At 40.5% G+C, this 69,726-nt stretch overlaps 2 protein-coding genes and 1 long non-coding RNA gene across 4 annotated transcripts; 2 read left to right on the plus strand and 1 right to left on the minus strand.

The window, feature by feature from the left end:
* The first annotated feature begins 14,674 nt into the window (after positions 1 to 14,674).
* s100b (S100 calcium binding protein, beta (neural)) lies at positions 14,675 to 19,208 on the plus strand. Its single transcript, XM_030068191.1, has 3 exons — positions 14,675 to 14,733; positions 15,441 to 15,579; positions 16,500 to 19,208. Exons 2-3 carry the CDS (start codon positions 15,442 to 15,444, stop codon positions 16,626 to 16,628), a joined length of 267 nt encoding a protein of 88 aa, XP_029924051.1. The 5' UTR covers positions 14,675 to 14,733; position 15,441; the 3' UTR covers positions 16,629 to 19,208.
* A 13,865-nt stretch (positions 19,209 to 33,073) lies between these two features.
* Positions 33,074 to 58,115, minus strand: LOC115371123 (uncharacterized). Of its 2 annotated transcripts, none has more exons than XR_003929329.1 (5): positions 57,979 to 58,115; positions 56,018 to 56,083; positions 40,222 to 40,340; positions 39,445 to 39,522; positions 33,074 to 33,192 (listed from the first exon to the last, which is right to left on the minus strand). It is a non-coding gene; the product is annotated as an uncharacterized LOC115371123 (long non-coding RNA). The 2 variants fall into 2 exon arrangements; XR_003929328.1 differs by having other exon boundaries at positions 56,018 to 56,086; positions 57,979 to 58,087.
* On the plus strand, positions 40,245 to 52,981 carry LOC115370670 (NLR family CARD domain-containing protein 3-like). Its single transcript, XM_030067790.1, has 8 exons — positions 40,245 to 40,441; positions 42,685 to 44,482; positions 44,589 to 44,762; positions 46,935 to 47,108; positions 49,055 to 49,228; positions 49,457 to 49,630; positions 49,802 to 49,848; positions 52,332 to 52,981. Exons 1-8 carry the CDS (start codon positions 40,258 to 40,260, stop codon positions 52,880 to 52,882), a joined length of 3,276 nt encoding a protein of 1,091 aa, XP_029923650.1. The 5' UTR covers positions 40,245 to 40,257; the 3' UTR covers positions 52,883 to 52,981.
* Positions 58,116 to 69,726: the final 11,611 nt, after the last annotated feature.

A 69,726-nucleotide genomic window follows, 5' to 3' on the forward strand; every position in this document is an offset into this window, starting at 1 on the left:
CATTTTTTTAAAAAAAAATATGTAAAAAAAAAAAAAAAAAAAAAAAAAAACATTTTTAATATTCTCCACACATACAAATATAACAAAACAAAATAATGTAAAATAAAACTATCTTAAAATATTTTTAAAAATGTTTAAATACTAAAGAAAAACATAAGCAACCACGAAAACAGAATGTCCATACAACCGGATATAAGAACCATCTCCAGCCTGCGACGGCGTCCTGTCAGCCCTTCACAGGAAGTTCAACCATTCATCCTCAACCTCTCATGACCCCAACGACCGTCATTCACTCCTGAGGTCAGGTGACCCCAACGACCGTCATTCACTCCTGAGGTCAGGTGACCTCAACGACCGCCATTCACTCCTGAGGTCAGGTGATTCCTGTCACCTGAACAGGGAGGAGCACCAGTGATCCAGTGGTTCGACGACCTGGACAGGTGAAACAGCTGGAGCTCCCCACCACCCTGTCAGAACTGAGGAAGCTTCTGGGATGAGAAGTGAAACGTCTTCAACAATCTAAACCCAATGCAGCTGAACTCAACTCAACTCTACGTGGAGAACCATGACCTGAATGTCTGACACCCCATCGGCATTCCACGGCCCACTAGAGGGCGCTCACTGGTTGGGAATACGTGAAAATTGGGTTCTTCACACAGCAGATTTCCTGACAAACCGACGCTGGGAAATGCAGCACCGAAGCCGATGGGCTTCTCTGAAACAGTGTCGTTTGTTCATGTTAATTATAATTCTGTGTCAAACTTAATGTGCTGTTGACTTATTTATGATAAAATGCAACAGAGAAGCACCTTTACCCTCGGTTAGTCACTTTTATCACCATTAACCTGACACCTTCACCCTGGATCTCCTCCCCTGTTTCATAATAATTATCATCTCTGACTGATGAAGTTGGCAAGAAAATGACTTCCACTCTCGGAGGCCGGTCACTTTGAGTTTAACTACCGGAAGTCATCAAACCCAGCTTTAATTTTACTCTTGAGAGCTGCTGGGAACAGTGTGTGTGTGTGTGTGTGTGTGTGTGTGTGTGTGTGCCCACCCGCTCGGCCGTTAAAACCTGGCTCAGACGTCCGAGTGCCTCCTGAAGTTGAATAAATCTCATTTAAGCGGGTGAGCTGGTGGAGCATGGAGGCCGAAGGGAGGCCGAGTGAAAATTAAAACTCTGTAAAAAGGTGAAACGACCCGAATGCTCCCCGGTGTGTGCAGACAGCTCATGGTGCAGTGTTAGTGTTGTTTGGACAGAGAGATACATCGAAATGTTTTCCATGGACAGAGCGAGGTTTCCAATTATGAGTCATGAACTCTCCCCATTTCAGAGAAACCTCAGTCAGAGGAGGCGGAGTCAGTGCCACCTGGAGCATCTTGTGCAGATTTGGATGCTCGAGTCAAACAGGTGCGACAGCAGAGGCTCCGTCTCTGCTCCAACAGGGACACGGTGCGTATTTTTGAATGAGAGGTTGGAGTCCATTTTTGTCACGTCTATGCCCCGCTGCAGTTCTGCTGACTCTGTGTGAAGCGTCTGTGCAGGTGTTTGATGAGGGTGTCGGCACAGGCAGGTACAGGTGCTGCTGAAATCCAGCTGTCGCACTCTGTGACATTTGGGCGACACTTCCATCAGTTTCTCTTCAGCCCAAAGTCGTTTCAATCAGGAAACTGTCGAGGGGGGTGGGACGTTGTGTGGCCCGTCTTCTTTTGGGTGCAAAGGGACCAGGAGTCTGACCCTGACCTCCCACATCCCGGGTCCAAACACGTCGCTGTCCCAGCCAGGATCACCATTACCATCGCTGACGGTGGCTCTACTGTGGGGTTAGCTGGGCTTGCTAGTCCAGATTAGCTGGGCATGCTAGTCCAGAGCTGCTCGTGGTTGTTTGCGTGTTCACGTCCTCACTTTCTGTTGGCTGCAGCCGATCAGTGAGAACGGCGCTGACAATAAAATAAAATAAGTTGTGTTCATTTCTAAAGTGATAGGGTGGTAAGATTTTCGTTTTTCCAAACAAGTACAAATAAAAAAGTTTGTGTCACTTTCACATGGGAATATACAAAACCTTTGAAACCCGAGTAAATTCATGTGATTTCTGTCAGAAATTATAGATAAATTACAAAAAAACTAAAAACAACAACAACAACAACAAAAAAAATTAAAAGTCAAATAAAATTATTATTATTTTTTGTAACCAAAGCAGTGGCTCAGTGTGTGTGTGTGTGTGTGTGTGTGTGTGTGTGTGTGTTTGTGTACATTTGTGTGTACACGCTGCAAAAAATGCCCTCTCTTTTTTATTTTCTTTTTTATTAAAGTGTTCACCGCTGTGGAAGATTATTTATAAAAATGTCACTTCATATCTGACAGAAAACTGACACCTGCATGTTAAGCCTTAAAAATCTGCGCAAATTCTCTTTATTTCTTTAAAAAATAAGTGAGGAGGGAAAAAAGGTCATTAGCTAAAAATAACAGAAAATTTGCATAAAAAAGAAAATAAAATAAAAGGAAAAATTAATTAATTGATTGACTGACTAATTGATTGATTAATTAAAAAAAATTAAAATAGTAGAAAATTACCTGGAAACAAGAAAAAGAAAAAAGGGGCAAAAAACGAAAGAAAAAAGAGAAAAATTAACAGAGAAAAATCAATAAAACAAATCTAAATTATAGTTATTACTTTTATATTTTAAATGAAATTATCACCAAGTCACCACAAAATTAACCAGTTATAAAATATGAAACAATAAACATAAAATGAAATAAAAAAAAATTACAAGGCAATTACCAGAAAATTACTGAAAAAAAAAAACAGTTCTAAACAAAAAAATTGTGACTGTTATTATTGTCCTCATTTCTCCTGCCGTTCAGTTCAGTTCATTTTCTATTTCATTTGCTTTCATCACAAACTGAAAGTAATTTTAGTCGCCACAAGAAACCAGACCGAGGTTTGTCACGCCGTCTGAAAAAAACAAACAAACAACATGAAAATAATCGGAGGCGGTGTTAATATAAAAAATATCCTAAAATAAAGAGAGAGCGTCATTTTCTGTTGTGTGTGTGTGTGTGTGTGTGTGTGTGTGTGTGTGTGCGTGTGTGTGTGCGTGTGCGTGTGTGTGTACAGAGCTCTGGTCCAGAAGCCTCTAATCCGATCAGGGGGGTTTTCCGGCCCCCCCACACTTTCTGGGTGAGAGTAGAGGTAGAAGAGGATTATGGGATTACGGGGAGGGGGGGCTATGAGACGGCCACTCACTGCCGCCTCATGCCACCATGTTCAGGGTTGCCAAGGCGACTGCATGAGGTTGTAGGTTCGAATTCCCCGCGTTTCAGATTCTGTCTGTCCCAGGCTGAGAAAGTCCTGAAGGTTGTGAGTTCAATCCCCAGCCAGTCCTCCTCTCCGCCCTGCCCACGTGCAAGGCCCACGTGCCCTGGAGCAAGGCAGTGTGAACCCTCCTGCTGAGCTTCTCGACGCTCCACGATTCAAACGGAAACCACCGCTTCAACCTGATATGTGGAGCTGATCAGTGGTGAAAACACATTTTCCAGAAGGGTGAGCTTTTATTTTGAAAGGTTTTACCTGCCTAAGGAAAAAAAAACATGTTTCTCTGAATTATTTATTTGTTTGTTTGTTTTTAAATATATTCATTATTTTTGCTGTTTATTTGTTTGTGGTGTGTGGTTTTTTGGTGGCACTTTTTAAAAATATATATTTTTGTTTAAAATTTTTAAACATTTTTTTTTAATAATTTTTATTTTAATGTATTAATGGGGTGGAGTGATAGGTGTAATTTTCTGTTTTTTAATTATTATTGTTTTTTTTTAACAGTTTTAGGGGTACATTTTTGGTATTGTTTTGGAAATTTGCTTCTCAAAATATATAATTCTAGTAACTATAAACAGTTTTCTTGTAATCACTAATTTGCTATTTTGTTGTTTGTTTTTTCCTTCTCTGATTTTCTTTTTTTTTATTTCTTTTTTTGTTTGTTTGTTTTGTTTCTGTTTTGGTATTTTTTTCATAAATTCTTTGATAATTTCCTGGTCTTTTTCTTGTTAATTTTACTTTTTCTGTGGATTTTTTTTCCCGAGCTCAGCTTCTTGTTGCTTTTACTTTTGTCCTGCACTCAAAAATGAACTTTGTCCAAATATCTGTTTCCTTCCTTCCTTCCTTCCAAACAAAAATGTCGACAGAGGCTCTTGTTGGTCTCATCTTGGCCCTGGAAGACGAGTCAGACACTGTTCCAGTCAGCAGATTTGGTCTCAGAGAAGCAAAACGTTAAAATCACTGGAAGTACAGTTACGAGGCTCTGAGGCGACATCAGCAACGAGCCCTGAAGTCCCAGATCACAAACACACACACACACACACACACAGGAAGTCAAGCAGTTTCCAGTTTCATGACTTGTGAAATGAAGTCGTGTTTGGGAGTGAGCTCTGCTGAAACACAGAGCCATTAACATCCAATCAAACCCCGGAGTGTGTGGGAACATCTGATCTGGGGCAGGACTGCGTCGTGTGTGTGTGTGTGTGTGTGTGTGTGTGACTGTGTGTGTGAGACATGATGAGTCAAACTGATGCTTGCCGAGCTGCAGCCGACCTTCACAAATCACTTAAGTCACTTCATTGCTCCCATAATTCATTGCGACACCCTCAGCAGCAACATTCACAGCCTCGACCACTGGGAATAAATCAGCCTGGACTCTTATTTTGGTGGGGCTGCAGGAAGGCGGTGGTGAGGTTTACGGCGGGGGTTCATCTGGGCTCACCTGGGTTCATATGGGTTCATCATCCGGTCACCAGATTATTGTGAGACTGAAACCCGGGACGCCCAGCAACACCGTCAGAGCAGACTCATTTTTAAAATAAAATTCTCTCACACTTTCTTTTATTTTTTTTCATTTGTAATTGTGTGTTTCTAATTTAAATAAATAATTAGTTAATTGTGTGGAAATTTCATTAAAAATATATAAATACAATAACGAGAAGCAATGCACCTTACATTCCACGGTTCATTTTGTCATTTTGTGCATTAATGTCCAGATATTGGTTGTTGAAAGGCATTCTGGGAAACGTAGGAAATCACTTCCTGCAATAAAGTGTGTTCACCAAAAAAAAAAAAAAAAAATTAACTGTCATAAAAGAAGAGCAGGATGACGGACTGATCCTCTGAGACAGTGTGAGAGCATCTGAGGGGGAATCAGGTCGTCATGGAAACACGTCGGCGGCTGATAATCTGATTTGATATGAAAAAGTCGATATGAGCGAACAGATTGGTCAGAGTAACTGCAGCTGTAATCTGATGTCCTTCAAATTAAAAGCTTTCCTTGCTGTTTATTTCAGAGAGTAAATGGGAGTCTCGCAGGAATCAATGCAGGCGATCGATCAGTGTTGAGACTGGGGTTATATACATACAGATGCTGGATTTGCTGCCACCTATTGGTGACCATAAGGAATGACAGCATTTGACTTTTTCACCATCTTTGTTTCATTTTCCATTTTATAAAACACACAAATTTTAACCTATATTTTTGTACACTTATATAAATATCCCACTTCCTGTTTACAAGAAGGGATAGTATTTTTTTTTTAAAAATATTATTGTTATTACTATTATTATTGCTACTCTTATTATTATTATTCTTGATGCTGTTGAATTTATTTTTATTTTATTAAAATTTTAACATTTATTTAACCAGCCCCTGGAGGCAAATTTTTCATTTGTGATACTGGGCTGTACAAATAAAAATGGACTTGAAGACCTGGAAGATTCACACAAAGTTCAGCTTTTTATTTATGTATGTCTGTATTAATTTCTTTATTATTATTATTATTATCATTATTATTATTTATTATTACTATTGTTACTGAAGGAAAGTGAGGAGTGACTTTTGAGACGCTGTGAGTTTATTGTGGCGCTCTGCTGCCCTCTGCTGGTCAGAACGACAGCCGAGCAGACCCGTCTGACAGCGACCAACATGACGAGATGGGGAAGAGAACAGTGGAAAGTTACAGTTACAAAGTTACAAAACGACCTGAAAGTAGCAAAAAGAAAAGAAAGAAAGAAAGAAAGAAAGAAAGAAAGAAAGAAAGAAAGAAAGAAAGAAAGAAAGAAAGAAACAAAAAGAAACAAAAGTACAAAACAAACAACAAAAAAGAAAATCACCTGAAAACTGGCCAGAAAAAAAAAAAAAAAAAAACATCCAGAGATGTTGTGTGATGTTGTGGATATCATTTCCCTGATTTTTTATTTATTTATTTTTTTTTAATGACAATTCAAAAGAAAAGAAGTTTAAACACCAAATATTGAGGTCAAAGGTCAAGGTGCTTGATGTCACAATAATAGCAACTACAGAGAGAGGAATTATCAAGAGACACAAAAACAAAACCGTTAAAAAGGTAAAGAACTCTGCAGCCCTGTGTGTGTGTGTGTGTGTGTGTGTGTGTGTGTGTGTGTGTGTGTGTGTGTGTGTGCGTGTGTGTGTGCCAGCTGATGACTCAGCTCTCTGGCAAACCTTTTGATCCCAGCAGGAGCCGCTGACCCGTTGCCACGGCGACGGTACAAAGCACCCGGAGCGCTGAGGACCCGTTTGAGGCCGGCCGGCGTCTCCATGGAGACACACGCCTGAGCAGACAAAAGAGGAAGAAGAAGAAGAAGAAGAAGGAGGGGGGGTGGTGTTGGTGGTGGGGGTAGGTGGGGGGGTCGACTTTCAGCTCCACAAAACCTGACCTGAAACACCAACTCTTCATCATCATCCTCATCATCCTCACACAGGAACAGTTTAACAGTGAATGGCAAAAAAAAAAAAATAACAATTTAGTTAGTTATTTCATCTACTTATGTATTTAGCTGGTGAGCAAACTAATAATAATAGTAGTAGTGATGATGGTGATGATGATGAGGGTGATGATAGTGGTAATGGTGATGATGATGGTGATGATGGTGATGATGATGATGATGATGGTGATGTGATAAAAAAACCGTTTAGTTAGTTTGTTATTTAGTCAGATAAACTAAATAACGATTAGTTAGTTCATTATCTACATATTTATTTAGCTGGGGAGCGAACTAATAATAATAGTAGTAGTGATGATGGTGATGATGATGATGGTGATTGTGATGATGATGGTGATGATGATGGTGATGATGATGGTGATTGTGATGATGATGGTGATGATGATGGTGATTGTGATGATGATGATGATGATGATGGTGATGATGATGGTAGTAATGCTGACAGTGCTATGTGGGGCTCACAGACACTTTTTCAAACTTGTTTACATGTTTAAACAGTGAGTCACTTCCTGTTCCTGTTTCAGACAAAAACATGAAAAAATTAGGTAAACAAGACCACTTTACAAAGAGCACACATGCACACACACACACACACACACTCACACACAGACACACGCATACACACACACACACACACACACACACACACACACACATTTGGAGGTCAGACTTGTAGTCCAGCAGCTATGTGCAATATTTTGATGGAATCGTGCACTTCACGATACAAGCATGAAATTTGGCACACTGTTAGAGCATGCCCTAAGGTTCATTTTTGGCTATAGGGCCATCGCAGATTTGTCCCGTGGTAACCGTGGCAACCATTTTTCAAAATGGCTGACACCTGCTGTGATTTTACCTATAACTCAGGTTCTTGACCACCTAGGATCTTGATCCTGGTGGCGAATCCTACATTTTCAAGGATGAGGAATACAATGGTACTATTTACAACATGCTAGGAACTACCTAACTACATATTTCCAGCATTCAGTTAATTAAATAATAGTAAAAACCATCAAAATATGTATTTCGGTATAGAGTATACTGTACATGTTTTCTAAGATGTTGACAGATATGACATGAAATGCATGTGTGTTATGGCAATAGCCAAAGTGGAACAATACAGCAGTACAGAGACAGGATACCATTTAGCCTAAAGGCATTTTTAATAAAGCCAAATAGGAAGGAAAGTGTGGCAACGCAAAGTTACGTATGATGACACAGTCCACCACAGTAGCAAAGGGCAGTGCACTGAAGTGCTGCCTCGGCACATTTGCATCTTCCACAACACCCCTTTTTGCAACCACAGTGGAGGAGGTTGCGACATGCCAGGCTTGCTTCTGGTAGTGTGGTCCAGTGAACTTCCCATCTACCTGACAGAATCAGAATCAACTTTGTTGTCACATGACACATTTTACAGATGTAAAAAAGTGGGTTAAATTAATCATTTATTCATTCATTCATTCTGTGTCCTTCCTCTTCCACCCCCAGTCACCTGGGGAAGGGAGTTCAGGGACTGCAACCATGGCCTGTCCCCAGCAGTGACCAGTTTGGAAGGCTGCCCTCTCGCCCTCTTTGTATGTTGTGCTGCTTGTGTTGGGGGGAGTCTACCAATCGTTCTACCTTTTTGGGTGAACAGCTGCTTCCGTGATTCCTTGCTGCTAGTGCGGTCATTCAGCAATACCACAAATCACTCAAGAGGCTCCATCCAGTCATCTACGACATCTGGTGTGGTAGCCAAGGCACAGAAGGCACGAGTCACATCACTGAAGTTCTTCCATGTATCCCATGTCGTCTTCTTAGCCCTGCCTCCAAATGATGACACAGTGTCAAAACCAGTAAAGGCAAACAGCATGATGAGTGCTGATTACCTGTTTCTCAGTGGCAAGGGATGTAACACAAGTTATATCATCAATTCGTAGATACTCCGACCAATTCCCAGGAATGGCACTTTATTGCTCAATGTGTCAACGAATTCCTTTCCCTCTCTTGCTGCATGTTTCAGCCTGCAGCGTTTCTAGTTAATCAGACAATACCCACAAAATTTCCCATCAAGAGAAAAAAAAACTCCCTCTAATTGGCTGGCCTCCATTCCAAGAAAAATCCAAGTCTCAACAAGAATGAATGAATTCTTTGCCCATCCATAACATTATTTATGAGAGCAAAGCTGAGCTGTTCTCCTTCCTGGCAACTTGTGTTACATCCCTTGCCACTGAGAAACAGGTAATCAGCACTCATCATGCTGAAGTCGTCTGTACTCAGCCCCAAGATACATCAGGTTTTGCACCATGCACACATGTGGAGGCTGATACACGCATCATACTACACCTGGAAGATGCTGTGAAGGAAGGGTATGACAACCTCTCTATATGCACAGTTGACACAGATGTGCTGGTACTGGCAGTGATGGCAGCCCAACGCCTCAACATTGCTCAGCTGTGGGTTGCCTTTGGAGCTGGGAAGAGTTTCTGGTATTTAGCAACTCATGAGATGGCGAGGACATTAGGCCCAGATCGATGTGTAGCCTTGCCAATGTTCCTTGCCTTTACTGGTTTTGACACTGTGTCATCATTTGGAGGCAGGGGCAAGAAGACGACATGGGATACATGGAAAAAATTCAGTGATGTGACTGATGCCTTCTGTGCCTTGGCTACCACAGGAATGATGACCTGGACAGTGGGAATGGATGCATTTTCATGTGAAGGAACCAGGTCCATCAAATAGCCCACCAAATTCGACTTGGTACCAGTTCTCAGCTTGCCCATTCGTGACAGTGCTGGTGGACATGCCTGGTTTTCATGCTCAAAGATCTCAACCAGATTTCCATCCCATGTCTGTGATGCAATGTAGAGCCTCGAGAACAAGGAACAGTCATTCTTCAGGAATGATATTTTCTTGTTGAGACTTGGATTTTTCTTGGTCTGGAGGCCAGCCAATTAGAGGCAGGTTTTTTTTTCTCTTGATGGGAAATTTTGTGGGGTATTGTCTGATTAACTAGAAACGCTGAAGGCTGAAACATGCAGCAAGAGAGGGAAGGGAATTCGTTGACACATTGAGCAATCCAGTGCTATTCCTGGGAATTGGTCGGAGTATCTACATATTGATGAGAACAAAGCTGAGCTGTTCTCCTTCCTGGCAACTTGTGTTACATCCCTTGCCACTGAGAAACAGGTAATCAGCACTCATCATGCTGAAGTCGTCTGTACTCAGCCCCAAGATACATCAGGTTTTGCACCATGCACACATGTGGAGGCTGATACACGCATCATACTACACCTGGAAGATGCTGTGAAGGAAGGGTATGACAACCTCTCTATATGCACAGTTGACACAGATGTGCTGGTACTGGCAGTGATGGCAGCCCAACGCCTCAACATTGCTCAGCTGTGGGTTGCCTTTGGAGCTGGGAAGAGTTTCTGGTATTTAGCAACTCATGAGATGGCGAGGACATTAGGCCCAGATCGATGTGTAGCCTTGCCAATGTTCCTTGCCTTTACTGGTTTTGACACTGTGTCATCATTTGGAGGCAGGGGCAAGAAGACGACATGGGATACATGGAAAAAATTCAGTGATGTGACTGATGCCTTCTGTGCCTTGGCTACCACAGGAATGATGACCTGGACAGTGGGAATGGATGCATTTTCATGTGAAGGAACCAGGTCCATCAAATAGCCCACCAAATTCGACTTGGTACCAGTTCTCAGCTTGCCCATTCGTGACAGTGCTGGTGGACATGCCTGGTTTTCATGCTCAAAGATCTCAACCAGATTTCCATCCCATGTCTGTGATGCAATGTAGAGCCTCGAGAACAAGGAACAGTCATTCTTCAGGAATGATATTTTCTTGTTGAGACTTGGATTTTTCTTGGTCTGGAGGCCAGCCAATTAGAGGCAGGTTTTTTTTTCTCTTGATGGGAAATTTTGTGGGGTATTGTCTGATTAACTAGAACTAGACGCTGCAGGCTGAAACATGCAGCAAGAGAGGGAAAGGAATTCGTTGACACATTGAGCAATAAAGTGCCATTCCTGGGAATTGGTCGGAGTATCTACGAATTGATGATATAACTTGTGTTACATCCCTTGCCACTGAGAAACAGGTAATCAGCACTCATCATGCTGTTTGCCTTTACTGGTTTTGACACTGTGTCATCATTTGGAGGCAGGGCTAAGAAGACGACATGGGATACATGGAAGAACTTCAGTGATGTGACTCGTGCCTTCTGTGCCTTGGCTACCACACCAGATGTCGTAGATGACTGGATGGAGCCTCTTGAGTGATTTGTGGTATTGCTGAATGACCGCACTAGCAGCAAGGAATCACGGAAGCAGCTGTTCACCCAAAAAGGTAGAACGATTGGTAGACTCCCCCCAACACAAGCAGCACAACATACAAAGAGGGCGAGAGGGCAGCCTTCCAAACTGGTCACTGCTGGGGACAGGCCATGGTTGCAGTCCCTGAACTCCCTTCCCCAGGTGACTGGGGGTGGAAGAGGAAGGACACAGAATGAATGAATGAATAAATGATTAATTTAACCCACTTTTTTACATCTGTAAAATGTGTCATGTGACAACAAAGTTGATTCTGATTCTGTCAGGTAGATGGGAAGTTCACTGGACCACACTACCAGAAGCAAGCCTGGCATGTCGCAACCTCCTCCACTGTGGTTGCAAAAAGGGGTGTTGTGGAAGATGCAAATGTGCCGAGGCAGCACTTCAGTGCACTGCCCTTTGCTACTGTGGTGGACTGTGTCATCATACGTAACTTTGTGTTGTCACACTTTCTTTCCTCTTTGTCTTTATTAAAAATGCCTTTAGGCTAAATGGTATCCTGTCTCTGTACTGCTGTATTGTTCCACTTTGGCTATTGCCATAACACACATGCATTTCATGTCATATCTGTCAACATCTTAGAAAACATGTACAGTATACTCTATACCGAAATACATATTTTGATGGTTTTTACTATTATTTAATTAACTGAATGCTGGAAATATGTAGTTAGGTAGTTCCTAGCATGTTGTAAATAGAGTACCATTGTATTCCTCATCCTTGAAAATGTAGGATTAGCCACCAGGATCAAGATCCTAGGTGGTCTAGAACCTGAGTTACAGGTAAAATCACAGCAGGTGTCAGCCATTTTGAAAAATGGTTGCCACGGTTACCACGGGACAAATCTGCGATGGCCCTATAGCCAAAAATGAACCTTAGGGCATGCTCTAACAGTGTGCCAAATTTCATGCTTGTATCGTGAAGTGCACGATTTTTCGCATAGCCGCCGGACTATTGAGAGTTTTCTCCCTTTTAAACTTCGTCAGTTCTGCATTTTCCAGACATGTTCAGTATAATAATATTCCATATAAGATGATATTCCACCATATATTTGTTAATATTCCATCATATATTTCAATTTTCTTATTTCAATTTTTAAATTTGGAATTGTAAAATTTTGAAATAAGTTTTGTTTTGAGAAGTATTTCAGATGTGTATATTTGTGAAGACAGATGAGTGCACTGGGGAGCTGTGTGGATGTGCTGAGTCAGGGCAGATGACTGCAGAGAGAGAGAGATGCTAGCGATGCTCTCTCGCCCAGCCCAGCGGCAGCAGCTCCTCCGTTTCAACAAGAAGAAGAAACTCTTTTCTTCTTTGGACCGAAACAAAGGTCCGTTTGATCCGGTTACAAACGGCTGCGTTGTCCGAAGGCACTTCCCGGCATTAACGCAAAGACACACACACACACACACACACACACACACACACACACACACACACACACACACACACAGACACACACACACACAGTGTCGGAGGTCAGAGGTCGCAGAGGTCGCAGAGACAGAGCAGCCACCCCAGAACTTTGTGTTTAGTATTTCAATGCAAAAAGATAGATAAATAAATAAATAAATAAACAAACAAATGGTAAGTAAAATAAAATAAAATAAATAAGGAAAGAAAAACTTCGGAATTAGCAAAAAGAATTTTAAAAATGACAAGAAAAAAATTTAAAAAATAAAGCAAAATAAATAAAATAAAATAAAATTCACTTTCAATTTATAAAGTTAGGAAAGAAAATCTTCAAAATTAGAAAAAAAAAGAATAAAAAAATAAACAAAATTATAGTATAATAATAAAATAAAGTAAAAATAAAAATCTGAAAAAAAATCTTTAAAATAATAAAAAAAAAAAGAACATTTAAAAGAAATTGAAAAATACAAGAAAACTGAATAAAAAGAATGAATGTTGGTGTACAGAGCTGTCATTTGGACATTTGAACTTGTGCCTGTTTGGCAGCCGCGGCTCTCTGCTCGGTGTCGGGGCGGCGGAGGGCGAACGTCTGGCCGCTGAAAAGAAAGAGTTCATTAAGATGCAGGGCCAGACGCTTCCTCTGAAACGGGCCCTTGTTGGGCAGCAGAGGCCCCAACACAACGAGACACTGCTGCAGCACTGCTGAGGCAGAGAGACAGACAGAGAGAGAGAGACACAGACAGACAGACAGAGAGAGACAGACAGACAGACAGACAGAGAGAGAGAGAGAGAGAGAGAGACAGAGAGAGAGAGAGAGACAGACAGACAAACAGACAGACAGAGAGACAGACAGACAGAGAGAGAGAGAGAGAGAGAGAGAGATAGAGAGAGAGACAGACAGAGACAGACAGAGAGAGACAGACACAGAGAGACAGAGACAGAGAGACAGACAAACAGAGAGAGAAACAGACAGAGACACAGAGAGAGTTTTTTATTTTTATTTTTTTACTTTTTTGGAGTGTTCAGACTATTTCTTTATATACATAGACATTTTTTTGAAAATTCAACATATTTTATATTGTTTTATTTATTTTTATTTTTTAAATGTATTAATTCTTACTTTTTGAATTTTGTATCATTTGATAGCTTTTTGTTTTTACTTTTTAAAACTTTTTATTTTTCTGTTTACTGAATATTTTATATTGTTTTATTGGATCTCATTTTATTTATTTTTATTTATGATTTAATTTCCAAAGACTCCATATTTTCTATATTTTTGTATCCATTTTGTAACGTTTTTTTTATTTACTGAATATTTTTATCATGTTCTACTCATTTTTTACTCTTTCTTTCACTTTGTCTGGTTGAAAACTTTATTTGTGCGTTCACATACTTTTTGGAGCATTTGGATTTTTTAAATAATCATAAAATAATAATAAAATGAAATGAAATAAAATAAATTTCAGAAAATTAGTAGTATTAGTACAGTATTCCACTCTGAAATTGTTACAGCGTTCCAGTGTTACAGTATTCCACTGCCCCAGTATTAATGTTCCAGTGTTCCACTATTCCGGTGTTAAGCTGTTCCAGTGTTCCAGCGTGTAAATATCCCAGTGTGCCAGTACTGCAGTGTTCCAGTGTTACTGATTCCCAGTATTAAAGTGATCAGGCATTCCAGTATTCAAGTGTTACAGCATTCCAGTGTTTGTGCTCAACTTTTAAAGTGTTCCAGTGTTAGAGTTTTCCAGTGTTAAAATGTTCCAGTGTTCTTGTGTTACAGTCTTCCAGTGTTTAAGTGTTCCAGTGTTAATGTTCCAGTGTTACAGCGTTCCACTGTTCATGTGTTACAGTCTTCCAGTGTTTAAGTGTTCCAGTATTCCAGTGTTACATCAGAGTGTCAAAGTTTTCCGGTGTTACACTAATCCAGTGTTCCAGTATTAAAGTGATCCAGTGTTCTACTGTTTAAGTGTTAAATTGATCATTGCAGCTCACAGTTGCTCGGTGCAGCTCGGTGCACGTCTGCAGTGCAGTGAGGGGCGGGGGAAAGAAGCTGATTGGTCCACAGGTTTGACTGACAAGCCTGAGGGAGCACGGCAGAGCAGCAAAATGCTGCTATAAAGCCTGCTGCCCCTCTACATCTGCACAGAGCTCCCACAACACACACACACACACACACAAACACACACGCCTGTCGTCTGCTGCACACCTAGGTGAGTCCCACTTTAAACCAAGTCTGCTTTGTCTTGTACTTTTAGTTTTTTTTCTCGTTGTTACAGAAAGAAGTGAATAGATGGAGATATCCAGCCTTCCTAGTCGCAGGAGACAAGACAACACAGAGTCAAGTGTATACTCTGTAGGTGGTAAATATTTGCTAATAGTTAATAAGGCTATGTAAGTACAAATAAGTATGAATAATGATAAAAATATCAAATATGTAGATCAAAATTAAAACAGCTGCACTGCCACTTTAACCTTTTTTGGTTGCCAAAAAAAAGTAAAATAAATAAACAAACAAATAAATAGATGAATACAGGTTAAATAAAATAACAGAATTAAGTTTAAATATATAAATACATAAATGTATATATGTCCATTTATATGTTTATATGTATAAATATAAAAATGTCAGTCCAAATCAGTTTTGCAGTTTAATAAAAAGCTGATTTGAATTTCCTGCTGCGCAACGTGGATTCTCATCTATTCATTTATCTGTATGTTGTTGTTTTTTTTAATTACGTTAGAATCAGTTTGTTGAAATGAGATTATATAGTTTAAAGTTTAACCCTGAAGCTACGTTCCAATACCAGAAATAAAAAGAGGAGCCAAACCTGAATACCACGTTTTGTAGGCTTTTGTGAATTTACAGTCCAGTACTACTGGTGGTGAGGTAAAGTTTTTTTCTCTTTTTTTTTTTGAGGATGACTGACCTGGAGACCTCGATGGCCACCATCATCGCCGTGTTTCATAAATACGCCGAGAGAGAAGGAGACAAACACAAGCTGAAGAAAAGCGAGCTGAAGGATTTGATTAACGACGAGCTGCCAAATCTGCTGGGGGTGAGCGAGCCTGCATGTTAATGAGAGAGAGAGAGAGGGAGAGAGAAAGAGAGAGAGGGTGAGAGACAGAGAGAGAGAAAGAGAGAGACAGAGAGAGAGAGAAAGAGAGACAGAGAGAGAGTTCATGAGGGTTTCGTAGGAGATAATCGAGCAGTTTGAGCTGAAAACACTGAACAAACCAAGTCAAACTGAACTGAACTGAGTTCAACTGAAAATAACTGATTTGACTGAAAGATGTTAAAATTAATTAGCGACTCACTGGCTGAATTAATTGAACTAAACCGATTTGAATTAATTTAAAAGCGTTTAACCCTCTGACACCTGAAAGAAATTTGTTTGATTTCATTCAAAAATATTGAGGAAAAAAAACGAAAAACTCACTATTTTCCCCATAAAGATGCCCTTTTAAAAAGCTTTGATATATATTTGAGGTGTGTGTGTGTGTGTGTGTGTGTGTGTGTGTGTGTGTGTGTGTGTGTGTGTGTGTGTGTGTGTGTAGAATCCATTTTTCCAAGTTTTTTTAATTGACTGAATATTTTTATATTCAGGTTGGGATTGTTTTCATGCATATACATTTGTACTTTTTCTTGTTTTTCTGTTTTTTTTTTTTTTTTGACATATGTGTTGTTTTCCTTTTGACTGAATATTTTTGTTTATTTTTATGATTGTTTTCACTTTTTCTTGCTTTTATCCAGTAAATTGATTTGTCCTGTCTAGTAATTGATTGATTAATCACCTGGAATTAATTAATAAATTAAGTTAGTTAATTAAGTTAGTTAGTTATTGAAGGATTATTAGTATTTTTGTACACATACATTTTTTAGTTCTTTTTCTGTTTACTGAATATTTTGATCTTCATTTTTGTCCAGTAAAATCTTTTAGTTTATTTATTTTCTGGATGTTGTTTTCTCTTGCCGCAGCATGTGAAGGACCAGGCCACGCTGGACGGCCTCATGGAGAGCCTGGATGCCGACGGTGACGCCGAGTGCGACTTCCAGGAGTTCATGACGTTCGTCACCATGGTTACCATCTGTTGCCATGAGTTCTGAGAGCACGAGGACGAGTAGGAGCGACGGGGAACCAGGGGAACCACAGGAGCCAAGCCAGCCCTGTAGTCACCCTGACAACAAGCAAACAGTTCTCCTGAAACACGGCGGCAGAACGTCCTGTTCTCCACACAGAAAAATAACGGTTCCACAAAGAGCCACCACTGAAAAATGTATCTACTGGATTGGTTCCTCATTTGAATAAATAAATAAATAAATAAATGAATACAACTTATGAAAAGGGTTCCTCACTGACCCAACCGGCTCCTCCAACAACTATTTGGAAAAAGGTTCTTTAAAGAACTTTTTTTTTTTTTTTTTAAGTTAAAGTCCCTTGAAAAACCATCTCACCACCACCTCAAGGAACTTTTTTTGATGGGTCTTTGAAGAACCATTTTTAGTTGCATTTGGCACCTTAATTTCTCTTTTAAGAAATGAATATTAATTATTTTTTGTGTGTTTATTTGTTCGGTTGTTTGTTTTCATGTACCTTGTCTCATTCTTTTGTCTCCTTTCTTTGAGGAACCAAGGCTGGTTCCTCAAAGAACCTTTTTTCATGGCACCTTTGAACCATTTAAAGAAATAGTTCTATAAAGAACTGTGGTCTGAAAGGTTCTTTGTGGAGCCAGAAAAGGTTCTACTGTGGCATCACTCTGAAGAACCATTTCTGGTTGAAGCTGGCACTTTTATTTTTCTTTGAAGAAATGAAAATGAATTGGGTTATTTTTCATGAACCATTTCTCCTCTCTGTTTTTTTGGGAACCCCTGCTGGTTCCTCAAAGAACCTTTTTTCATAACACCATTTCGGGTTCTGGACTTTATTTTTCTGTGTGTGCCAGCCTGAAAATGGAAATCAGCTGGCGAGACGGGGTAAGTGGCTACTGGATTTCAGGAGTGGCTAGTAGTTTTTTTTTTTTTTTTTGGGGGGGGGGTCACGTAATTAATCATTAACATGGGCTCTTATTTGAAAATACCGTTGATGGCTGATAAAATAGTGAAAATGGTTTTAGAAGTCGGCTTGCTTCCACATCTAGCACTGTTAGAAAAATCGAGTTGGCTGGTAACATCGTGAGAGCGGCTTGTAGATTTTTTTGGATGTTGCTAAATATTTTGTAATTTTAGGCGTTCATTTTTGCAACATAACCCGTCGTTCTTTAAAGTGTAGCTTGTGAGTTAAAATTGTGAAAGCAGCTGACGGGTGTGTCAACTGGCAAACAATCACTCGGAGTGTTTAAAAATCTAGTCGGGTACTAAAGTAAATCGTAAAAGTGGATGATTTGAGATTCTTCTTCTTAAAGCCTCAAACAATCATTTAAAATATTGTTTAAACTGTTAATCCAATTTTTAGTCATCGCTTTTTTGAAGTTGTTCTATTCTGCAATTGCAGTTGGCTGGTAAAACGCTGTGATTGGCTGGTGAGGTCGTTTGCTGTCCAGATAATGTGCCCATATTTGGAGTTTTGTTTTATTCCAGGCACCGAACGTGAGAGATTTCAAATTTGGGATTTTGCCATCTTCCGACATTTTCCTGCCCTGTGTCTGCGTTTGCTTTGACGTGCTGCTGTCAGGGGCGAAGCGGGACTGCACATCATTTTTTATGTTTTATTTTTCTTTAAATTGTGTCCATATTAACCCTTTGAAGCACACAGGCTTTTATTTGGAAAGGTTCTATTTCACCTGTCTTAATAAAATTCACTTTTTTTCCTTTTATATTTTTCATGTTTTATACAGTTCTGGGGTAACTTGGAGGTAATTTCCCTGTAATGTCATTTTAAATATACTCCTGGTATTTTATTTTTTAATTTAATTTAATTACAATTTATTCTTTACTTTTTGCTAATTTTCCAGTAATGTTTTCCTAAATTTCCGTAATTTTTTTTTTTCGACATTTTACTAGTTTCCTGCAAATTTGGGGTAATTTCTTGTTAATTTGTTTGTCACCTTTTCCCTCCTCTATATTTTTGAAAGGAATCAAAGTGAATCTGCTCAGGTTTCAAAGGGTTAACTGCACCTTTTCACAAGAACGTGAACAAGGAAAACATTACAATAATGACAGGGATGTGGCGGTACGGCCGACTCACACAGCAGGTGATTTTTTTTAGTTTTGGAGGACAGTTTGGAGGGGGGGTAAAGGACAGGTTGAGCTGCTTGGCCCCTGGCTGCTGCCGACACGTCGAGGCCTTTCCTGCAACTCAGTGAGCCTGACACCATCGGTAAAAAGGAGTTCATTTCCTCTATTTATGCAAACAAACCCTGACGACAGGTGAGACAGAACGGTGTGGATATATGACAATTAAAAAAAAAAAAAAACAGGAGCTCTGGTTGGTTTTGGATCTTTGTTGAAATGATGTGAATTAAATAAAGCAGTGAGTGTGTGTGTGTGTGTGTGTGTGTGTATGTGTGTGTGTGTGTGTGTGTGAGACGTTCAGCTTAAGGACGTTCTGCACGGTAAGACTGATGATGTGCTGATCAGATGTCTTGGAAATGAAGCTTTGTTCCAAAATGATTTGTGTTCCACGTTTGGGGGAAAAGAAATAACAGCTGCTGTTAAAAATTAAAGCAGAATTAGAGCATTCAGAAAGTGTCCGCTGTTGAGCTCCATGGTGCTGCTGCAGAACAGTTTCATAGAATGGAAACTTGACTTGTTTGTTGGTTTGTTTTTGTTGATTTATTCCAAAATGGAGATGCAGCTTTTCAAAAATAAATCCCTAAGATATTCCTGTAACACTCCTTCACTAACGCTTTGAAACATGAATTTAATTCCCTTTATATATTTCAAAAAATACTTAAAAGTCACTGCCATTTTTAAATATTAGCTATCATTATTCATTAATTTATTTTACATTTTTGAATGTGTTAATTAAAGAAAAAAACATTTTTAAAGAATTTAAAATCATTATATATTTTTGCTTTTTTTCTAAATATTTTCTTTGGACTTCTCTTAATTTTGTATGTCAAGTGTTCTTAAATTATTATTATTTTTAAAATTTTTAAAGCTATTTTTATGAATTATCACTAATTAGTCATTTTATTTTCGTGTCGTGCCCTGCGATGGACTGGCGACTTGTCCAGGGTGTTTAACTGGCTTTGAACCATTTAAAGAAATAGTTCTATAAAGAACTGTGGTCTGAAAGGTGGTCTGAAATTTTCGTGTCGTTTTTCGTTTTTTTTTTTTGTTTGTTTTTTGTTTACAGATAACACACTTCAAAAATAAATAAATACATTTTTAAATCATATGAAAAAACGCATTCGTCATCCCACAGACTCATGGGATTCACAGGGTTGAAACAAAACATTCCTGCAACGCAGCTTCTGACAAAACAACCTCTTAGCTCTGAGGTGCCTCTGCAGAGCGTCTTTTCCCCTGTAGGTGGCACCGCATTCATAACTACAGGGACAGGTGATGAAAGCTTGCAGCTCTTTTTGACAATTTCCTGTTTTTGTGCATTCAGGCTCATTTGAAGTTGTCATGACACACAGATGGCAATTTCTGCACACTGCAAACGCTGAAGATATGAGTACAAATTTGAATTCACATTTTACAGCAAAACAAACCAAAAGCCCGGCCGGTGTTCATGTTCTGCCGCGGCATTACAAGAACTGAGATCATAACTTATGAGATGAATATCGATTAATTTGTAGCTTTATGCTGCAGCTGTTTCCTGGTTGGAGTCACAGAAATATGTCTCTAACATAACGCACAATGACAAGACATGTTTTTCCCCACCTTTCCTACATGACCTGAACGCAGCATGAGGCCTTCATTTTTGTGGCCACAGCCGTTTTATGGCGGGGGTTTGAGGAAAAATAAAACTTTGGAGGATCTTCTGTTCTCTTTGGTTAGCAAAGAAATCAAACATGCAGCCTTCAGGTGTGAAGAGGAAATTATCTCAGCACAGGTAAGGGGCTACTTAAAGTCAGCTTTTTCAGTTCTTTGGTTGAAGGAAAAATCCAGCTTACAACTCTGTTCAAGCAGCTGTTGGTCATGTGCTTTCAGTCTGGCGTCAGTTTCTTCTGTCCAATCTTCTGTCCTTCAGAAGAGGACACACTGGAGGATCCTTTACCAAAGCAAATAGTCCGGCAGCTATGCGAAAAATTGTGCACTTTACGATACAAGCATGAAATCTGGCGCACTGTTAGAGCATGCCCTAAGGATCATTTTTGGCTATAGGGCCATCGCAGATTTGTCCCATGGTAACCGTGGCAATCATTTTTCAAAATGGCTACCACCTGCTGTGATTTTACCTGTAACTCAGGTTCTAGACCACCTAGGATCTTGATCCTGGTGGCTAATCCTACATTTTCACGGATGAGGAATACAGTGGTACTATTTACAACATGCTAGCAACTACCTAACTACATATTTCCGGCATTCAGTTAATTAAATAATAGTAAAAACCATCAAAATATGTATTTTGGTAGAGTATACTGTTTTCTAAGATGTTGACATATGCCATGAAATGTGTGGGTTTATGGCAATGGCCAAAGTGGAACTATACAGCAGTACAGAGACAGGATACCATTTAGCGTAAAGGCATTTTTAATAAAGACAAAGAGGAAAGAAAGTGTGACAACACAAAGTTGCGTATGATGACACAGTCCACCACAGTAGCAAAGGGCAGTGCACTGAAGTGCTGCCTTGGCACATTTGCATCTTCCTCAACACCCCTTTTTGCAACCACAGTGGAGGAGGTCGTGGCATGCCAGGCTTGCTTCTGGTCGTGTGGTCCAGTCAACTTCCCATCCACCTGTCAGAGTCAGAATCAACTTTGTTGTCACATGACACATTTTACAGGTGTAAAAAGGTGGGTTAAATTATTCATTCATTCATTCATTCACCTGCCCGTGTCCTTCCTCTTCCACCCCCAGTCACCTGGGGAGGGGAGTTCAGGGACTGCAACCATGGCCTGTCCCCAGCAATGACCAGCTTGGTAGGCTGCCCTCTTTGTATGTAGTGCTGCTTGTGTTGAGGGGGGTCCATCAATCATTCTACCTTTTTGGGTGAACAGCTGCTTCTGTGATTCCTGGCTACTAGTGTGGTCATACAGCAATACCACAAATCACTCAAGAGGCTCCATCCAGTCATCTATGGTGTCTGGCGTGGTAGCCATGGCACAGAAGGCACGAGTCACATCACTGAAGTTCTTCCATATATCCCATGTCGTCTTCTTGCCCCTGCCTCCAAATGATGACACAGTGTCAAAACCAGTAAAGGCAAGCAGCATGATGAGTGCTGATTACCTGTTTCTCAGGGGCAAAGGATGTAATACATGTTGCCAGGAAGGAGAACAGCTCAGCTTTGTTGTCATCAATACGTAGAAACTCCGGCCAATTCCCAGGAATGGCACTGGATTGCTCAATGCGTCAACAAATTCCCTTCCCTCTCTTGCTGCATGTTTCAGCCTGCAGCCTTTCAGGGAGATATTCATCGCACACAACATCGACTCTGCAGACATGCCCCAGCTGAGACTGGATGTATGGCAAGAATACTTGCTGTGCATAATCTGAAAATCTCTTTGCAGCACCAGGTTGCAGCATGTTCATGATAGCAGCCCCATCAGGAATGATGACCTGGACAGTGGGAATGGATGCATTTTCATGTGAAGGTCCATCAAACAGCCCACCAAGTCCGACTAGATACCAGTTCTCAGCTTGCCCATTTGAGACAGTGCTGGTGGACATGCCTGGTTTTCATGCTCAAAGAATTCATCCAGATTTCCATCACACGTCTGGGATGCAATGTAGAGCCTTGACAACAAGGAGCAGTCCTTCAGGGATGATATTTTCTTGTTGAGACTTGGATTTTTCTTGGACCGGAGGCCAGCCAATTAGAAGGAGGTTTTTTACTCTTGATGGGAAATTTTGTGGGGTGTTGTCTGGTTAAACAGAAACGCTGCAGGCTGAAACATGCAGCAAGAGAGGGAAGGGAATTCATTGACGCATTGAGCAATCCAGTGCCATTCCTGGGAATTGGCCAGAGTTTCTACGTATTGATGACAACAAAGCTGAGCTGTCCCCCCCCCAACACATTGCACATTGCATGGAAGAACTTCAGTGATGTGACTCGTGCCTTCTGTGCCATGGCTACCACGCCAGACACCATAGATGACTGGATGGAGCCTCTTGAGTGATTTGTGGTATTGCTGTATGACCACACTAGTAGCCAGGAATCACAGAAGCAGCTGTTCACCCAAAAAGGTAGAATGATTGATGGACCCCCCTCAACACAAGCAGCACTACATACAAAGAGGGCAGCCTACCAAGCTGGTCACTGCTGGGGACAGGCCATGGTTGCAGTCCCTGAACTCCCCTCCCCAGGTGACTGGGGGTGGAAGAGGAAGGACACGGGCAGGTGAATGAATGAATGAATGAATAATTTAACCCACCTTTTTACACCTGTAAAATGTGTCATGTGACAACAAAGTTGATTCTGACTCTGACAGGTGGATGGGAAGTTGACTGGACCACACGACCAGAAGCAAGCCTGGCATGCCACGACCTCCTCCACTGTGGTTGCAAAAAGGGGTGTTGAGGAAGATGCAAATGTGCCAAGGCAGCACTTCAGTGCACTGCCCTTTGCTACTGTGGTGGACTGTGTCATCATACGCAACTTTGTGTTGTCACACTTTCTTTCCTCTTTGTCTTTATTAAAAATGCCTTTACGCTAAATGGTATCCTGTCTCTGTACTGCTGTATAGTTCCACTTTGGCCATTGCCATAAACCCACACATTTCATGGCATATGTCAACATCTTAGAAAACAGTATACTCTACTAAAATCCATATTTTGATGGTTTTTACTACTATTTAATTAACTGAATGCCGGAAATATGTAGTTAGGTAGTTGCTAGCATGTTGTAAATAGTACCACTGTATTCCTCATCCGTGAAAATGTAGGATTAGCCACCAGGATCAAGATCCTAGGTGGTCTAGAACCTGAGTTACAGGTAAAATCACAGCAGGTGGCAGCCATTTTGAAAAATGGTTGCCACGGTTACCACGGGACAAATCTGCGATGGCCCTATAGCCAAAAATGATCCTTAGGGCATGCTCTAACAGTGTGCCAGATTTCATGCTTGTATCGTAAATTGCACGATTCCATCAAAATATTGCGCGTAGCCGCTGGACTAAAAGGAAATAATGCCATCCCACAATTCCTTGAGGCAGCAACATTCAAATGTATGCTCACATTTAAAGGTCTTTGCTTTGTTAGTTTTGTGGTGGTTCTTCAGGTTTATCATAATCATCATGATCTGGATATAAACCATAACACACAAGTCTGTCTTTGCAGAAAATGAATATGAGACGTTTTTGTCCAGATGATGTTTTTAATTCAACATGTTTGAAAGTTGAGCATGATGTAATGTACAGCTGCAGATCTGTACAGGTTGAACCGCTCTGTTTTTCACCGTATTGTCCATGTTTATATTTCCTGCATGAAACAACATAGCAACAACGCACGGTGCCGGGTCTCTAAGATGAGTTTTTTGTCATCCATTTTCTCTTCTCTCTTTTCTTCCTTCTGAACTCTCCTTTATGTTTTCCATCAAGGTCAAGAAACACTGGTTTGGAGAGGACACAGGACGTAATTTTTGTGACTGCTCGACTGCAGCCCATTACCCTAAACATTCCCTCTCCTTTCCTTTGTGACCCGGAAACTGATTTTCTGTCCTCATCTTGCACGACATCCCAAAACTGTAGGACACAATTGAAGCAGCTTCAGGCCGGAGGAAACTGAGGGGGATCCTGGCAGCCACACCCAGCTCTAATCAACAGACGCACATGTCATTTTAACGTCAGTTGATTAGCAGCTGTCTGATATTAAACCATGGATTTGGGAAATGTTGATTCTTTGCTTGCAATAATAACATAGAATATTGGATATATGTATTTTTCTTTTACCTCAAAAATATTTGTTTTAATTTGATCTAAATTTTTACTCATTCAAGCATCTTTTAACACTATCCCAATCATATTAAACACTGTATTTATCACATTCAAAGAACAAATTCAAAAACCACTCTTGTTTTAAATGGCTAATGACATCTTGTTTTCTCTTCCATGCTTTTTCTAAAAATCTTGCCAAAACAAAAAACATTAACTTTTATTACCAACCAAGATTATTATACTCCAATAAATGCATGATAAACTGCATTTATGGTATGCAAAATATTTTTGGTGTAGCACAATACTAAAACTTCAGTTTGAATATTGCAGCCACTGTAGGGCTTTGAGTCCTATGTTTCCCTGATTTATATGGCACATAATAGCAATGTGACAAAAGGTTTATGTTCCCAACATCCTATGTTCCCGGGGTCCTCTGTTCTCAGGGTCCTGTGTTCTCATGATCTGATGTTCCCAGGGTCATGTGCTCCCAAGGTCCAGTGTTCCCAGGGTCCTACAAGCGTTCACGTCCTCATCAAATTCATGGGATAATTCAGAAGTTAGCATTGCATTCATGTGCCTTATAACTTCATACAGTCAGACCCTTTACTCAGTACTTAGTTGAAGCACCTTTGGCAGCGTCTTTTTGGGTGTGATGCAACAAGCTGTACACACCTGGATTTGGGGATTTTCTGCCATTCTTCTTTTCTGCCATTCTTTTTTGCAAATCCTCTCAAGCTCTATCAGGTTGGACGGGGACCGTCGGTGGACAGACATGTTCAGGTCTCTACAGAGATGTTGGATAGGATTCAGGTCAGGGTTCTGCCTGGGCCACTCTAGGACATTCACAGAGTCATAAACCACTCCTGTGTTGTCTTGGCTGTGTGCTGAGGGTCACTGTCATGTTGGAAGGTGAACCTCTGGCCCAGTCTGAGGAACACGTTTTCATTAAGGATATGACTGTATTTTGCTCCATTCAGCTTCCCCTCAGCCCTGACCAGTCTCCCAGTCCTGCTGCTGAAAAACACCAGCCTGATGCTGCCACCACCAGGCTGCACTGCTGGGATGGTACTGGGCAGGTGATGAGCACTGCCTGGTTTCCTCCAGACATAACGTGTGGAATAGAGGCCAAACAGTTCAATCTTGGTTTCATCAGACCAGAGAATCTTATTTCTCACAGTCTGAGAGTCCTTCAGGTGCTTTTCTGCAAACTCCAAGCAGCTTCCATGTGTTTTGCTCTGAGGAGAGGCTTCCGTCCAGCCGCTCTGCCATAAAGCCCAGATTGGTGGAGGGTCGCAGTGATGGAACTTTGTCCCGTCTCCACACAGGAACTCTGCAGCTCAGTCACAGTGACCAGCGGGTTCTTAGTAATGTCTCTTACTAAGGCCCTTCTCCCATGATTGCTCAGTTTGGTCGGGCGACCAGTTCTTGGAAGAGTCCTGGTTGTGCCAAATTTCTTCCATTGGAGAATTATGGAGGCCACTGAGCTCTTGGGAACCTTCAGTGCAGCAGATATATAGATATATATATTTTTTGTAGCCCTCTCCAGATCTGTGCCTTGCAGCAGTCCTGTCTCTGAGCTCTGCAGGCAGTTCCTCTGACCTCATGGCTTGGTTTTTGCTCTGATATGCATGTCAGCTGTGAGGCCTTCTATAGAGAGCTGTGTGCCTTTCCAAATCATGTCCAATCAATTTAATTTACCACAAGTGGACTCTAATCAAGATGTAGAAACACCTCAGCAACCATCAAGAGAAATGGAAGGCACCTGAGCTAAATTTCAAGTGTTGTTGCAAAGGACCTGAATCCTAATGTCAGTGTGATATTTCAGTTTTTCCTTTTTAATAAATTTGTAAAAAATTCTACAATTCTGTTTTCACTTTGTCATTATGGGGCACTGAGTGTAGATTAATGAGAGAAAAAATGAATTTAAAGGATCCTAACAACTGTAGCATCAGGCTGCAACATAACAAAAGTGAAGGGGGTCTGAATACTTTCTGAATGCTGACATTGACTGCTGACATGCTGACATTTTCAAACATCACAAGTTAATGACTTCACTTCCCAACACTACATGAACAGCAAAACGTAACACAAATTGTCTTTGTTGCTGTTTGAACCGTCAGCTCATTGTACAGATTTTTCTGTGAATGATGATACATTTAATCTGACAAAACCTCAGTAAGCCAAAGATAAATATTTAAGACAAAAAGTCATATTTAATATATTTAGTCCCCAAATGCTTTGTTTTCCACTGTGGTTGTTTGGATAAAACAGTGCTAGCCTCCTTGTAATTAACTTCCTAAGGTAATTAGCTTGTTTAGCAAATGACAACAGCCTTTCTATGTCCGAGATGCAAAGCATATGAATACAATCCTATTTTTTTCCCAAACAATAAAGTGGGACTTTCTGAAATATCCCATCAATCTGATGAGGACATGAACGTGGCATTAGTAAGAGGCAAAGGTATTCTGGGAAAGGTAGGAAAACACTAAGTGCAGTAGTGGCAGGTTGAGGGACAGGAGATTCGCCAGAGAAAGTAAGCAAGAATATAACACATACAGATAAACACACACACATGCACAGAATCTTGTAAGCCTGTGTAGAAAGTGTGTGTGTTAACAGATGATGTCAGAGCCTCAGATATCTGCGGTGCATTTAGAATCAGAGGGGTGGAGTCTGCTTCGCTATTGGCTGGAGAGGGAAAAGATGCACCCTGGGGACTGACACCACACCCATCGGCGTGTGTGTGTGTGTGTGTGTGTGTGTGTGTGTGTGTGTGTGTGTATCTGACATACGGTCAGCAGTAACGGTGTTGTGTTTGAGAGGGAATGAGGAGCAGTCTGCTGCTTGTCAGCTGGTAAGAAACTTTTGTTTCTCTTTCCGGACAAACATTTAGCATTTGACAGTTTGGTTCTTTTTAGGTTCAGGTTGTTTCCACTTGAATTAATTATACAATTATATAATGTGCAAAAATTAGCTACACTGTCCAACATGACATTGATGAGTAATTTAGAAATTTGAATGTTTTTTTATGGTGCTGCTAAAACATGGGTAAAAATCGAGTTTAGAGTTAATATATATATTTACATGAACACATTTCCTCATCAGCAGTTGAAATGGATTCTCTGTGTATTCTCAGAGGAGGCCATGCAGGTGTTGTTTGGTGCATTTGATTTCGTTATTCAGGAAAAATTATGAAAGTTCATCTCCTCAGTACTTTAAATCCGTTTTTGGCTTCGCACCTTGAGTTCATGATTCAGTGTCTTTTTCAAATCTCCTAAAAAAAAAAAAAAAGTGTCATTTGGTGTCATTTACAAGAGAAAGCATTGCTTTTCTTTTTAAAGCTCAGATTCTTGTAAAAAATAACAGAAGAAAATGAAATAAGAAAAAATAGAAAAACACTTCTAAAATCAAAAACTTTTATTTTACTTGCTTTGCTCTGGAAAAAAAAATATATTTAAGGGATTTAAAAATATATACTTCTAAGGTTTTTATGGCTTAGGCAACAAAAGCACTTGGTTAAGGTTAGGGAGCGGGCTAGGGTTTGCCGACAAAATAACTTGGTTGAGGTTAGGGGACGGTTAGGTTTAGACAGAAAAACACTTGATTGAGTTAGGAAGCTTTACATTGCGTAACGTAACATTACGTTAGCGAGCTAAGGTTGTTTTACATGGCAAACAAGCTAATGCTAAAAAAACATCACCCTGGTCTGACCTCGGTCTCCTGAGTGAGAGTCGTGGTGACTGACCGATCCTGCGGCCCCAAACTGGACTACGTGTGTCTTTATTCTACATCACGATATGCAGCACAGGCACAAAACATGGGTCGACTTCTAATTGAAATATGTTACTTGACAACTTGCATGAAAAAATGGCCAGTTTGTGTTCATGGAGATTAAATTTTGACTGTATCACAAACGGCTGTGAAAGCGGGCTGGACAGACAGACGGGGCTGGAGCCCATCGTCAGGGACACAAAAGTTACTATCAATCAGCAACTAATTGATTTTTAGGAAAAGTTCAACGAGTGTGGCCTAGTTTGATTCAGACACTGTTTCTTATCTCCTCGCAGGTCATTGTCAACCTAGAGGTTTACACAGCCATGACTGAGGTCGATGTGACGGAAATGACGACTGAACATCCAGCCGTCCTGACTACTCCGGCCGCCCCAACTGGTACAGTGAGAAAAACAAATACCCGAACAGAAATAAAGACAGGCTTTGATAGAGGCCTTATGGTGATCAGGGTTATTACTGTAACCTGAAACAGAGAAAATGACACAAAAAACTGAGGGGAAATCCTTTTAAAATACTTTTGTCCAAAAATGGACTTGTGCCAAAACTAAATTTTCTGTCCCAAATTTTTATTCTTGAAAATCCTGCAAAAGAATCAGTTCAGTTTAAAGTCTCCTCAACCAGGGCAGTGTTGATCAATTTTAAGAAAATATGTAATCATACTGCATCATATCACCATATCAGATCAAAACAGACCCTCGTTAAGATCCACATGAACACAAATACACACACAAGCTCACACACACACACACACACACACATGCCACATGCACACACTAAACACTGTTAAACACTGCATAAGGATTTTTAAGGACACGAAAAGCAGTTGATACACACACACACACACACACACACACACACACAGGAGAGTCTTATCAGTCTGAGCATAGGAAGGACAGTGTGACGCCTTGCGCCTGTTGCCACGGTGATAAGACCAAACCGAGTGGGCCAAACAGGGTCAAATAAGGTCAACTATAGTGTGATTTCAGTTTTGTTTTTTGTTTTTTTTGCTCATATTTTGGTTTCCCATCCCTGTAATGTTAATTCTGACAGCTCATACATGGCCTGCATGATGATTAAAACATTTTCTTATTCAGTTTAACTTCTGGCTCATTCAGAAAACATGCAGCACAATTAAAGATATTTTTCTTCCCGACTGTGAAGTTTAATTTTGTGTCGCTTTCAGGAACCTGGTGACTGCTTGTAAACAAGAACATTCAAGATAACACAAAGACATTGTAGGGGGAGGGAAGATGTGCAACTCTGGTTCAAAATTACTGAGAGTTTATCTGCAGCCCGTAGCAGAGCTCATGTAGGAAGCTAACGTTAATAACAAGAATACTACTACTAATTTAAAAAATGACCCAAACACAGAGAAATACAGGAGGAACTAAACCAATGACATAGAACCCAAACACAGAGAAATACAGGGCGGACACTGAGGATGGATTGTGATGCCATCACTCCAAACAAGCGTTCTCAAAGTGTACCCCTACTTTGAGAACTGAACTCTCCGAAATGTACTTAGAGAATTCCATTTTGAGCGGACTACTTGGAGGACTTTTATAACATTGCTCAGAAAACTCTATTTTGAGAAGTCTACCTCGGGTTGCACTGAAACTTTTACAAACCACAGGCCTATATCAGCAAATTGCACCCAGAAGATTCTGAAAATATGTTTTATAAAAATATCTACAGAACGACAGTCTGACTTCAACACACCAAAACGTTGCTGAGAAACAACAGATTCCAAATCTGTTCCTCAAACAAATCACACTGGACTTTTAGGAGAAGATCAAAATATGTTTAGTCCAATTAAGTTTCGGGACCAAAGGCCTGTGTGAGTGAACCGTCTCACTTCCTTCCCATCTCTGGCTATGCGTCTGATTTCTGCTTTGTCTCTCCAAAATAAAAGTTTCTTTCAACAGCTTCAAACCAATCAGCGTGTTCTCTGTGGTTTGTTAGGCTCCGCCTCCTGTCAATCAAACCCAAGTCAAGCCAACAGACAAAGCAACGCTAGCCTGTCTCAGTGGCTCTAGCCTGTAAACTGAAACAGAAATGAAAGTTAGATTTTCTTTACTGGGAGGAACGTAATGTTTAGACTGAGTTTGCTCTGCAAAATTTAGCTGGAACAGAGCTTAGAAGCAAATTTCCTGGGTCTTTACTGGGACCAATGTAAACTCCTCAAATTGTCTAACATATGTCTAACATATGATAGATGGATAGATAGATAGATAGACAGATAGATAGATAGATAGATAGATACTTTATTCATCCCGAAGGAAATTCACAGTTTTCAGCAGTATCCACAGAGTACAAGATTAAGTAAATCAAAAATAAAGAATAGTAAATCAAAAATAAAGAATAAAAGATGACCCTCGAGATCTAAAGATCTAAGTACCCAATGTGCAAAAAAACAATGTGCAAAAAATCAATAAAACCAGTGTGCATCGATGTATACAATGTGCATAGATGATATCTTAATATATAATTATTAAGATAATTACTATTATGTGCCTTGCAGCTCAAGAGATACACTCCGCAGGAGAAGGTGGCCTCATCCTTACCAGCACTGTGGCTCACACCAGTAAGCACCTGACACTGAACCAGTGGCTTTCAACCACAGAAACTGAATTGGGTAGTGAGAGGCATTGCCAGTGAACCTACTGATTGAATAACTTAACACTTCCATCGTGACAGAACAAGCACCTGGCCAGGTGCATAGGTAGATCACTCTCTGTCTAAAACGTATGACATTAATTGAAATCATCTGAGTGCTGCTAAATTTATCAAAAACTGCCAGAGGCTAATTCAAAGTGTATCTCAATCTTATATTAATAATCGCTAATTAGATGTTGTCAGCTAAGTGATTGGTTACCTTGCTGTAAACAAATTTACTGAATATCATTTTCGCCAAGCCACTAAATAAATACAGCTCAAATTCCCTGAAAAGCAAGATTTTTTTATTTGAATCAAAATCTGAACCAAACCGCAAACATGTAAGGCTTTCCTTGAAGGCCAAATATTTTTTTTATTTTGAATCGGTTTCTCAAACTGGGTGACAAATATTACGTCCCCTGAAGAAAACTGATTGCCCGGCAAGGAAAAAAAAAGTTGTTTTATTTTTTCACCTTTATTGTGTCTGAAAATACAGACAAAATCATGATGTGCAACGTATGTAGTTGCTTTTTAAAAATCTATTTTTGGATTTTTTTTTTTGTTTAAATTCTTATGTTAAACTCTTCTGCCAACAAGGTGCCGACGTGGTGATGTCAGCAGTTGTCTTGGCAACGGAAACCACGCAAGAAAAACACTCTGATTCGCTATGAACCACAGCACTGCACATATTCAACCCAATTCAGTTTCTATGCTTTCAAGCTTTTGAGCACTGTAATTCTCCCTTTTTGGTCTTGCTGTAAGTTTAGAAAAATCAAGAAAATCAGACATGGAAATAAAGAATTACGTATGTAAAAATATGAAAATATGTTTTAAGTTTAAAAGGTGCAAAATCATAATTGATGATATATGAGACATAGTTACAATCACCTGACGAACCCCCCACCCCAGCCTCTAGACATACTGGGGAAGCTTTACTGCCACCAGGGGGCGTAAACATCACTCTTACCCTGAGCGGTGTTTTGATTATGCAGTACCTTATTATTAGAAGTTGTGAGGATACATTCTGTAATGGATATATTTAGAATTTTGTAGTTTCAGTTTTGTGTGTTTTCTTGAACAGGACAATGCGGACATCGTCAAAATGTGAGGAATTAAAGATAGCTTTAATTGGAATTAAATTGTAAATGTCTGAAATCAGAGAGTAAGATATCACAAAAGTTATTTGAATGTCACTGTCAAAATTCGAATTAAACCTACTTTGATCAGAGAATCTACTAGTCAAATGTCAAAACAGCCTGCCATAGGCTAATTTTCCACATTTTCATTCTTAATAAGTCAAAGTGTTGGATGTGATCCAAATGTTTTTTAAACTCCATTTTAGTTTATTCTTACTTGCATCCTTTTTTCTTTGCTGTATCCTGCTGCAGTGGCCCCTTCAAGGTTTCATCAAATCAAATAATTAGTTACTGTTGTCAGTCGTAAAAACATCTGTCTTGTATTTTAAAGATGCCTCATAGTTTTACGTTAATTCGCCTTGAAGGGATTCACCAACCACATTAACATGCTAAAATGTCGATGCTGGCTTACTGATTGTTCAGTATTTATTATTTCCTGTCAGGAACTTGTTTCTCCTAACGTTAACCTGCCGTTAATGCTTGTGACATCTGGTTCAACTGATACTAGAATAGTTTATCAGAGAAAATACATAAAGATTCAGAAAGAGAAAGTGTTTGGAAGCTGATGTAGAGGCCATGGCTGTGCTTTAACAAATGTTTTATTTCACTTTCAGCTCATAATGCATCGCTATCAGCAGCTGAGCCTGAGTCCTTCCTTGGAGGTGAGATTTGAACTTCAGTTTTTTTCCCCTGACATATTTGATCATGAACAGCTAATAGCAAAACAGAAAAGCCAAGTTAAACACATTCAGGAAATGCTTTTAAACATCGTGACTCTACTATCCTGTAGATCTGGATGTCCAGGAATTCTTGCTGAATCATTAGCCGGCTTTCTACTGTTGTGCCAAGCATGGGAATGCGGGCATGCTAGTGCGTGCCAAGGCCAGTTGTGTTTTATTTGTCTCTTCCAGTCTCTGTTGGCTCATCGATGGGGCTGTTGGGGCCACTTTCCAGGTTTTAATGGCCCAGAGAATCCCTTTGGGCAAGACAGGGCTACCTGAGGTCAGAGGCGGAGCTAAGGCTCCTGAGCGGGGCTTACCTGGCTGTGGGCGGGGGGACGGTGCAGCTGATAAGTACAGATGTCAGCACACCAGCTCGCCTTGTAGCAGAAAAATAACAGAGAAAAGAAAAATGGAGAAAGGGGGCCATTAGGGCTCTGCTCACTGTCTGGGCAGAGGATAATGTCCAATGTCAAATCGACAGTGTGTGCCCAAATGAGGACATTATGCGATATGTAGTGAGAGCTGCTAGCAGTGGGGATCCAACACACAACAGGACACGTCTGCCAAAAACTGAAAAAACTGAAAAAATTGAGGGCTCAGTATAAGCCAGTGAAAGCATGCAATGCATTTAAGGAAAAAAAAAACATGATATATAGTTCTTCAGTGGTTAGTTAGTGGTGGGTCTGCACCCCTTGCTTCCTACTTCCTGCTCGTGTGCATGGACAGGATGTATGATGTTTACTCTGAGGCTGCGTGTAATGGGTGGTTTATAGGACAACACGGTGGGGCTATCGGCACAACAGTGGAAACGTGAATGGTTTTTGTTCTCACGGCTCAAAGATAGCTCTCACTCGCAGTGGCACAAGAGTGGAAATCCAGCTACTGTGATGAACATGAAAAAGCGTCTGGTGTTGCTTGTTGTCACTTCATGTCTTACGTTTGTGCTTCCCAGGGTTCATAACACTCCTCGTGCTGGTACTGATTGGTATAGCAGTGCTGGTGCTAAGCGCTAAGACCATGCGTAAAGGATCATACCGCACCAACGAGAAGGGCAATGACGAGGAGTCCAACGCAGCGCTGCAGGCTGAGGATTAAGCTCCAGGGACCGGAGAAAAAACAGCGAGGAAAGAAATCATGAAAAACATCATTTGAAACACAACTTTGCACCGTCAAATCGGGGACCAAAGAGCTTCACGGACTCGTTTAAACAACAAGGAAAGATGCAAGGCCCAGACTCTACCGGAAGGACTCTCCTCCAGAACTCTTCAAGCATCGTAATGTAGAATGTGTGTTTTCTGTAAAGCTGCACTAGGCAACTTCACACTTTTGGCGGCCCCAACTGGTGGCAAGTGGTAACTGCTTGAACTGTGAAGACTTTAGTGAGGAATTGTGAGGACATTATCTGTGTAAGTAAACTAACCAGCCTGTGATAACAAAATGGATGAGGGAAGGAAAAAAAAATTAAGTTTTTTAGGAAGCATTTTTTAGCAGACTTTTGCAGCATAGCAACACAATTAAGAAAGACTTATTTTCAGCATCGGCACCCGATGATATCACACCATTGAATGGACGTTGTCAGTCATATTCACCCCCACAGTCACTCTTAACCACTCAAACATTAGCTTTAGCCACTTTTGCTATCTTTTATTAGCTCAGCTTTCCTTAGGTACTTGGTTAAGGTTAGGAAAAGGTTCATTGTGATGGTTAAGTTTGGTAAAAGGTGATGGCGGAGGGTGAGAAACTTAACGCAACATTCACAAACATCAGATAGTTAACGTTCACTAATATTCACTAGTATTGGCTGGGTAACATTAGATAGCTAATGTTAGCTAACTTTCGCTAATGTGAAAGTTACACACTGTTCTTGCCTCTTCCTTGATTCTTCAGTCAAATGGGTCCCTGGAGCCACACTTACCATGACGTAGTATTCACATTTTTAAAGACACACCCACTTAACGCAACTTTTTTTGTTTGTTTGTTTGTTTTGTGAGGAACTTCTGGTCATTGGCTAGCTAGCTCACTTTTCAACGCAGCAGCTAACAAAACGATTGCTTTTTTGGAATTGCTCCAACAATGTTGTCAAATAAAGTAGTAAAGCTAATTCACAGGGAAGCAATCAAACAGAAGTGCTCCAAAATAAGGTGGATAAAGAATGACAAAGCACATCTCAATCAAAGACATGACTTTCACTCGGGAGACCAAAAATCGTGGACCTGTGTTTGGCGAGAGCAGTGTTCGTTTTTTGCTAGTTAGCCAACGTAAGGTAACGTTTCCTAACCTTAATCACAATTTTTTTCCTAACCATAACCAACTACTTTTGTTGGCTACAGCTAACAAAGCTAATCTGAAACGTGGTTAGCAAACCCCTGCTAGCCCATATCTTTGGGACATATGTATGATGCTAACGTCTATTTAGTAGTCTGATAACAGTCAAACTGGGAGGCATTGTAAGTTTACTTCTGGGTGTTACTAGATGAGTTGAACATATACCACCATTCCATCAACAAACTATTTAACTAATTATTTTGCAGACTCATGAGCTGAGCCTATGGCTTGTGCATTTTTTTCCATGTCTCCATAGCCTTGAATAGCATTTTAACTTTCAAGGTAAATTAAAATGCCTTTTAAAATATCTTCATAGTGTACTGAAAATGTTATCTTGCATTTAAAGTGTAAAATTCTGCTTTTTTATCTTTCAAGTGGCATTCCAGATATAATTGAGGAATGATATAAAATACTGAGGTAAAATTAAGATAAAGCCAAGGAAGAACTACTAACCTGACTTACTGTTTCAGATATCAAGTAAAGAGACCCATTCAGAATGCAAAAAAATGGACTATTTGGGTGCATTTTATAGGATTCTAGTAATAATTCAGTATTTCCTAATCCATGCAAAGTCAAATTATGAATATTTTAAGGCGTTAAAATTAGAGGTTTCTTTGCCTGCTGACAAAGTGGCTTGCTTCATTTTCTAACTCACACTTTTTCTCAGTTTTACTCTTGTGACACTTCAACACTGAGCAAACTGCTCCATCTAGTGGCTAGGTTGCAGTAGTACACCTTTAGAGACAACCCTGCTTTGTGTATGTTTCTTGGTAGGAAAGCTTACATTTGGATCACTATTCCATGCAAAAAATATGTTGATAACTGCACAGCATAAAGCCCAATGCTCCCCAAAAAATGTCCCTTCCCAAAAAAAGAAATACTATATACAGTCATTAAAAAAGACACATCAAAACAAAGAGAAAGAAAGTGCTCATGTAGGTTGTTGCGTTCGAGACATACAGCCACATTGAACATTAAAAATCCTGCAAAGTTTTAGTTTAGCAATAGTTTAGCAATATCTCCATACAAAGTTGAGCAATATCTCCATACATACACAGAGACACTGGATTGCTGAATTATTGTCTTACAGGATTATTATTGAACTACAGGTATAAATTAAGCACAATAATTACTGGTTTAAGGTGCTAAAAGGAGCTCTTGATATGTTGACTTAACTGATTAACAGGTATGCTCTGTTTTGCAATTTTGGCAATTTGCATTTCAAAGGAAAAACGTAATAATATTTACATGCATCACTACGAGAGGCCACTGTTGTTTTATTTGCTATAAATAAAAGTCAACCAACTTCTGCAGCCGTTGGATTTTTTGGCAGCTGATTATGACAGAGACATTTTTTCCTGTTGTAACTAATCAGATTTTTTTTTTTGCCCATTTTGTAGGTTTTTATATCAATCCACTTTAATCCCTCTTCTCCTGTGCTTAATTGGTCTCTTCTTATTTCTTATTTTATCATTACTTATGCATGGTTTTATCTTCATTGTATTGTAATATTTTCATTGCCTTGTCAAGCACCTTGTATTGCAATTTGGCACGAAAGGTGCTTTTTAAATAAAATGTCATTTGATTTGATTTGAGCTCCACACAAAATATGGGAGACTCTTCTCAAACAGCAAATGCACCTTAAAACACTTCAACTGTTGTTGATATACTTTGCATTCATCTCATAAAGACCCTTTCTTAATAATCTCAGTGGCTTGGCTTCTTCTTACTCCTTTTAAGAAAAATAACATGAAATCACATGAAATAACCCACATGTGTTTTTGGAACACATGATATACAACCACACGATTTAACTTTTTCTATGTTATTATTTCACACATGAAAAAGCAACATGAAAGACTCATGTTTCAAAACCACATGTGATATCATGTTGTTTCACATGTGAAAATGTTAACTCCACGACTTTGTGTGACCATTTTTTTTTCCATATGTGGAAAAGTTCAATCATGTGTAAACAGCAAATCATGTGAAAATATCTAGTTCACATGTGACAATTTTCTTTTCACGTGAAAATGTTAGTTCACATGTGAATATTGCCAATCCCATGTGAAAATTGTGAATTATATTTCACATGTGACATTTTTGTAAGGGTCCTTTTTTCCTTTTCTGTTTGGTTTGGGATAGTTGCAGTTGCTGTGTTGAGCAACATTGTTGCATTTTTTGCCCTTCATCTATTTGTATTGAAAATTTTGTAATCTCTGATTTTAAAGTGCTTTAAAAATAAAGATTTCCTTACTGTTCAACTGTGATTGTGTGGGATTTAAATGTTTAAAATTTTTTATTAGAATCTTTTTTTTTGTCTCACCTTGTTGTCATATTGTCAGCTACTGTGTTTTCTTGCGTTTGTATTTTTGTTAAGCCTAAGCTTCGAAAGAACTGAACCCACAATGCAGAATTCGGTGAAATAACAAAGATGACATGAATCCAATGAGCCTGCCACGCCCAGCCTACAAGGAAGATGGACTGACAAAACACAGGGGGAGGGGAAAACAGAGGGAAAACATACTGACAGAGATAGGAGGGAGGCGGCACCTAACAATTTTGAAATTATTGTGTGTAATTTTCTCACTGGGTCAATGCCTAGTGCACACCTGTCTGGCCTGGAATGGGGTCTTTTTGCTCTGTGGTCTTTCTCAAGATTTTTTGAATTTTTTCACTTTTCGTCTGTTGGTTTTCCTGGGAGTTTTTTCTTGCCTGTTATGAGGTTAACTAAGGGCACATCGTCCTGTTTGGTGTAAACATGTTATCGCGTGTAAAGCCCTTTGAGACTGTAAGCAGTGATACTGGACTCTAAATAAATTTGAACGTGAACTTGAAGTTGAAACTGTTCTTTGATATTCATTAACAAAGACAGAGATAAGGATGGGATGGTGTTAGGCGTGTTTTCAAAGGTAAGACGTCTTTCCAGACTTTGACACTGAAGGCATGAGGAAGTCTCGCACACACAAGCTCACACACACACACAAATGCTCAGGACTTACAAAGGAGAATCAGCGTCGTCTTCTCTTGCAGTGTTTCTTCTACAGATGAAGGAATAAAGTCTCTTTGATTTAATGTGGATGTGATTCAGCAGGTAAAGCCCCGACCCGGGATCATTATAAATGGCTCGTAACTAGATGACTGCACACTCTCAAAAAATAAAGCACATAATTGAACCTTGAAGGATATGACGGCTTTTGCAGCTTTGTACCCTTGACATTGGGAACTTATTTGTCCTCTTATGGTTTGTATCTCATAGAGAACAGTCTTGTTCCTCTATAACTACAATATTTCCTGGAGAATTGTATGACCTACTTTTCATATCCACAAATCTACAAAATTTTCTTCATTTCACGGCTTCTCAACCATAGCCTACAAGTTAAATATTATCTACCTAAATGAATATGTTGTCTAATTTACTTATTTGGATGATTTTCAACGTTGATGTGTGATACTGAGGACAAGTGGATGTTGCTTTAAAAGGTTTTACCTGAATGCAGTCTGTGTCAGGTAGATTGTCATCTCAACACTTCATCAAAGAAATATGCAGGAAGTAACAGAACTAGTCTGACAGCTTGGTTGAGCTCAGTGTTGGGAAGGTTACTTTTGAAATCTAACAAGGTACAGAGTACTAGTGACCCTGTATAACAATGTAATAAGCAGTGTAACTATTTTAATGACTTCAGCAGCTTATGCAATGCAGCTTTTTATTACAAATATTTTAAAGGAATACTCCAATGTTTAAGGCAAAATCCTCTTTTACTAATTTCCCCAGATGGCGACAAGATGTTTGACAACATTTTCACCTCTGTACATCCAGTGGTTCAGTTCCTATGGGTAGCATTTCCTGTTAGCTTAGCATAAAGACTTGAAGTTTATGGGAATCCTTAGCCTGGCTCCATCACAGTGAAAAAAAGACCTTTCAGCACCTCTGAAGCTGTCTTATTTACACAGTGGATCACGTGGATTAGAAATTTTTATTGTAAGGAACTGAACCACTGGACATACATAGGTGGAAATGGTATGCAACATCTTGTCTCAGCCTGGGGAAGTTGGAAAAAGGGGATTTTGCCCAAAATGTTGGGGTATTCCTTTAAAGTTTAAACAAATCACAAGTTTCTAGATCACAAATGACAAGCGGCCTTGATGTGGTCGGCTGGTCTCAAGCCTGGCAGGCCAGCCACTTAGGGCCATGTGCTTCAATTTGATTGGCAGACAAGATAAAGGCAGTGAGAATAAATCAGAAACCAGGCTGTCATCCTGCCAGATGAACAAAGCCTGTCTAGACATAGAGATGCTCCTACCTTTGATGTTGTTGCACTCAAATTTGTCTGAACAGCGTCCCTAACCCGTTGTCTGGAAATCTGCCAAAAAAGACGTTCCTGTATGGAGAAAAGATGCAAAGCATCAGAATGGAATTTACATTCTGCATATTTGCTTTTTACCAAAAAGAATGTATTCAGATGTATCCCCTTTGTAATTGCAAACAATTTGTTTCGTAACTGTAATTTAATTGCATATTTCACTGTAACTGATTGCAATTACAGGTATTTTGTAATTTAATTACATGTAACTAGTTACTCCCCAACACTCCATCATACGAAGAGGTAAAGGCGGATGCGGCGTTTTTAGACTGCAATAGTCTGTGAAGTCATTAAACACATCACAACAGCAGGACAGACAATTATTTTGTCTTATATTATCAATGAGAGAAATTTGTTCCTCATGTCTTGCTCATAGACGAATCTTGCTTGAACTATCGGCTCCAATACCCGACGATTTCCTATGGTATACAGAGTGAATAAGATGCTAATGTCAAGCATTGCTGCCCTCCTGAGGTTGAAAAAGTCAGTGATTTGAGGACATATACCATACATTATGTGTGCCTTGAAATATGATTTTAAAATAAAAACAGTCCTCATTGTTGCAGCCACTAATGCCAATGGAAATCATGGTATGTAATAACAAGAATCTTTATTTACTCCTGCCAGAAAATTGCATGGCTGCTGTTTGAGGGACCAAAGATGGCAACGCCTAAAGAGCAGCTCCTCAGTGTTCTGAAGGCTTTGGCAGATAAAGACCTAAAAGAGTTCCAGTGGTTCCTGCAGGACGCTGAGATGATGAAACCTTTCCCAGCCATCCCAAAGTGTGACCTGGAGACGGCAGACAGGCTGGACACTGTGGACCTGATGGTCCAGACCTATGACGAAGACAATGTGGAGGTTACCAGGAAGGTTTTGAGTAAGATGAACAAAAATGATCTTGTTCAGCATTTGTCAGGCACCAGCTCAGGAACAGAGGGTAAGTCTTGGGAAGAAAGAAAAAGGGACACCAGAAAATATAGCTACAACTCACACATCATGTGATCAAGCACTTTATACCATGTGTATATGTAGCACGGAAGCTGTATCATTTTGAAAAGAATATTCCAATGTTTTGGGCAAAATGTGCTTTTTGCAACTTACCCAGACTGAAACATATCGCGAGGTAGTAGAAAGATCCGAAAAAGTCCATGTTAGGAGGCTGGTGGAGTGGCAAATCGGTCATTTAACACGACTTTAATTCAAGCGACCCAAGTTTGAGTCTGAGGCCAGACCAGTGTTTGTTAGCTTGCTAACATTACTAAGTTATGGAGTTAACATTGCGTGTGATCAAGACCTTGTCCAGTTTCTGATTTTTATGCCTAAAAATAACATTTCACCACCTGGATATGGTTTTGTTGGCTTAAGCTTCTATAATTTGCACAAAAAAATGTTAACTCTTTTGTGTCTGCATGCACAAAAATGTGGACAATTCGTGCCCTTGCCAGCCAGGGTAGAGTCAATTTAGCAGCTAGGCTAGCAGCCATTGAGATCATTCACTAGTGTTAGTTTAGATCTTTTCATATCACTAATTATAAAAGCTAAAAGGAGCAGTTTATTCACTATATTACAAATAAAGTTTGCTTTTGTTTTGTCTGCGTAATGACTGGGATTGACGAGTGTAAACTCTCTCTTAATAATAAAGGTAAAAATCCAATGTGGATTTTTCATCTCCTTCAGTAATGCTCATAGCTAACACATTGGGCTCTAGTTTCCCGGCGCAGCGCGGGGTGGCGCAGTGAGGCGAACCCTGCGCAGAGCTAGTTTCGACCGGCGAAACGGGAGAGGCGGACAGTTTCCAAGTTTCGCAGACCGAGGTGCGCCGAGATGGGAGTGGCGGCGCAGCGGGGGGAGGTGCCGACAGATTCAGCTTGGCGCAGTGACAGTTTCGTGCCAAAAGGCTTCGCCGAGGTGCGCCAAAAGCTCGCCATCTGAAACCACGTCTACTTTCAGCGCAAGGCGGAGCGGAGCCGGCGCAGTGGAAGTTTGGCTGACTGGCGCACATCACCAAAACCTCACAATCAGCACAAACAGTGCCAATCTCCTTTGATCTGACATCAGTTGTGACGGGACAGTTGACATGGAGATATATGTATGTGCTGATTGTGATCGTAGCATTGAATAGTGTTTTTTTGTCGGTATTTATTGCATTGTTCATGTGCCTGACATTCCGGAAGCCTGCCTGTGAGGTTTTGGTGACGTGTCCGCACTGCTCGCCGGTCTCCGCTCCGCGCGGGTCTGCTGGGCTCCGCTCCGCCTGTGGCAGTAGACCTCCATGTCAGTTGTGTAAACTTTCATTACGCCTTCGCGCAGCGCATTTTAAAGGCGAGGACAGGGGCTCATTTGATTGGTTAAATGTGAATTGGCTGTGTCAAACCCACTCCACGCCTTCTCTCCTCCCTTGCGCCGGTAGGAGGGACGGCGGAGTACTTGCGCCACCGAGAACGGCGTGACAAACTTGGAAAATCCGCCTGGCCACACCCAGTTGGCGAAGCGCATCTGCGCTACGCCCCCGCCTCGCCAGGTCTGCGAAACTAGAGCCCATTGTGTCATGAATGGAAAATCAAGTGAAAATGTCAGATGAAGCTGATAAAGCAATTGTTACAGATTTCATAATTATAAAACCTAAGCTATACAGTGTGATAAAGTTGGGCACACCAACATGGCGTCGTGGTGTCTTTAATTTTCGTCACGTCATCAGCAATCCAGTTTTTATTATAGATCAAATGGCAGTATGTATGACACATTTGCATACATGCTGTACTAACATTTTATCCCTAACACCTACTGTAAGGTCTGCAAGGGGTATTAACCTTTGTCAAAACATGTATTTTCAAAAATGTTATCTCCAAAGTAATTGACATACATGATGCTGTAAGTGAGCGGGAGTCACACAATTGGCAATGCAACCTAGCTAGCTGAGCTTTATGGCAACTATTAACACAGTGTGAACATGTTTTTTTAGAGTCAGAATTTTGCATGAATAATAAATGACTCTATAACAGCTTCCTGATGCAGTAACCCAGTCAGGGCCTGCTTGTCCACTAACCACTAATGAACTGGGTAGATTCCATGGGATAGGGAATGTGTTGACCAGAAATGTTGGCATCACTCACATTTAGTATAACATCACATTTAGAATAACATCCTGTAATTGATGTGATCTGTTGTTTATTTGTTCAGAAAGTCTTGCTGACTGCCAGCATGAACTTCAAGTCAATCTGAAGAGGAAGTTTCAGGATTTGTTTGAGGGAATCACAGATGAAGAGGAGAGGCCAACACCTCTGAATCAGATCTACACAGAGCTGTACATCACAGAGGGAGGGAGTGGAGAGGTCAATACTGAACATGAGGTCAGACAGATTGAAACAGCATCCAGGAAACCAGACACACCAGAAACAAAAATCACATGTGTGGACATCTTCAAACCTGGAAGAGATAAACCAATCCGAACAGTGATGACAAAGGGAGTGGCTGGCATTGGAAAAACAGTCTTAACACGGAAGTTCACTCTGGACTGGGCTGAAGGCAAAGCCAACCAGCATGTCCACTTCACATTTCCATTCACTTTCAGAGACCTGAATCTGCTGAAAGGGAAAAAGTTCAGCTTGGTGCAACTTCTTCATCACTATTTTACTGAGACAAAAAAAGCAGGAATCAGAAGATTTGAAAAGGTCCAGGTTGTGTTGATCTTTGACGGCCTGGATGAGTGTAGACTTCCTCTGGACTTCAAGAACAACCAGATCCTGACTGATGTTACAGAGTCGACCTCAGTGGATGTTCTGCTGACAAACCTCATCAAGGGGAACCTGCTTCCCTCTGCTCGCCTCTGGATAACTACACGACCTGCAGCAGCCAATCAGATCCCTCGTGGGTGTGTTGACATGTTTACAGAAGTGAGAGGCTTCACTGACCAACAGAAGCAGGAATACTTCAGGAAGAGATTCAAAGACAAGAAGCAGGCCAGCAGAATCATCTCCCACATCAAGAAGTCACGAAGCCTCCACATCATGTGCCACATCCCAGTCTTCTGCTGGATCACTGCTACAGTTCTGGAGGACGTGTGGAAAATCAGTGAGAGAGGGGACCTGCCCAAAACCCTGACTGAGATGTACATCCACTTCCTGCTGGTTCAGTCCAAAGTGCACAATGTCAAGTATCATGAGAAAGAAGAGACAGATCCACTCTGGACTACAGAGACCAAGGAGATGATCCTGTCACTGGGAAAACTGGCTTTTGAGCAGCTGGAGAAAGGCAACCTGATCTTCTACAAAGCAGACCTGGCAAAGTGTGGTATTGATATCAAAGCAGCCTCAGTGTACTCAGGAGTCTTCACACAGATCTTTAAAAAGGAGTATGGGCTGTATAAAAAAGAGGTTTTCTGCTTCGTCCATCTGAGCATTCAGGAGTTTCTGGCTGCTCTTTATGTCTTTTTGTCATTCATCAACTCTGGTGTCAATCTGCTGTCAGAGGAACAATCAACCGCCTGGTGGCCTACAGTATTCAACCACAAACCTAAGCTTGAACACCTTCACCAAAGAGCTGTGGACAAGGCCTTACAGAGTCCCAATGGACACCTTGACTTGTTCCTTCGCTTCCTCATGGGCCTTGCACTGCAGACCAATCAGACTCTCCTAGAAGGCCTGATGACACAGACAGGAAGTAGCTCACAGACAAATCAGAAAACAATTCAGTACATCAAGGAGAAGATCAGGGACAATCCCTCTCCAGAGAGAATCATCAACCTGTTCCACTGTCTGAATGAGCTGAATGACCATTCTCTAGTGGAGGAGATCCAACAGTACCTGAGATCAGGACATCTCTCCACAGAGGAACTCTCTCCTTCTCAATGGTCAGCTCTGGTCTTCATCTTACTGTCATCAGAGCAAGATCTGGAAGTGTTTGACCTGAAGAAGTACTCTGCTTCAGAGGAGGCTCTTCTGAGGCTGCTGCCAGTGGTCAAAGCCTCCAAGAAATCTGTGTAGGTCCATAGATAACTGGATATATTAAATACATGATACTTTCTATGCAAAAGTTAAAGTTTAAAAAGTTTAAAGTTATTATTTTCATCTTTACCTCCTCTTCAGGCTGAGTGGCTGTAATCTGTCAGAGAGAAGCTGTGAAGCTCTGGCCCCAGTTCTCAGCTCCCAGTCCTCTAGTCTGAGAGAGCTGGACCTGAGTAACAACGATCTGCACGATTCAGGAGTGAAGCTGCTCTCTGTTGGATTGGAGAGTCCACACTGCAGACTGGAGGCTCTCAGGTCAGGATTTCTCAACACATGACCTGTTAAATCTTGCTTAACATGCAGCTTAATATGCTGAATAGATAATGTCAGTGTATCTGATTCCAGTTTAATGTGTAATCTGTTTGATATATTGCTGTTGTTACTGATGTTTCTCACGGATTTGTTATGCTATTTCTGTTTACATTGCAATTCAGTTTTTATGACAACTTTCTAAACTGATTTGGTCCTATTCCTGTGAAACTGACAACAGCACAGGTAATTTAAAGATCCAAAGGATCTTTAAAAAACTCCCCTGTGTCAGCCTTGAGATTAAATTCATATAGTGGTATTTGCTGCTCCATGCCAGTGTATACATTCACCATGGTCTGTGAACTCCTTTCACTATCAATAATGACAGTTTCTCTGGGAATGTACTGCTCCAAAATTAATGAAGCAGATACAGACTGGAAAACAACACATTTCTGAGCAGTCACCCAAAGCTGAAAAAAATATTTTCAAGGTTGCACAACAATATGTATTCGTTTTGGTTTCATTTAAGCACACTCTTTTCAGTCAGCTGGCCTCTAAAATGGTGGAACTATTTTATGCTGCAGCACCATCACTCAGTGGTAGTCCATTCCCATTATCAACCTATAGAGAATCCGTTTTAGAAAAACTTCTCTATTACCCAGCCAAACCCAAAAAATTGTTGTCTTAGTTTGAGGCTATTTCGTGATCTCCAACATCTTGGCCTCCGCAGAAGCCACACACCCCTGCCACTTGACCAAGGTACATCACCGTTGCTCTCACAAACATGTTGTTGAACATGACAGTCGAGATAAGTCCTTTTTAAAAAAAAAAAAAAAAAAAATCTTAACAAATTGCTTATTGTTAAACATGATCACAAACTGCCCAAAGCCATCTGGGGCATGGAGACAATCTGTTGGTTGGGAGGAGGCAAAACAGGCACACTCTGTTGCAGTAGTTCCTGACTGAGGCGCAGCGGTTGCAGCTGCAGCAGATGAACAGGGCTGAGAACAACAACTAAAAATGTTGGCATTTTCCAGAATTTGAGGGCAGGATTATCATGACTGCCTCTAGAGATTTAGCCACATCACAGGTACTACTAATTTGACGAGGCAAGTCTTTGCTGGTAGGGTGGTAAATATTTCTTCATCCTCTTTCATCCGTGAGAAAGGTGCAAATTTGAATCCGTTTGAAAAGCAGATGCAGATACGTGCTGCAGAGCTGGGTGGTCTGATGGACCTTGAGATGGGATTAGACTGCTGATGTTGACCAGATCTTGGAGTTGAGAGTCGTCCAGCCCCAGAGCCAGATTGATGTTTTGAGCTGAAAGCAATTGAGCAGATGACTGATAATGTGAAGCAATACAGGAGATCCTTCATTTGGGGTCAGTCGGTGATGAGTCATAAATAACGTCACATTGGATAGAGTGGCCATCATCTAGGATCTTGCCTGGATCCAGCATATTGCAACTAGAATCAGATGCAGAAAAATAAGAGAGAAAAACTCTCATGGAAAGCTCAGCCTACACAGAAAGAATGACAGACATCAGCTCAGATATTTAAAGTTCAGCCTCATTCAGCTGATTGGCTGGCTAAATGCCTGCTGAAGGCTGATTGGACATTTAAAGTGATGCAGAAAGAGTACAGTGCAATAAGTACAGTGAGAGGTGGTCTTCCTTATTGAACTTTAGCATAAGATTTATTAAAATAATCCATGATATTAAGCAAGTGCTCTTTCGTATACTGGTTCAAAGCCTCCTCAGATGGAGTTGAAATAAAAAACTTTTATCGCAACCATTACTCACAAGCCTTTAATTGGGCCTGTTCAGGACTACCAAGTGCTCACTATAAGTTACAGACTGGAGCCTCCCCACTAACTGATGACACCACCTACCTAACTATACTCCTCCCTAGGCTTCATGCAGGTAACTGAGGTGAGTTTTTATGTAATGAAGCCCAAAAGTTTGTTGAGGTGACACCAAATTGCAACCCTGCAGTGCAAATGGATGTGCCCCTGAGAAAACCTCTCATCTCTCTCAGCACAACACTTTGCCCAATTTCACTGACAGTATCTTTTACAGTCTTAGTGCTTCACTCAGCTCAGTGAGCTGCAGCACCATGCAGAGCACACTATGCAGAGCACAACAGAATGACATTTTCTAATCTTTTCCTGGTCATTCAGGCTGAGAGACTGCAATCTGTCAGAGGGAAGCTGTGCAGCTCTGGCCCCAGTTCTCAGCTCCCAGTCCTCTAGTCTGAGAGAGCTGGACCTGAGTAACAACTATCTGCAGGATTCAGGAGTGAAGCTGCTCTCTGTCGAACTGGAGAGTCCAGACTGTACACTGGAGACTCTCAGGTCAGATCAGATTACATTGGTTTCTTTTTTCCCCTTTTTTAATTACTTTGATAAATAAAGTTAATGTACTCTCAAAGCTGTGTTTGCCAAATGTGACCCTGTAATTTACACTCTAGACTCTTCTCTTCTGTGGTTCTCATTAGTGGATCGTGGCACCAAACTATCCGCAGACTCCTTCTCAATCTTGAAGACCCAGGAAAGGGAAAACCTTCTTACCTAACAGACGGTGTAACTCCCCTCCCCAAAAATCGTATGACTTTTCCTCCCTCTACGCATTTTATGCACTCTACATTCTCTCTTTCCACCACCTTAGAGTAACTATGTCATTTGGACATTTGGTCATTTGAACCAGATCTTTATGGCACGTGATGTGGTGTATGTTGCTTTGCATAAAAGCCTATACCAAATGTGAAATGTAATTTTTGTGCTTTCATCTTATTCACATTTCCTTTTTGACCATACATGATATTTCCATGAAGTGTTTCTGATTCTGATGGTGACTCCCCTCCCAGTGCATGCACTTTGTTCCGAGCCCATGTGGGTCTTTGAAAATCAAATGGGGTGGGAGGAATAAAAACTTAGCTGCGTTCCGATGGGATTGTCCTACTCTACATGTGAAAGTAACTTTTTAATTTTTAATACCCAGCAAAACTGCTGGTTTGACATAGATCAGGGTCCGACATTAATGGTTGCCCGAATGCCCGGGGCAAGTAAAAACAGATGGGGGCCACGTAGAACCTGTTCAAACTTGCCCGGGCGGGCAGGTAACTATATTATAGCATTCCGGCGCCATGCCATGCGTACCAGCGTGACTGTGAAAATAAAATCTGGGTTCACCCAGATTTATCCAACAGACGTTTCTCTTGATCCAATAGAAGCGCAGCTTTCGTTTTCAACCACACTAACGATAGGCCTACTAGCCAATCAGAAGTAGGGCGGGGCGGGACTTGGGTGTTGACAGTGAGGCGCTCCATGTGCCGTCGAAAGTGAGCCACGTTAGCCTTCAGTGACGCACTGCAACCCACAGGATGGACCGCAGGTTAATGAAGCCCGGGGAAGACAGTAAAAATGTCTCTTAAAGCGATGATGTCGGTGCCAACAGCATTCGGCATGCCTACTTTACATATTGATATCTCCTAGACCATTTATGACATACAGAAACTTAAAAAAAAAAAAAAAAAAAAAAAAAAAAAAGTCAGAAACCGGAGAAACGGCGCTTTGCGCCTATATACAGTGACATTATGATAACTCCGTAGACTTACTGACACTTCGACCATCCAATCACAGAAGAGTCCCCGGCGTGTCACATGTTTGTAATATCAGAGCCCGTCTACGACGAGCCTTGCCACTCTCCATTAACCCCGTTGTATCGAACTTGGTTGCAGTGGATTTGAGAAGCACTTGCCCGGCAGGGCAAATAGGAAAAAACCTTAATGTTGGACCCTGCATAGATGAAATCAGCTGATAGAAAGAACTTAAGATTCTCAATGTTTTTATTTGTGCACCCAGTGATGGCAACAAATGAACAGATGTTCATGAAAACTTGGACATTTTAGTTTACAATTCCTTTAAGTCTTCCTTATTTTGTGTTTTCAGTTAATTAATGTTAAAAACTAATTCTTTTGAAAATGTCATTTCATTTTTATCCACTTTACATCCCCTTATGGTGACCCATCAAGTATAGCCTTGCAAATGTCATTTATTGTGTTGTTTATTCAAATGACCTTACAGTATCATATTTGCATATATTTTTAGCATGAGTGACTCCAGTGAGGATTAAAGCAGTATCTCTGACAGTGTTGGTGCTTCACTCAGCTCAGTGAGCTGCAGCACCATGCAGAGCACACTGTGAACTCTGCACTGAAGAACACACAAAGACAACAATCACATCACCATGTAAGACATATAACAGAATGACATTTTGTCATCTTTTCTTGTCCATGCAGGCTAAGAGGCTATAATCTGTCAGAGAGAAGCTGTGCAGCTCTGGCCCCAGTTCTCAGCTCCCAGTCCTCTAGTCTGAGAGAGCTGGACCTGAGTAACAACGATCTGCAGGATTCAGGAGTGAAGCTGCTCTCTGTCGAACTGGAGAGTCCAAACTGCAGACTGGAGGCTCTCAGGTCAGGATTCCTCAACCTGCTCAACACATGACCAGTTCAGTCCTGATTTACAAGCAGCTTCATGTCACTGAACAGAGTCCTCAAACCAGTTTGATATCAACATTCAGTGCTACTTCCTAGCTCCTGTGAACTGCTTTCCATGATTATGTTTCATTATTTCTGCTGCTTGTTGCCTCTGCTGTTGAGAGCTAAAATAACTAACATTTACCTGTAACGTATCTTGTGCAGGCTGTCAGGCTGTCTGGTGACACAGGAAGGCTGTGCTTCTCTGGCCTCAGCTCTGAGCTCCAACCCCTCCCATCTGAGAGAGCTGGACCTGAGCTACAATCATCCAGGAGACTCAGGAGTGAAGCTGCTCTCTGCTGGACTGGAGGATCCAACCTGGAGACTGGAGGCTCTCAGGTATGGAGAGACACACACACTGTCTTATAGAGGCCTGAGGAATATTGTTTCATGTTGAATGGTGGATATGAGTGGCGTGGTCTGCTAAATCCTTCATAGGGAAGGTTATTTACTGCCCATGGTTCCATCCTCAAAGAGAATCTGCTGCTCTGACTCTGTTTCTTCCTCCAGGGTGGACCACTGTGGAGAGCAGAGGTTGAAACCAGTTCTGAGGAAGTGTAAGTGTAGATCATTTTTTCTTCATCAGCACAAAACATTCAGCTGTTTAGATGGTGCAGCTGCAGTTTCTGCCGTTTGTTCTCAGCTGCTTTTACCTGCTGAACCAAACAAAAACACAGTTGATGCTCCACAACCTACAGCTCATACTCACAAAACAGTTAACACACTCAACTAAACCCTTGATAATTTTGTAAAACTATCTGTATATTTTCATTGTTTTCACAAACAAACTAAATGACTGTCATTTTCAAAACACACGAACATACTAAACCTGGTTTTCAAAGTAAAAGAAAAAAATTATGTTCTTGTGCATCAAAAAAATATTAAGTACTGGGTAAACATTTTTTCTCTCTTGTTCAACACCTTTTCTCCACTAAAGTAAACAAACACAATAAAATGTCTGCACTAAAATTATGAACCAATGAGTTTGGAGCATTGCAGTTTTTTTCGATTGCTTACACACTAAGAACATACTCTTAAACCAATGTGACAAAACTTGAAGTCATTGGAACTAAACCTTAAACACAGCATGGCCATACCTTAGACACAAGTGCTGCTTAAAACTGTGTTTGCATTTCTACAACACACTTCCTCCTGAACGCTAGACACTATTTTATACAGAAGACACCTCGCTCAAAAATGAAAGCATGTGGTTACAATTGGGAAAACACTTATGTTCAAAATGTAAAACACATCGGGTTAAAAAGAAAACCTGAGACACACACGTGAAAGCACTTACTTAGAAAACTGAACACCAGTCAGTCAGGGCCTAAGCTCTACAAACAGACCCCAGGTCAGCCATGTTGAGTACTTTACGTGGAGGCAGTGAGAGAAAGAGGCACAGGAAGACATCGTATGCGATGTGGATGAGATTTTGTAGCTGTACGTAGTTTGATTTTGTTGTACTGTTTTATTTTGCTTTACATACTATGTATGTATGTTTATTTATGTTTGTCAACTCACAAACCCTGGTTTCAAAACAGTAAGTCCATCGGCCTAATGAGAGGTGCACTTCCCAAAATAACACATTTTGTTTGCAAAAGGCTCTTACCATGACAAAACATTTCAAACATGCAGCAAAAGCACATTTTGTCACTGCCCAATACAACTAATCCAGCCACTCACTCACTTCATACTCAACACCAGAATGCAACATACCCTTTTCAGTCTGAGCAGGTTCAACCTTACTTTTCCTGCGTGTACGGTAGTCATATTTTTTTGACGATTTACATCGTCACATATTGTAAAGCAAGTAGCAAAAGCCAATATTTCCCTCAAACAACTCAACTTCTGCCCAAATGAGTAGGTTCCTTCAATCAGCTGTACTGTACTGTAACACAGCTGACAACAGAATACAATATACAGCTCTCAGTTTGAACAAGGTTCTCCTGAGTGCTACACATTCAAATGTGAACTTACAGTAAAGAACTGCATCCAAACTCAGAAAGACTTTGAAGTGAAATTTTACTGTGTTGATGGAAAAACTGAAATACTGTAATTCACATACAGTATTACACAAAAAAAACTCAAAGGAGTTGAAAAAAAAAATAGAATACAATTTATAGGCCCCTTTTTTGTAGGTGCATCCTGATTGATTGGTGAATGGTGATTTGTGGAAAGGGCAGTGATGCAGGTGCAAAAGAGCCTGAAAAATGTGTGAATCCAATGAAAAGGTATGAACACATTTGCAAAAGAAAACTTCTGCTGTGGTTTGGAGGTGAAGATGACGACAAAGTGGATCCCAGTTTCATTATACTGGAAAAAGTGATTGAAAAAACTACTGTAAAGTACAATATACTGTATACTGTATACAGTTGGCAGAGTTGACACCTTTCTTATTTATTTTTATTTTTTGGTTATTTTAGAAACAGCTGTTACTGTGAAAAATGTGCTTAATTTCTGTTTTGAGCTTTGCAGAATTCTTTTTGAAGAAATAAATGAAAAGCAGTAAAAACTGCAGTGTTTTGTGTTAAGTATGTTATTGTGTTGCTTGCTGCTGTGAAAGTGTGTTCATATTATAGAAATGTGTATCCTTTTGTTATCAGAGTTGCATTTTGACAAAGGATTTTTAAGTTTTGATGACAGTGTATCAGTTTGCCATAAATGTGTATGGTTTATTTCCAGGTGTTGTGTCTTATTTGCGTTGTGTTTAGAGTTTTGGCACAGTGAGCAAAACATTTGTAAAATGAGTTCAAGCAATCAAAAAAAACTGTAATTTAAATCAAGATTAAGCATGAAGCATATAGTGAAAAAGCTAAGACCAAATAAATAAACTTGAAAAATAACACAAATACATAATTATTAACATCTCTATAAAGAAATATATAAAATTTACATGTAGTTTAGTTTGTGTGTAAATGGCTCTTACAGATGAAAAGTGAATTTCCACAGCAGGATGTGACATCAAATCAATAATCAAACTATTAATAAATCAGCAGATAACAACTGCAGCAGGTCTGTTGTGTCTTGTTCTCTCCATCAGATTCCTGTGAACTCAAACTGGACACAAACACAGCAAACAGAAACCTCGTCCTGTCTGAGGACAACAGGATGGTGACTCATGTGAGACAGAAGCAGCCATATCCTGATCACCCAGAGAGGTTTGACCACAGGGAACAGATCCTGTGTAGCGATGGTCTGACTGGTCTCTGCTATTGGGAGGTCGAGTGGGAAGGAGGGGTCGATATAGCAGTGACTTACAGAGGAATCAGCAGGAAAGGAAACAGTGATGACTGTGGACTTGGATATAATGAACACTCCTGGAGTCTAGACTGCTCTGATGATGGAAGTTTTGCTGTCTGGCACAACAACATCAGAACAGACATCCGTTCCCCCCCCTCTAACAGAGTGGCAGTATATCTGGACTGGCCTGCTGGCTCTCTGTCCTTCTACAGCGTCTCCTCTGACACACTGATCCACCTCCACACCTTCACCTCCACATTCACTGAACCTCTGTACCCGGCCTTTGGGTTTGGATTTGGATTTGGTTCTGGGTTTGAATTTGGCTCCTCAGTGTCTCTGTGTCAGATCTGAGGAGGGAGAGTCGCCTCCTGCGTGGAGAAACACTCACACCGCTGATCAAAGACAGCTGCTGACATGACTCTACACGATTGCACACACACACACACACACACACACACACACACACACACACACAGAATAAAACAAAACAAACTAAAAATAAAAATTCTATTATTCTATTTTATTCATTTTATTACATTTTATTATTATTCTTCAAATTCTTATCATAAGATCATTGAACTATTTAAAGTCCCCATGAAATGACCTCACATGACTCCTGCTTCCTGTCAAACAGGATTATACATAGTGACATCATCCTGCACTAGTGGGAGTAAACACACTGTGGGGTTGAAAGGGTAAAAAAGGGTAACTCTATTTTCGATAAAGAAAGACAAATAAATCCAGGTCTGTTTCTGCTAAACCTTTCAGGTGAAAGCCTTTTTTGTGTACAGCAAAAAAAATTTAACAAACTTCTCCTTTTAGCTAGAAGATGCATCTTATTTCAGTGGATTAAGCCAAGACCATCCACTGTTAAGCAGAGGTATAGAGAAATTGTTAAAGTTTTTCTAATGGAACAGCTGAGTCCTGAAGGCGAATGAGAGGGTTTAGGTACGCTGTGGGTGCCCTTTCTAAATCACCTAGTAGTTCTAGTAACCCTGTTAATGACTAATGTTCTTTCCTGGGTATTTTTTCTGTCTTGCATTAGTTGCATACTCCCTGATCCATGCAATGAACACAAGCTTTAAGATCTCTGGATAATCATTGTCTTACTATTAATGTGTATATGTACATCCCTTAAGGTCTGGAATCAGCTGCTGTCTATCTCAGCTGTGTATTGTTATATTCTGTTGTAGGAAATTCAATAAAATATTGTGGGGAAAAAATTATCTCTATGTTTCAGGCACTAATTCATAGGCACTTAACACAGCCTCATCAGAATTAGGGCTGGGTATTACCACTGATTTACATAACCAATTAAATTCTGAATCACCAGGTTCTGATTCAATTCAATATGGATACGGTCAGGGATATTTCAGTTGCAATTCTTTGCCTGGACATAAAAGAGATTCTCAGAAAACAAACTCTGTAAATTGTACAAGGAACACTCTAACCTGGTTCATTATTAAAGATATTAATGCTTACATTAATAATTGACCCCAAAGCAATTGCATAATGTACTTTTGATTTAACATGACCATTACACTACAGCAGTCAGCAAAATATAAAACAAGTTGTGCAAATGTACAGACTGTGCAGTCAGTGAGAGTGGCAGGTGAGTGCTTTCTTTAGTGCAGTGTATAAACAGCAACTTTAGATTTTAAATCAATCACCAGGCAGCTATTGTAAATGAGGGGGCTACAAACACATCTAATTTAAACACCATACCTCAGAAAAACATCCACTTGGCTGTGATTGTCTCACAAAGTTTTTGGGCAATTAGCATTAGCAACAACATCTGGCTCCATGATGGAGCAGACTGTGTACAAAATAAATCATGTCTACATGACAACCAGGCCAGAAAAACCAAGATAACTGGGCAAAGCTTGCTGTGGTGTGGCTGTAGATCCATTTAGTAACATTTTCACTAAAAGTGAAGAGTGTGATTTGTTGTAACAGGATTTGTTTCCAAATGCGTGTCACTGTGACACAATAAAGTGTCTTGTTTTAAGCGCTTGCTCTAACCCAAAACTGATTTGTAGCTTGGTAGCTAGCTAACTAGCCAACAAATACTCTGATGTTAAGGTGAACATGCTAACACTGGCTGCTACTAGATACATATGTGCTAATCAGATGTCTTAACAAAAGACAGTATGGTTAGCTGACCAGATACTATGGTTAGCTAGCTAACAAGATGGCATTAACTAACAAAGACCACGCTACTATCACTACATGAAAAAACTGATTTTCAGCCCTGTGAAAACCTGCAGACCTCACTGTTAAGTCTGCATTCACCTTAGGGGGACTGGAACCCAGCCCTGGCTAGAGCTGCTAACATTAGGTCACAAGGCCTAGGACAGTTTATCTAAAGATGTTGGTGTGACTAGCCAAGTCAGTACGATGAAATGTCCGATCTCCTATTTGTTTGCATTTCTGGCCAACAAAATGAATGGGACCCATCGAATTCATTTTACAAGTGAAAATGTAGCATAAGAGAGGACAGAGCTAATGATGTTAAAAGCAAAAACCATATAAAATAGTCAGCCAACTGAAAAAAGCAAATGTCCTTACCTCAGGTGATCCTGCCGTTCACCACTCAAAATGAACTGCTGTTGTCCTGTATCAGTCACGGTCCAGCAACAACCGCCTACCCGCCAACGGAAAGATGTAACAACAGGACTCTGAACAGGCCCTGAGCGTGGAGGGGAATATTTTGCTCGACGCAGTTCACTCATATACAGGAAAACACTGGGGGAATCGTTAAGTGGAATCGTACATCATCCACTGAGAATGCGTAACTCGCTTTTGGTTTTTAAAAGAATGGTTTAAAAAGCTGTTTTTGAGTTTTAAGAGTGTGAATGATTTTTTACTTCATTTTTATTTCTGGGAGGTAGCTTAAATTGATAAAAATGAAGGACAGGCAGGCAGCATGATGTGTCTGCCTGAGCCTTTACTGTTATTATTTAACCCTCACTCTGAATGACTTTGGTTACAGTAAACTGTCCAGACTGCTTATACTTATTGTATAACAGATTATATATTGTATATGCCGTCTCTACTCATTGTATTGTGTGTGATGACTGTATAAAACTACTACTACTGACACTACTACAACTACTAGGCTACTGCTGCTATCAAGCAAGTGGTTACGCTTCATGAACGCCTAAAGGGATGCACTTCATTCAGCACGCTTCCATAATATCCAGTTTGTATAACTTACTTGCTGAGTTGGCGTGATTAAAAACCTGTGGTATGTGGATTCAAAGTATTCAAAATAACTTCAATGTGGTTAAATATCTAACTAAAGCAAAACAAACTTATTTTATCATATATCTTGCTTGCGAGTGCTTTCTTCCTGGCGTCCCCATGTCACACACCTGCTGTCGGTTTCTCTCAGTGATGGAAGTGTGGAGACTCAACTCAAAATGTGACACCTTGTAGTTCTTTTCCAAAAACAAAAACTCGATGAGAAACCCTATGGGAGCTTACCTGAGCCTCTTCACCCCCAGCTGCTTCTTGTCCTGTCTGCTCTCCCGATCCACTCACTGTTTCCTGCTGCTAAAACAAAGAGTTGGTGTCACATGGCGACAAAGCAAGCCTCCCAGATAGCAAAATGTGATTGAAACAATGCTTAAATGTTGTCAGGAAGAAATATTGAATCCATGTTGAAACCCGACATTGAAATTATACAGAAAGTGTCCCCTAGGTTTGAAATTGAATAAAAGTTGGATTTTCAATCACAATTCATTCAACCATCATCTAAATGGGAATCTACATTAAACTGGCCGATGCACCCCCCAAGACTATTTACAATATAGACTCAACATTCATTCAATATTGGCCATTCAATCATTAAATTCAACCACAATACAATGTTGATTCAACAATATATTTTCAACCTTTCATCTTTTCAGTGGTTGATCCACCATTGATCTTTAATCCTAACCAAATATCAACATTTTTGACCATTAATCAATGTTAATTTAACAACTTTTTCCTATCTGGGCTCCAAAAATCAAATCATCAAATAAATTTCACTGTATTTGAACAGCAGCTCATAAACCTCCAGAGTTTTCTGCAGCTAATAAAACGCTGCCTTCATGACAGAGCCACAGCAATGCTCAAACATGAAGTTATTCCTCTCAAAAACATCCACTACTGTTTTTATTTCATACAACTCCTGAACCTCCAGCCAGAGAGCTCACCTGAGAGCCTGCAGCGCCACCTGCTGCTGTATTCCCCTCATTAAATGAAGCATCACAAACACATCAGTGGGCTGGGACTAACTTCCCTTAGAAACAATACTGATGTAAAAATGAACTGGACAGTAATAATAACTCAGCTGGTGATCCGGTCGTGGAAAAGAGCAGCATGAAGTTTATTAAACATCAAAGATGCTGGCTCCGCTGTGATTCCAGAACATTCTTACAGTTTTTTTCAATCGCTTTACCTCCTCTATCAACTCAGAAATCCTGGTATCAAAACAGTAAATCCATCGGCCTAATGAGAGACGCTCTTCCCAAAATAACACATTTTGTTTGCAAAAGGCTCTTACCATGACAAAACATTTCAGACATGCAGAAAAAGCACATTTTGTCACTGCCCAATATAACTTGCAGTCAAGCGACATAATCCAGCCACTCACTCACTTCATACTCAACACCAAAATGCAACACACCCTTTTTACTCTGAGCAGGTTCAACCTTACTTTTTTCCTGTGTGTACTGCAGTCATATTTTTGACAATTTACATAGTTACATATTGTAAAGCAAGTAGCAAATCCAATATTTCCCTCAAACAACTCAACTTCTGCCCAAATGAGTAGATTCCTTCAGTCAGCTCTACTGTACTGTAACACAGCTGACAGCACAATACAAAATACAGCTGTCAGTTTGAACAAGGTTCTCCTGTGAGCTACACATTCAAATGTGAACTTACAGTAAAGAACTGCATCCAAACTCAGAAAGACTTTGAAGTGAAATTTTACTGTATTGATGGCAAAACTGAAATACTGTAATTCACATACAGTATTACACAGAAAAACTCAAAGGAGTTGAGAAAAAAAAATACATAATACAATTTATAGGACACTTTTTGTAGGTGCATCCTGATTGATTGGTGAATGGTGATTTGTGGAAAGGGTAGTGATGCAGGTGCACTAGTGATTTCACAGTGATGCAGCTCATTTCTATCAGCTGTGAGCAGATGTTTTGCTTTTGACTACCACAGTGAAGTCAATGGAGTTAGGGCCATGTAAATGACACATGTGAGAAGTGCTGTGCAAAAGAGTGTGAAAAATGTGTGAATCCAATGAAAAGGTATGAACACATTTGCAAAGGAAAACTTCTGCTGTGGTTTGGAGGTGAAGATGACGACAAAGTGGATCCCAGTTTCATTATACTGGAAAAAGCGAATGAGAAAAACTGTAACTTAGCTCAGTTCTTACTCACACTTTGGTTCTTCTCAAGGACCTGATGTTCTCCATCTTTGTTCTCTTTTTTGGTGACATTTTTCCACCTTAGTCACAAGAACCTCCTCAAACCGAGACGCTAGAGCGGCGAACACAAGCTAGCAAACATTTTACACCTGGCATTTAAAAATGAAACGGACTGACATTAGCGCTATCCAGCAGAGACGTTACTTTTATTTTTAAAGCTGTGATGTGTAAATCTACGGAAGCCCTAAAGGGCCATACATAAATACATTTTATTTCCTCCGTTTTCTCGTGATAACGAGATAATTCCTCCGTTTTCTCGTGATAACGAGATAATTTTCCTCCGTTTTCCCGTGATAACGAGATAATTTCCCTCCGTTTTCTCGTGATAACGAGATAATTTTCCTCCGTTTTCTCGTGATAACGAGATATTTTCCCTCCGTTTTGAATGAATGAATGAACGTGATAGGCCTGAGATATCCATCATACGTGACATGTCATGCTGACTGACGTCTCCTTGGACACATAAAGCAGGGGTCACCAATTGTAGTGGCTATTTGTCTTAAACAAACGAACAATAACAACCAAAAAAAAAAAAGAATAAGAAAACTTCCTAATAAATCAAAACAATCAAACGACCACTGAGGCACTAAGGGAGTAAAATCACGCAGGGAGAGAAATGAGTCCATTGTCCAGGCAAAAGTCAGGATTTGGTAGTTTATTTCCTTTGGAAAACAAAAGCAATGGCCTCTGCCACCTCTCTTTGTCTCTCATCCTGGTAAAAAACCATGACCCTTCCCTAGTGCCTAGCTCACCTGTCCCAGATTGCCCTCTTATAAATTAACTTGGCGTGCCCCGTTACCTACAACTTTCAAAATAAAAGCATAAACAGTAATCTAAATCAGAATAGTGCTGATGGCCTAATGAAATTACTTAATGTGTAAAATTAATATAATGTGTAAACTAAACTAAAGGAATAAATATTTAAACAGTATTACAAAAATAACAAATAGCTCCAACATCCCGGCCCCTAATTGTGAAGAGTATAAACCCACAATTACATCTATTTCTGAATGGAGCTATTCTTTCTACATCTTCTCTAATTATATTATGTAGATTCTTCAGCCTTCTTCTGGATATCTGCTTGGGAAAGAAAAAGACAGGAGGAGGACAGAATAGAGAGAAGGAAAGAAAGAATAATTGTCCATGATTCTACACTGTGGCCTCCAGGAGCAGGCAGATCTTCGTTACAGGCCTTTCCAACACACTGGTCTTAGTTTGGAGGCGCACAGAACGGACCAATCCTTTGGAGTCAGATTTGGTGGTCAAAACTCGGCCCATAATCCAGGATCCTCTTGGAGCTGTAGCATCAGCGATGATAACAATATCTCCTGGAGCAAAACTTCTTCTTGGCCTTGCCCATTTATGTCTCTCTTGCATCGCAAGTAAATTCAGACGTCCATCTTTTCCAAAACAGTTCTGCAATATACTGTATTTGCTTCCATCTTCTCCTGGCATATGAATCACTCTGCTCAAAGAGTCCTGGTGGAAAGATGGGTTTTCCTTTTAACAGAAGAATGTGGTTTGGTGTTAAAGCCTCAAGATCATTAGGGTCATCAGACACCTTTGTGATGGGTCTGTCGTTCAATATTGCCTCCACCTCGCAAAACAGTGTCTGCAGGCTCTCATCATCCAAGACCTGTTGTCCAAGAACAGAGGAGAGTATGCTCTTTATGGAACGAATCAAACGCTCCCAAATGCCTCCCTGATGGGAGGCTGCTGGTGTATTGAAGCTCCACTTAATTCCATCCTGGATCAAGGCCCCTTGGATTTTTGCATTATTCAAAGCAGCAAGGCTGTGCTGTAACTCTTTGTTTGCTCCAGTGAAATTTGTGCCGTTGTCAGATCGTAAGCTTGCCACAGGACCTCTTCTACAAATAAATCTCCGCACGGCATTAATGCAGGAGTCTGTGTCAAGGGTGTGTGCAACCTCTAAATGCACTGCACGACTGGTCAGACAAGTGAAGATCACTCCATATCTTTTTAAAAGACTTCTTCCTCTCTTAACCTCTAGTGGGCCAAAATAATCTACTCCCACATCTGTAAATGGAGCCTTATCTGGCATGACCCTCTCCTCCGGCAGGTCTGCCATTTTCTGTTCTCCAAGTTTTCCTCTGTAACGTTTGCATATCACACATTCCGTAATGGTTTTTCTTGCAGCAGAGTTGGCGTTAATTATCCAGTATCTCTGTCGAAGCCTATGCAGCATGTGGTTTCTGCCAGCGTGTCCAAGTTGTTGATGTATATGACATAAAATAAGCTGGGAAACATGCAGGTCCTTTGAAAGAATGACAGGATGCTTGGTTTCTGATGGTAATGCTGACTTATGTAAACGACCTCCAACTCTGAGCATGTCATCCTCCAGTATAGGATCTAACTTGTACAGAGGACTGTCCTTGGAGACGTTAACTGCTCCATGTTTTAGTGAGGCAATTTCATTTTTAAACTTCTGTTTCTGCACAAACTGAATGATTGCCTTTTCTGCGTCATCATAACTTTCAGGAGTCAAAATCTTTCCTCCAAGTGTGGCTTTGAAGCTTTCAAGTTTCCGCTCAACAGGATTTTTATCTCTGGTATCCTTGCCACTCTCAACGGCTTTAAGTTCTTTTCTCTTTTGGCTCAGATGCAAAAGAACTCTTTTAAACTCAAGGAACCAAGCAACAGATGTTTTTAGTTTCCTCCATGATGAAAAGTAGTTGATGAGGTAGCTGTAGGATCTTCTGAGTCCTTGACTATGGCACACACTGCTGATTCTCTTTTGACCTCTGGGTCATCAGGAGGGATCACGGCTGTCTCAATATCAGATACAGGCCACTCCTCTTCTGGTAAATAGAGAAACTCTGGGCCTTTAATCCATTTTCCATGCATGAGAAATTCCTCAGCTCTCAGTCCACGAGATGCTGCATCTGCAGGATTGACCTTGGAGCCTACATACTTCCACTGGTTGACATCTGTAGCTTCTCTAATAATGGAGACTCTGTTGGCAACAAAAGTATGAAAACGTCTACTTTCGCTACAGATGTAATTCAGTACAGTGGTGCTATCGGTCCAGAACACCGACCTCTCCAACTGCCACTGTAGCTCCTTCTGAAGCATTGCATCCACTCGACAGCAAGAACAGCTGCTGTGAGCTCCAGACGGGGAATGGTCATTTGTTTCAGAGGGGCAACTCTGGCCTTTCCCACAAGAAATGAAATATGAACATTATCACCATCTTTCAGTCTTAGATAAGATGCTGTGCCATAGCCAACCTGACTGGCGTCAGAGAAATGATGAATTTGTGCTGTCACAGATGTTCCAAAGTCTTGGGGTTTAAGGCAGCGCTCCACTTTGAAGCCGCTCATCCTTTGCAGGTCACTCAGCCAATCAGACCATTGTTTGGAGAAGAGAGGGGGAATTTGTTCATCCCACTTCAGGTTTCTTCTGCAGAGCTCCTGTAACATTAGTTTGGCTGACATGATAAACGGAGCTAAGAATCCTAAGGGATCATACAGTGAGCTGCCCACAGACAAAATTCCTCTCCTGGTCTGTGGTCGCTCCTGCACTAACGTCCTGAACATGAACTTGTCGGACTCAACACACCATTGCAGTCCAAGTGCCCTTTCCACAGGAAGTTGATCGTTGTCCAAATCCAGCTGTTTCATCTCTGTCGCTCTGATGTCACTTGGGATTGACATCAACACAGAACGGCTGTTTGTGACCCATTTTTGGAGACTGAATCCACCTTTGTCACAGAGTGCAATTAGGTTCTTTGCAATTTGAATTGCATCTCCCTCTGAGGCTGTGGACTTCAAACAGTCATCCACATAAAATTATGGTTGACTGTGCTGATTACTTCAGGAGAAAAGTAAGCTGCATTATCCTCTCCCGTTCTTCTCAGGGCATAATTAGCGCAACTCGGGGATGACACAGCTCCGAACAAATGCACCCTCATGCGATATTCCACTGGTTGTTGGTCAGTGTTGCCCTGAGGCCACCAGAGAAAGCGCAGGAAGTTCACATGTTTATCAGGCACCCTTACCTGATGAAACATTGCATGAATATCTGCCATGACTGCAACAGGCTCTTTCCTGAACCGCATAAGGACCCCAATAAGAGAGTTGGTGAGATCTGGGCCTTGCAAAAGCTGATGGTTCAGTGATGTTCCTTTATACATGGCTCCACAATCAAACACAACCCTTAGCTTTCCTTTGGTGGGGTGATGCACTCCATGATGAGGAATGTACCACACTTTTCCATCATCTTGTTCGAGCTGATCTGTAGGCACTATTTCAGCATAGCCTTTGGCCAACATATCACTGAGAAATGAAGTGTACTCCTCCTTATACTTGACATCTCTGTCAAATTTCCTCTTTAGGCCTTGAAGTCGCTGCTCTGCCACACAACGGTTATTTGGTAGTACAGGATCTTCTTCTCTGAATGGTAAGTCAATACAGTAGTGTCCATTTTTTAGTTCTGTTGTAGTTTGCACAATCCTCATGAATTTAATGTCATCTCTTGACATTTCCAGTTGCTCAGCTGATGTTTTTTCATTAAAATCATGATTATATTGATTGATGAGCATCTCTTCCAGATGTTCCACAGAGATGCGATTGGTTGTAACAACAGAACAACCAGTTTTGACACTACTGCTGTCTCCACCACGAAGCGGTCCATTGACTACCCAGCCCACTTTTGTTCGGACTGCATATGGTCCATCACCTTGGCTATTAATTAGCTCCCATGGTTCCATCACTTTTGGTGCATCTGTTCCAATGAGCAAATCAACATCAGCATCCACATCATGAAGCTTTATGTGCTCAGGTAAGGCCATTTTGCAACATCTTCCTGCCGTGGAATGTTCAATCTTGACACTGGCATAGACTTTTGAGTCAGAACATTAGGTAACTCAATAAAATCATTCACATCCATACCAGAAACTTCCAAACCAGACAGTACAGTGGTATTCACAATCTTCTTCTGACCCATTGTTCTTAATAAAATGTTGGCAGATTTGCCTCTTAGTCCCAGTTTCTTTGCCAAATTGACAGTGCAAAATGTTCCTGAGCTCCCAGGATCCAGAAAGGCATAAGTATGCACAATTTTATTATCCATCTGGCTCTTAACCTGGACGGCAACAATGGAGAAAACAGCATTATCCTCGTCACCGGCCCCTATATGACCACATGTCTGGGACGGCCCAGGAGAAACACTCAATGGGGGGCTCACAGACTCCTGTGCTTCCTTAAAGGATGTGCCTTTATCCTTTTCCTGAATGTGAAGGACTGATGGATGCTTCTGGTGACACACAACACAATCCAAACGATTTCTACAGTCTTTACTGGTGTGACCAACCTTTAAGCAACCAAAACAAATTCCATTTTCCTTTATGAAATTTATTTTGTCCCGATGCATCTTCAACTTAAAGTGTGAGCATTTATCCAGAGAGTGACGGGTTTGTTTGCAAAATAAACAGCATTTTGGGTCGCTTTGAGCAAAACACTTGACTTTCTCATCCTTGTTAATGTTATCTCCTTCCTTCACCGCAGTGACACTGGTGGCAAATGTACTGCCATTTCTTCTTTGCTTTGTGTGACTAGCAGTAGAGGCTTGCGGCTTGCAGGTCGTGGATCTTGAATATTACCAAAAAGGGGATCAGAGGCTATTTTGACCTGTTTTCAACAAAGGTCACAAGGTCAGCAAACACTGTTCTACATCCACTTCGTTCCTGCAGATCACATGCAACACTTCTCCACTTTTCCCTTAGCTTATAAGGAAGTTTCATCACAATATTTCTGAGGTTGGATGGCATATCTAACTCCTTCATATGCATGATTTGTTGAGTTAAATTAGAGCAACCTCGAAGAAACAGTGAAAATGATTGTAGTGCTTCAACATCCTCTGATTTAATAGATGGCCAGTTGTGAATTTTGTCCATGTAAGCAGAAGCAATTTTATGTTCGTTTCCAAAATGCTCAGTAAGGAGTAATTTCGCTCTTTGGTATCCAATACTAGGAGGTAGGTGTTGACAACTCTTTACAAGGTCTCTTGGCTGCCCTCTGGTGTACTGTTCCAAAAATGTCAGGCAGTCACTTAAGTTGTTGGTTTTTCCCTCCACACAGTTTTCAAAAGTTCTCATAAAGGACTGAAACTGAAGAGGATCACCATCAAACACAGGGATACTTCTAGTTGGCAGTGCAGATGACAAATTTTGCTGAACTAACAATGCAGTGATGTCATTCTGTCTTTGCAAGATGTTTACAATATCATTGCCATTGTTATCATTGCCTGCTTGATTAAGATAAGATTCACGTCCTGTTTGTAAAGTGTCATGAACCACTGGTATTGTTGGTGCTTGAATTTGACTTATAATTGGGCTGCTGTCAGTTTGTGTCATTATTGCTTGTCTCGGTCCAGCATTATAGGATTCACGTCCTGTGTGGTGAACATCATGAACCATTTGTTGTTTTTACTTGGACATTAGGTCTGATGTTAGTTTGTGTTATTGCCACTTGTTTAGGCCTGACAGTGACAGCTTGAGCTTTAAGGTCATATTCATTCTGAATATCATTTGCATCACCCTTTCTGGAACAAAATCATCAGCACGAGGATTCAGCTGTCTTGTTTTTTGAGCATTGTTTTGATTCCTTTCAATATATGAGTTCATTCCATCAGATCCTTTAGAGCCACATTTTGAGTTGATTTCCAGCACATGAAGTTTTGCATTGGCTGCAGCCAGCTCCGTTTCCAAAGCCAAGCGTTCCTTTTCCTTTCTTAGTTCCTCCTCCTTTGTTTCCAAAAAATGTTTCCTTTTTAATGCAGCCATGCGCTCCACAAGTGCTGCCTTCTCAGCTTCTGCTTTTATTCTTACAGATGAAGTGGTTGATGCTTTTGATAAGCGAGATTGTGATGTGGAATGATTCTCCTTTTGACATGAAATGTTCGAAGCACTATCATCAGGATTAATATCATCTGAAACCACACTCAGATCATCAGGAGGTTCACCATCATTGTTTAATTGCACATATGGGTGACCAGCATCAGATAACCAACACTTTACATTTTCAATGAAATCAGAAAACATCATCTTCTTTGCTTGAAAATATGTGGTTTGCCGTTCAACTTCATTCAGGCAAATTCATATTTAAAATGGCTTCATGCATGTCACCAGCATCTTCACAACACTGAATAATTTTACTCAGATGAGATTGTACAGACTTCACATTGTCAATGGATTCCATCAAACCACGCAGTTGATCCATGTACCTTTTTGCTTCTTTGCATTTCCGAGACCTTTTTTTTGACATGTTTTTATATAAAACGCCAAGCCTTTTGTTGTAAACTTGACGCTCCGTTTTACAGCGAGCTCGGACCCAGTTTGAGCCTGGGCATTTAATGCAACGTCGGACATTGTCTTCCTTATATCAAACCCTTTTATTCTCCTTTAATTTCCACAGCTTTATTTGCAACAATCAGGAAAGCGGGGAAAACATTTGTGACTCAAACGTCAGTCAGCGGCAGTGATTTTATGAATGAATGAAGGTCGCCCGGCGAGGCATTGTGCAATCACATGTGCGTCCTTCAAAGTCCGACAAACTTTCAAAACTCCCAATCTCCATCATGGCAATGAATCAATGACTCAAAACAGTGCAATTGTTAAGCCGTTTTCCAATACAGCCTTCAAAGAAAATGCTTTCACATACCGATGCTGTTGGGGAGTTTTGTGCATTGTCCGTAGGCCACCGACTCGTTGTTGATCAAAATAATCAGCATCCTCTTTGTTCCACGCTTCCACAAGATCCATCCACAAAAATGTTCACTTTAGGGAGGGTTTTTTACTTTGTAGTGGCTATTTGTCTTAAACAAACGAACAATAACAACCAAAAAAAAAGAATAAGAAAACTTATCCTAATAAATCAAAACAATCAAACGACCACTGAGGCACTAAGGGAGTAAAATCACGCAGGGAGAGAAATGAGTCCATTGTCCAGGCAAAAGTCAGGATTTGGTAGTTTATTTCCTTTGGAAAACAAAAGCAATGGCCTCTGCCACCTCTCTTTGTCTCTCATCCTGGTAAAAAACCATGACCCTTCCCCAGTGCCTAGCTCACCTGTCCCAGATTGCCTCTTATAAATTAACTTGGCGTGCCCCGTTACCTACAACTTTCAAAATAAAAGCATAAACAGTAATCTAAATCAGAATAGTGCTGATGGCCTAATGAAATTACTTAAGTGTAAAATTGTAATGTGTAAACTAAACTAAAGGAATAAATATTTAAACAGTATTACAAAAATAACAAATAGCTCCAACACCAATCATGTGCCATGGAGGGCCGAGAGGCTGCAGGTTTTCATTCCAACCAAGACCTCCACCAGGTGATTTCACTGATTAGCTCCAGGTGATCAGTGAAATCACCTGTGGAGGTCTTGGTTGGTGACCCCTGACATAAAGCATAAAGCTATTTCAGCCTGTGTCAGGCCTTGATTGAACAGATATGTGATGCGGTGATCGATATTCTCCTGCTCCTCTGACATTGCTACAATGACTGATGTCTGCAATGCTTTAATAAACTAGACAATCGCTTTGTTTTCTCGATTTAATTATCTCGTTATCACGAGAAAACGGAGGAAAATTATCTCGTTATCATGAGAAAACGGAGGAAATTTATCTCGTTATCACGGGAAAACGGAGGAAATAAAATATATGTATGTATGGCCCTTTAGGGCTTCCGTATTTAGGGCTTCCGTACTTTTCAGCAAGGTTAAGCTCCTCTATTAAGCTGCAGAGCTTCTCTGCATTTTTCCTCTCCATGAATGCAGGGTTGAGAAATAATGACAAAGTTCCTTATGAAAGATGAAAAAATTAGGTCTTGTTTTCATGAATCTATTTTATGAATAAAAAACTTCCCGAGAATGATGAATGTGTTGATAGCCAGGTCATGGGGCAGATCTTTTATCAATATACCATACAATACTTTTTCTTTTGTCAGATAGAGGAAGTGTCAGTGAGGAAGTGCGCAGACATTCCGGAGCGACGACGGACAATCAGCATCGTCTTCTCTCTCTGTGTTTCCTCTCCAGATGAAGCCAAAGCGTCTCTTTGATTGGAGGTGGATGTGATCCAGCAGGTAAAGACCCGACCAGGGATCATCATAAAGGTTTGATGAACAGGCTCCTGCATTGTGTTTCTTAACTGGATGACTGTAGAGCAGACTGGGATGAGAGGCAGGAAAGGCTGTCAGAATGTTTTTGGTTGTTGCAGATCTAAATATTCATTGTGACATGATTTTCAACGCTGATGTGTGATATTGAGGGCAAAGTTAAAGTTGTTTCAAAATGTTTTACCTGAATTCAGTCAGTGTCAGCCAGATTGTAAACTCAACACTTCATCGATGAAAATGCAGGAAGTAACAGAACTAGTCTGACTGCGAAGGAGGATTAGGGCCACACTGAGAAAAAAATCCGAGATTTCGAGATTAAAGTCGTAATTTTACTAGAATAAACCCGAAATATAACGAGCATCAAGTCGTAATTTTACGAGAATAAACTCGAAATATCACGAGAATAAAGTCGTAATTTTACAAGAATAAACTCGAAATATAACGAGAATACAGTCGCAAATTTACGGAAAAAAGTTTAAATTTTGGGAGAATGAAGTTGAAGTATTAGGAGAATAAAGTGGTAATTTTGTCTCTGATATTTCAGGAGAGAGATATCAGGAAACCTGGGTTTATGAGCAAAACCGTTCAATAAATGTTTAACGTCACTATAACATGATATTTAGACAGTGGCCCGAACGCGTTTTTCATGTTGTTGATCGATCCCCATCGATAGACTGTGTGGCATAAGACAATTCTTTAGAGTCTAGGAAAATGTGTTGGCAGCTCTGGTTTGATCATACATTTTGACAAACTTGACTTTTATTTGTCGCTCTGCTCAGGCAAATTGCAGGACAACTGAAGCTGACGAACCAATCTGATTGTAGATTGTAGCAATGGCGCACGGCGCTAGTAGGACCCCAATGTAAACACGCTAACCGGGAGGACAGACTGACAACTCGTCTTATTTACTTCGTGTCAAAATCCTACAGTCTTTGGTCAAAACGAACGACTACGTTTATATTTATGGTTTAGAATCATCATCATCTTCATAACGTTTGTAATATAATTGTAGAACCAGACTGTAATTATTTTGCAGGTGCTTAAAATCGCCAGTGCTGTGATTTTTATATGTAATAAACAATAAACTGAAGAGTTTATAAGCTTTTGGTGTGCAACTTGATCAGTTCAGAAGCATGACTTAATAATAGGCAAGGCAAGGCAATTTATTTGTATAGCACATTTAATACACAAGTGCTTTACATAAGAGTGCAAGAAGTATTAAAACACAAATTAAAAACACAAAAATGTAAAAACAACAAGAAACTGTTGCAATTGCAACAGTTTCTTTCTATCACAGAAATCTACAAGGCTAGGCTGCGATCTTAAAGGACTCTTCCCACCCAGCAAACTGCCTTTTTAACTTTCCTCCCCCACAAAAAAGACTAAGAAGCATCAAGACCAGAACAACCAGATTTCAGAACAGTACAAATACACAGGCTGTCCGACTTCTCAACACAATCTGACCTGTTCTATGTGTAAGGACTACTTTTTTTTTTTTTTTTTTTTTTTTTTTTTTACTAATTTTATTGCACTTTAAACTATTCAATGCTGCTATTTCCTCGACATGGCAATAAAGTATTGAATCTCGAATCTTGAATCTATAAATAATTCATTGTTCACTCATACTACCTTATCTTATTGTGTGGAATTGTGAGGGGCAGCTTTTAATATGACTTAAATAAATTCAATCGTCTTACTACAAGTGAGCCATAAGGCTGGTTACTATGATCACATTACCACTGGTTATAAATCACATGCTATGAAATTTAATTATTTGCTGCATTATAAGATAATGCAAATTATGTTCAAAGCTAAGACAAAGTCACTGTCAGACTGTGTACAAAAGTTTTGTACACACACACACACACACACACACACACACACACACATATACAGTACATTTATGGTACACACACACACACACACACACACACACACACACACACACATATTATAATATATATATATATACACTACTCACAAAAAGTTAGGGATATTTGGCTTTCGGGTGAAATTTATGGAAAATGTAAAAAGTTCACGCTACAGTGATATTATATCATGAAAGTAGGGCATTTAAGTAGAAGCATACACTGGTGATTTCCTCATCTCAAACAATTTTTGAAACAAAAGCCAACAACAGTGGTGGGTATACCACAACAAAAATGTCAGTGTCAATAACTTGTCATGTGCCCTTGAGCATCAATTACAGCTTGACAACGACGTCTCATGCTGTTCACAAGTCGACTTATTGTCTGCTGAGGCATGGCATCCCACTCTTCTTGAAGGGCGGCCCTCAGGACATTGAGGTTCTGGGGTACAGAGCTCCGAGCCTCTACACGGCGACTCAGCTGATCCCATAGGTTTTCTATGGGATGCAGGTCTGGACAAAGTGCAGGCCACTCCATCTGAGGTACCCCAGTCTCCAGCAGCCGTTCCCTAATGATGCGACCTCGATGAGCTGGAGCATTGTCGTCCATGAAGATGAAATTAGGCCTGTGTTGTCATGCAGGGGTACAATGACTGGATTAATGATGTTATTCAGGTAGCATGGGCTTGTCACTGTAC

This window comes from Myripristis murdjan, chromosome 2, assembly GCF_902150065.1.
Source record: "Myripristis murdjan chromosome 2, fMyrMur1.1, whole genome shotgun sequence".
NCBI lineage: Eukaryota > Metazoa > Chordata > Actinopteri > Holocentriformes > Holocentridae > Myripristis > Myripristis murdjan.

Coding starts and splice junctions, on each gene's coding strand:
- s100b (XM_030068191.1), top strand. CDS start 15,442: ATGACTGACCTGGAGACCTCGATGGCCACCATCATCGCCGTGTTTCAT. Junction 15,580..16,499: donor AGCTGCCAAATCTGCTGGGG/GTGAGCGAGCCT, acceptor CTCTTGCCGCAG/CATGTGAAGGACCAGGCCAC.
- LOC115370670 (XM_030067790.1), top strand. CDS start 40,258: ATGATGAAACCTTTCCCAGCCATCCCAAAGTGTGACCTGGAGACGGCA. Junction 44,483..44,588: donor AAAGCCTCCAAGAAATCTGT/GTAGGTCCATAG, acceptor CCTCCTCTTCAG/GCTGAGTGGCTGTAATCTGT. Junction 49,631..49,801: donor TGGAGACTGGAGGCTCTCAG/GTATGGAGAGAC, acceptor TTCTTCCTCCAG/GGTGGACCACTGTGGAGAGC.